Consider the following 72,089-nt stretch of genomic DNA (forward strand, 5'->3'; position numbering starts at 1 on the left):
AAAAGCTTCAACCTGATAAGCTCGAACCCAAATCAGAGAAATGTGTCTTCATAGGATATCCAAAGGAAACTATTGGATACACCTTCTATCACAGATCCGAAGGCAAGACTTTTGTTGCTAATTCGGAAACTTTCTAGAGAAGGAGTTTCTCTCGAAAGAAGTGAGTGGGAGGAAAGTAGAACTTGATGAGGTAACTGTACCTACTCCCTTATTGGAAAGTAGTTCATCACAGAAATCTATTCCTGTGACTACTACACCAATTAGTGAGGAAGCTAATGATGATGATCATGTAACTTCAGATCAAGTTACTACCGAACCTCGTAGGTCAACCAGAGTGAGATCCGCACTAGAGTGGTACGTTAATCTTGTCCTGGATGGAGGTCATGTTACTTGACCATGACAAACCTACGAACTATGAGGAAGCGATGATGAGCCTAGATTCCGCAAAATGGCTTGAGGCCATGAAACTGAGATGGGATCCATGTATGAGAACAAAGTATGGACTTTGGTTGACTTGCCCAATGATCGGCAAGCCATAGAAAATAAATGGATCTTCAAGAGGAAGACGGACGTTGATAGTAGTGTTACTATCTACAAAGCTAGACTTGTCGAAAAAGGTTTTTGACAAAGTTCAAGGTGTTGACTACGATGAGAGTTTCCCAATCGTATCTATGCTTAAGTCTGTCCGAATCATGTTAGCAATTGCCGCATTTTATGAAATCTGGCAAATGGATAAACAAAACTGCATTCCTTAATAGATTTATTAAAGAAGAGTTGTATATGATGCAACTAGAAGGTTTTGTCAATCCTAAAGGTGCTAACAAAATATGCAACCATCAGCGATCAATCTATGGACTGGTGCAAGCATCTCGGAGTTGGAATATACGCTTTGATAAGTTGATCAAAGCATATTTTTTATACAGACTTGCGTTGAAGCCTATATTTACAAGAAAGTGAGTGGGAGCACTACAGCATTTCTGATAAGTATATGTGAATGACATACTGTTGATTGGAAATAATGTAGAATTTTTCTGGAAAGCATAAAGGAGTATTTGAAAGGAGTTTTTTCAAAGAAAGACCTCGGTCAAGCTGCTTACATATTGAGCATCAAGATCTATAGAGATAGATCAAGACGCTTGATAAGTTTTTTCAATGAGTACATACCTTGACAAGATTTTGAAGTAGTTCAAAATGGAACAGTCAAAGAAAGAGTTCTTGCCTGTGTTACAAGGTGTGAAATTGAGTAAGACTCAAAACCCGACCACGACAGAAGATAGAAAGAGAATGAAAGTCATTCCCTATGCCTTGGCCATAGGTTCTATAAAGTATGCCATGCTGTGTAACAGATCTATTGTATACCCTACCACTGAGTTTGGCAAGGGAGTACAATAGTGATCTAGGAGTAGATCACTGGACAGCGGTCGAAATTATCCTTAGTGGAATAAGGATATGTTTCTCGATTATGGAAGTGAAAAAAGGTTCGTCGTAAAAGGTTACGTCGATGCAAGTTTTGACACTGGTCCAGATGACTCTAAATCTGGATACATATTGAAAGTGGGAGAAATTAGCTAGAGTAGCTCCGTACAGAGCATTGTAGACATAGAAATTTGCAAAATACTTACGGATCTGAATGTGACAGACCCGTTGACTAAAATTATCTCACAAGCAAAACATGATCACACCTTAGTACTCTTTGGGTGTTAATCATGTAGTGATGTGAACTAGATTACTGACTCCAGTAAACCCTTTGGGTGTTGGTCACATGTCGATGTGAACTATGGGTGTTAACCACATAAAGATGTGAACTATTGATGTTAAATCACATGGCAATGTGAACTAGATTATTGACTCTAGTGCAAGTGGGAGACTGAAGGAAATATGCCCTAGAGGCAATAAGAAAGTTATTATTTATTTCCTTATATCATGATAAATGTTTATTATTCATGCTAGAATTGTATTAACCGGAAACATAATACATGTGTGAATACATAGACAAACAGAGTGTCACTAGTATGCCTCTACTTGACTAGCTCGTTAATCGAAGATGGTTATGTTTCCTAACCATAGACATGAGTTGTCATTTGATTAACGGGATCACATCATTAGGAGAATGATGTGATTGACTTGACCCATTCCGTTAGCTTAGCACTTGATCGTTTAGTATGTTGCTATTGCTTTCTTCATGACTTATACATGTTCCCATGACTATGAGATTATGCAACTCCCGTTTACCGGAGGAACACTTTGTGTGCTACCAAACGTCACAACGTAAATGGTGATTATAAAGGTGCTCTACAGGTGTCTCCGAAGGTACTTGTTGGGTTGGCGTATTTTGAGATTAGGATTTGTCACTCCGATTGTCGGAGAGGTATCTCTGGGCCCTCTCGGTAATGCACATCACTTAAGCCTTGCAAGCAATGCAACTAATGAGTTAGTTGCGAGATGATGTATTACGAAACGAGTAAAGAGACTTGCCGGTAACGAGATTGAACTAGGTATTGAGATACCGACGATCGAATCTCGGGCAAGTAACATACCGATGACAAAGGGAACAACGTATGTTGTTATGCGGTCTGACCAATAAAAATCTTCATAGAATATGTGGGAGCCAATATGAGCATCCAGGTTCCGCTATTGGTTATTTACCAGAGACATGTCCCGGTCATTTCTACATTGTTCTCGAACCCGTAGGGTCCGCACGCTTAACGTTACGATGACAGTTATTATGAGTTTATATATTTTGATGTACCGTAGGTTGTTCAGAGTCCCGGATGTGATCACGGACATGACGAGGAGTATCGAAATGGTCGAGACATAAAGATTGATATATTGGAAGCCTATGTTTGGACATCGGAAGTGTTCCGCGCTTAACATTTTACCGGAGTACCGGGAGGTTACCTGAACCCCCCCCCCCCCCCCCCGCCCCCCCCCGGTAACCTAATGGGCCTTAATGGGCCTAGTGGAGGAAGAGGAGAGGAGGCCTAGGGGCAGCCGCGCGCCCCTCCCCCCCCCCAAGTCCGAATTGGACAAGGAGGGGGGCGGCGCCCGCCTTTCCTTTCCCCTCTCTCCTCCTTCTCCCCCCCCCAAGTCCTAATCCAACTAGGGAAAGGAGGGAGTCCTACTCCCGGTAGGAGTAGGACTCCTCCGGCGCGCCTCCTCCTAGGGCCGGTCGCACCCCCCCCCCCCTTGCTCCTTTATATACGGGGGCAGGGGGCACCTCTAGACACACAAGTTGATCTTCGTGATCGTTCTCTTAGCCGTGTGCGGTGCCCCCCTCCACCATAATCCTCGATAATATTGTAGCGGTGCTTAGGAGAAGCCCTACGACAGTAGAACATCAAGATCGTCACCACGCCATCGTGCTGACGGAACTCTTCCCCGACACTTTGCTGGATCGGAGTCCGGGGATCGTCATCGAGCTGAACGTGTGCTAGAACTCCGAGGTGTCGTAGTTTCGGTACTTGATCGATCGGGCCTGAAGACATACGACTACATCAACCACGTTGTCATAACGCTTCCGCTATCGGTCTACGAGGGTACGTAGACAACACTCTCCCCTCTCGTTGCTATGCATCACCATGATCTTGCGTGTGCGTAGGAATTTTTTTGAAATTACTATGTTCCCCAACATGCACATCCCCAATAATGAGTATATCATATTTCTTCTTGACAGTAGGAAGAGGAAATTCAAAATCTCCAAATATAATCGATGGAGTTTTTCCAATAGAGTTGATACTATGAACTTGAGGTTGTTTCCTCGGAAAATGTACCGTATGCTCATTACCATTAACATGAAAAGTGACATTGCCTTCGGTGCAATCAATAACAGCCCCTACAGTATTTAGAAAAGGTCTTCCAAGAATAATAGACATACTATCGTCCTCAGGAATATCAAGAATAACAAAGTCCGTTAAAATAGTAACGTTTGCAACCACAACAGGCACATCCTCACAAATACCGACAGGTATAGTAGTTGATTTATCAGCCATTTGCAAAGATATTTCGGTAGGTGTCAACTTATTCAAATCAAGTCTATGATATAAAGAAAGAGGCTGAACACTAACACCGGCTCCAAGATAACATAAAGCAGTTTTAACATAATTTATTTTAATGGAGCATGGTATAGTGGGTACTCCTGGATCTCCAAGTTTCTTTGGTATTCCACCTTTAAAAGTGTAATTAGCAAGCATGGTGGAAATCTCAGCCTCCGGTATCTTTCTTTTATTAGTAATGATATCCTTCATGTATTTAGCATAAGGATTTGTTTTGAGCATATGAGTCAATCGCATACGCAAAAAGATAGGTCTAATCATTTTAGCAAAGCGCTCAAAATCCTCATCATCCTTTTTCTTGGATGATTTGGGAGGAAAAGGCATGGGTTTCTGAACCCAAGGTTCTCTTTCTTTACCATGTTTCCTAGCAACAAAGTCTCTTTTATCATAATGTTGATTCATTGTGTAACGCCCCGGATTCGATCTGCCAGGTGTCCGCCAGTTATTCGCCATCGTTGCCATGTCATGGTGCTTGCGTGTTGCATCTTTGCCATGTCATCATCTGCATTTCATATCATGTCATCATGGGCATCGCATTTGCATACGTGTTTGTTTCATGCATCCGAGCATTTTTTCCGTTGTCCGTTTTCCAATCCGACACTCCTATGCTCCCCGGCACCCTCTTTTGCCTCTTTTCGTGTGTGGGTATTAAATGGTCTCAGAATGGACCGAGGTTTGACAAGCGGCCTTGGTATAGCACCGGTAGACCGCCTGTCAAGTTTCGGGTCAATCGGAGGTCGTTTGGTACTCCAACGGTTAACTGGGTAACCGTAAAGGCCTCCTTCTCTTTGCAGCCCAACACCCCTTCAAAGTGGCCCAAAACCCATCTAAGTCATCTCCATCCTCTCGGTCGTCGGATCACGATCGTGTGGGCGAAAACCGCACCTCATTTGGAGCTTCCTAACTCCCTCTACCTATAAATACGTGATCCCCTCCCAAAATTCGCGGTTGAACCCTAGCCTCCCTCTTCCTCGCGCCGTCGGACATGTCCATCCCGTGCCGGACATGTCCGCCCTCCACCTCACTCCGTCCAACCAGCGCCCGCCACGTCGCCAACCCCGCCGCCTCAACCACTCCCGTGCCGCCACGTCATCACCGCGCCTCCCTCTCTCTCCTCCGCCGCCGTCCCCGCGCCGCCGGCCCGCGGAGCCCGGATCAGGCCCGCGCGAGCCCGCGCCGCCGCCGCCGTCCGCCAGCTCGGCCCGTGCCCCAGCGTCGTTCCCCGCCACCGGACCTCTCCAGCGCCGGCGCCCCCGTGCCGCCCCCGTGCCTCGCCGCCCCCGCGCCAACTCCGGCGACCCCGCTCGCCGCGTCCGTGCCCGCCGGAGCTCCTGGCCGCCCGCCGGAGCTGCTCCCCGCGCCGTCCTGCTCCGCCGCGGCGCCCGCGCGCCGCCCCGCCTCTCCACCCGCCGGATCCGGTCCGGGGCCGCCTCCCCCGCGCCTCCCGAGCTCCCTCGACCTCGCCGGCGTCTTCCCCGGCCACAACTCCGGCGAGATCCGGCCCTGCCTTGATATCCGTGCAAGCTAGAGGTTGACCCCGTTTTCCACTAAGTCCCTGTATTTTTTCATTATCATGCCCTGTTCAACCTGCCATAACTTGCTACATACTGCTCCGATTCGTGCGTATAATATGTCTAATTGTTCGTTGTGAGATGCTCTTCAATTTGTTACATTGCATCATGTTCATTTGAGTTCATCTAGATGCCCTAATCATCGTTGCAAAACTGCTATATGATGTTAACTATTGTCGGTTATAAGAACATGCTTATTTGTCATTTTTGTATCTTTATGTGTGATTTTCTTTTGAGCATGATGTCTACATGAGTTATGAGCTATAACATGTCATCTTTGCTGTGGTGCAACCCATTCATCATGAAATGCTATGTGTTGTTTGTTTCAAGCTTGCAAAGTAGCCTCCATGATGTTGCTGATTTCAGAGACTTAGAATTTCACTAAGTCTTTTCTACTGTTACTTTTATGCCATGTATTCTTGTTGCTACAGAGAGATCCATGCATATTTTGAGATACTTCAGTAAGGATGTTTTGAACATTTGGTTATGCTCTACCATCCATGCCTCTGTTTGTATTTATGGAGCACTCTAGCTTGAGTCAATCGAGCTCTACTTTTGCTATAAAATGTTCCTGGCAGATTGTTTACATGTTATTCAATTTTGCCAAGGTTGTTGTAGTTGATCCTTACATGCTATGTTGTTGTTCTTGCCATGTATAGCTTCTATGCCATGTCTAGTTGCTGGGTGTATGCTTAGTTTGTCATGCAATGCCTTGTGGTGAGTGAATCAAGCTCACCAACATGCCTACTTGTTATCTGTTTATGCCATGCTCCAGTTTTTCACCAAGTCTGAATCTGTTTATGTTCTTGCTATGTTCACATGCTTGCAATGTTATTTTCTGATCCCTTTTGGCTTATGGTCAGTAAGGGACTTTTGTTAAATGCTTTGAGTAGATTAATGCCATGCTCTAGTTTGATATGATAGCTTGCTGTAACATGTTGTTTCATAGCTCTGAACATGCTAACTTGATGTTAATTCTTCCATATCGTGTGAAATCTGCTAAGTCTGTGAACCTGTTATTATTTGCAATCTTGCCATGTCCTTTTGAGCATGTTCTAGTAGTTTTTGGAGATAGCTCAGTGTTCATGTTTTGTAATGCTTTACCTGTACATCATGTCCATGCCTTTTGTTTTCATGTTGAGACCCTGTACCATTTTGTTTTGATGCTTGCCAGATGCCTAGTTGCTGTTTTGGACAGTTTGTTGTCATATCTTGTATAGGGTGTATGTGTTGAACCGTTGCTCCGTTTTGAGTGTGCTCTATATGAAACTTGCTTAGAATTGCATGTAGCTTCATATTATGATGTTGCATCCTTGTTTTGAGGTGTTTGCTTGATGTTTGTGTGCATTTTGCATCAATGCCATGTTATCTTGTTTTGCTCATATCTTCTAGACCGTAGCTCCGAATCTAATGAACTTTATATGTAACTTGACTAGAATTTCGTGTAGTTCATCATGGTGCATCTTAACTTGCTGTTTAACCACTTGAACATAAGGTTTATTCAGATCTGGACCAATTTCGAAATTTGCATATGAGGACTTACCGGAATTGATATATGTTGTTTCCCGCCTCATTTAAACTTGCTTTGTTGTGTCGCTCTTGTATGCATCATCTCTTGCCATGAGTAGCTTCATGTAGCATTGTCATGCATCATACTTGGTTGAGCATCATGCCTTGTTCATGTGTGGTGTGTTTACCTTGTTGTGTGCTTCTTCTCGCTAGTTCCCGTTTCGTTGCGATCGTGAGGATTCGTTCGTCTACGCTTGGTTCGTCTTCGTGGCTTCATCTTATTCATGGACTCGTTCTTCTTCCTTGCGGGATTTCAGGCAAGATGACCGTCACCTTGGATATCATTACTATCATTGCCATGCTAGTTGCTTCGTTCTATCGCTATGCTGAGTTACCTACCACTTGCTGCTCAAGCCTCCCAAATTGCCATGAACCCCTAACCTTTGTCACCCTTCCTAGCAAACCGTTGTTTGGCTATGTTACCACTTTGCTCAGCCCCTCTTATAGCGTTGCTAGTTGCAGGTGAAGATGAAGATTGCTCCATGTTGGATTATGTTTATTGTTGGGATATCACAATATCTCTTATATTATTAATGCATCTATATACTTGGTAAAGGGTGGAAGGCTCGGCCTTATGCCTGGTGTTTTGTTCCACTCTTGCTGCCCTAGTTTCCGTCATATCGGTATTATGTTCCCGGATTTTGCGTCCCTAACGCGGTCGGGTGATTTATGGGACCCCCTTGACAGTTCGCTTTGAATAAGACTCCTCTAGCAAGGCCCAACATTGGTTTTACCATTTGCCTCACCACCACCTATCCCTTTCCCTTGGGTCGGCCAGCCCGAGGGTCATCTTTATTTAGCCCCCCCGGGCCAGTGCTTCTCTAAGTGCTGGTTCAAACCGGGCAGACTGCGGGGCCACCATGGGGCAACTCGAGGATTGGTTTTACTCGTAGGCTGACCTATCCGGTGTTGCCCTGAGACCGAGATATGTGCAGCTCCTATCAGGATTGTCGGTGCATCGGGCGGCTTTGCTGGTCTTGTTTTATTACTGTCGAAATGTCTTGTAGCCGGGATTCCGAGACTGATCGGGTCTTCCCGGGGAGAAGGAATATCCTTCGTTGACCGCGAGAGCTTATCATGGGCTAAGTTGGGACACCCCTGCAGGGTTTGATCTTTCGAAAGCCGTGCCCGCGGTTATGTGGCAGATGGCAATTTGTTAATGTCCGGTTGTAGAAAACCCAAAGTTGACCTTAATTAAAATACACCAACCGTGTGCGTAACCGTGAGTGTCTCTTTTCGGGGTTGATCGAGAGGAGAACACGGTTTCTGGGTTATGTCTGACGTAAGTAGGAGTTCAGGATCACTTCTTGATCATTACTAGTTGACGACCGTTCCTTTTTGTTTCTCTTCTCGCTCTCATTTGCGTATGTTAGCCACCATATATGCTTAGTTGCTGCTGCAACCTCACCACTTTACCCCTTCCTTACCCATTAAGCTTTGCTAGTCTTGATACCCTTGGTAATGGGATTGCTGAGTCACCTCGTGGCTCACAGATTACTACACCACCAGTTGCAGGTACAGGTTATGCGATGATCATGACGTGAGAGCGATGTTTACTTGTGTTGGAGTTCTTCTTCTTCTTTGTCGATCAGGGATAGGCTCCAGGTCGGCAGCCTGGGTTAGCAGGGTGGATGTTGTTTGAGTTTCTGTTTATGTTTCATCCGTAGTCGGATGTTGTTCTTGTATTTGATGTATCTTGGTGTATTCATGTGACTTTGTATGTATTGGATGTATCCCCTATATTTATGTAATGTTGATGTAATGATATCCACCTTGCAAAAGCGTGTCAATACGCGGTTCTATCCTTGGTGGGACCTTCGAGTCTCTTTAGGATAGTATCGCATATTGGGCGTGACACATTGATTGTGGGTTATCAAGATCAACAGCAGGTTCAGTTTCTACATCATTATCATTACTAGGTTGAGCATCATCATGAACATCATCATTAACATTTTCACTAGGTTCATGTTCATTACCAGATTGTGTTTCAGCATCCGAAATAGATATATCATTTGGATTCTCAGGTGGTTCAGCAATAGGTTCACTAGAAGTTTGCAAAGTCCTATCATTTTTCTTTTTCTTCCTTTTAGAAGAACTAGGAGCATCAATATTATTTCTCTGGGAATATTGCTCAATTCTCTTGGGGTGGCCTTCAGGATACAAAGGTTCCTGAGTCATTCTACCAGTTCTAGTAGCCACTCTAACAGCATAATCATTTTTCTTACTATTCATTTCATCGAGCAATTCTTTTTGAGCCTTAAGTACTTGTTCTACTTGAGTGGTGACCATAGAAGCTTGTTTGCTAACAAGTTTAAGTTCACCTCTAATATTAGCCATATAATCACCTATGTATTTAATCATATCAGAATCATATTTCAATTGTCTACAAAAATAAGCATTAAAATTTTCTTGTTTGACAATAAAATTATCAAACTCATCAAAGCATTGTCTAGCAGACTTATAGTGAGGAATATCACCTTCACCAAATCTATAGAGAGAATTTACCTTTACTACCTGTGTCGGGTTATTAGGATTAGGAGGTTCTTCAATAGGTAATGGATCAAGATCATATATTTCTTCAACAGGCGGTATATTAAGACCATGTATTTCTTCAATAGGAGGTAAATTCTTAACATCTTCAGCTTTAATACCTTTTTCTTTCATAGATTTCTTTGCCTCTTGCATATCTTCAGGACTGAGAAATAGAACACCTCTCTTCTTCGGAGTTGGCTTAGGAATCAAGTATTTCATTTTTCTTAAGAGGATGATCAGGCAAAGCATTAAGTAACTTGAGAAGCCTCCCCCAAGCTTGTGGGAGACTCTCTTCTTTAATTTTTCACAAAGTTGTATATTTCCTTTAAAGCAGCTTGTTTCTTATGAGTAGGGAAATATTTAGCAGAGAAGTAATAAATCATATCCAGGGGACTACGCACACAACCAGGATCAAGAGAATTAAGCCATATCTTAGCATCACCCTTTAACGAGAACGAAAATATTTTAAGGATATAAAAGTAGCGAGATCTCTCATCATTAGTGAATAGGGTGGCTATATCATTTAATTTAGTAAGATGTGCCACAACGGTTTCAAATTCATATCCATGAAAAGGATCAGATTCAACCAAAGTAATTATATCAGGATCAACAGAGAATTCATAATCCTTATCGGGAACACAAATAGGTGAAGTAGCAAAAGCAGGGTCAGGCCTCATTTTATCTCTAAGAGATTCTTTACCCCATTTAATTAATAGCCTCTTGAGTTCATTTCTATCTCAGCAAGCTAGAATGGCTGCAAAAGCTTCCATATCAAAGACATAACCCTCAGGAATAACAGGCCTATCTTCATCATCACTTTCATCAATATATTCAGATTCAATAATTTCTTTCTCTCTAGCCCTAGCAATTTGTTCATCAAGAAATTCACTAAGGGGCAAAGTAGTATCAGGAATAGAAGTAGTTTCATCATAAGTATCATGCATAGCAGAAGTGGCATCATCAATAACATGCGACATATCAGAACGAATAGCAGAAGCAGGTTTAGGTGTCGTAAGCTTACTCATAACAGAAGGTGAATCAAGTGCAGAGCTAGATGGCAATTCCTTACCTACCCTCGTAGTTGAGGGATAAATTGTTGTCTTAGTGCCTTTCAAGTTCTTCATAGTGTCCGGCAGATATAAACCCCAAGTGACTCAAAGAATAGAGCTATGCTTCCCGGCAACGGCGCCAGAAAGTAGTCCTGATAACCCACAAGTATAGGGGATCGCAACAGCTTTCGAGGGTAGAGTATTCAACCCAAATTTATTGATTCGACACAAGGGGAGCCAAAGAATATTATCAAGTATTCGCAACTGAGTTGTCAATTCAGCCACACCTGGAAACTTAGTATCTGCAGCAAAGTGTTTAGTAACAAAGTAATATGATAGTAGTGGTAATGGTAACAAAAGAGTAATGAAAGCAAAAGTAATATTTTTGGTATTTTGTAGTGATTGTAACAGTAGCAACGGGAAAGTAAATAAGCGTAATCCAGTAGATGGAAAGCTCGTAGGCATCGGATCGGTGATGGATAATTATGCCAGATGCGGTTCATCATGTAACAGTCATAACCTAGGGTGACACAGAACTAGCTCCAATTCATCAATGCAATGTAGGCATGTATTCCGAATATAGTCATACGTGCTTATGGAAAAGAACTTGCATGACATCTTTTGTCCTACCCTCCCGTGGCAGCGGGGTCCTAATGGAAACTAAGGGATATTAAAGCCTCCTTTTAATAGAGAACCGGAACAAAGCATTAGCACATAGTGAATACATGAACTCCTCAAACTATGGTCATCACCGGGAGTGGTCCCGATTATTGTCACTTCGGGGTTGCCGGATCATAACACACAGTAGATGACTATAGACTTGCAAGATAGGATCAAGAACTCACATATATTCATGAAAACATAATAGGTTCAGATCTGAAATCATGGCACTCGGGCCCTAGTGACAAGCATTAAGCATAGCAAAGTCATAGCAACATCAATCTCAGAACATAGTGGATACTAGGGATCAAACCCTAACAAAACTAACTCGATTACATGATAAATCTCATCCAACCCATCACCGTCCAGCAAGCCTATGATGGAATTACTCACGCACGACGATGAGCATCATGAAATTGGTGATGGAGGATGGTTGATGATGACGACGGCGACGAATCCCCCTCTCCGGAGCCCCAAACGGACTCCAGATCAGCCCTCCCGAGAGCTTTTAGGGCTTGGCGGCGGCTCCGTATCGTAAAACGCGATGATTTCTTCTCCTCTATTTTTTTCTCCCCGAAAGCAAATATATAGAGTTGGAGTTGGCGTCGGAAGGTCTCCAGGGGTCCCACGAGGTAGGGGCGCGCCCTAGGGGGGCGCGCCCCCCACCCTCGTGGACAGGGTGTGGGCCCCCTGGTCTTCATCTTTGGCGAGGATTTTTCATTATTTTTTATAAGATGTTCCGTGGAGTTTCTGGTGATTCCGAGAACTTTTGTTTTCTGCACACAAAACAACATCATGGCAATTCTGCTGAAAACAGCATTAGTCCGGGTTAGTTCCATTCAAATCATACAAGTTAGAGTCCAAAACAAGGGCAAAAGTGTTTGGAAAAGTAGATATGACAGAGACGTATCAGCCGCCACCGCCAAGAAGGAATGACGACCACCATCAAGACGAGGGGGCTGGGGGCTTCCAAGAGCCGCGTGCTATCGCTTGCATCTTGGGCGGTGCTCAAGCCCCAGCCTCGCAGCGTATCTTCAAACAGTTTGCTCGTGAGGTGAATGCAGTCCTCCCCAAGCTTGAGGCCACGCGCCCGCTCAGGTGGTCCAAGTGCGTCATCACATTCAGCTCGGCGGATCAGCTCAAGTGTGCAGCCACCGCAGGCGCTCTCCCGATGCTCTGCTCCCCAGTTATCAGCAACGTGCAAGTCACCAAGACCCTCATCGATGGCGGCGCAGGGCTAAATGTCATGTCCGTCGACACGTTCGACAACCTCCAAGTGCCATATGACCAGCTTCAGCCGACCAAGCCCTTCTCAGGAGTGACCGACGGTTCCACCACCCCGATAGGGCAGATCCGCCTCCCTGTCACCTTCGGAGAATGCAAGAACTACCGCACCGAGCTCATCGACTTCGACGTCACGCACATCCGCCTGTCGTACAATGCCATCCTCGGGTATCCAGCCCTGGCCAAGTTCATGGCGGTGACCCACCACGGCTACAACGTCCTCAAGATGCCAAAAAGCGGCGGAATCGTCACAGTTCCATGCGAAGAAAGAGACGCGGTGTGCTCCCTCGAGCGTGCCTTCCAAGCTGTAGCAATCGATGACCCAGACAGCAAGGGCGAGCACCCTCCTGAGGCCACCCCCAAGAAGAAGATGCAGCTGCTCCACGCAGGGAACCAGGCCAGCGGTGCCTCATCAGGATCGGCGCCTGCGCCTGGGGCGCCACCCTCCATCGCATAGGAAAGCGCGCCCGGCACCATCCTCGGGCAGGGCTCGGGGGCCCTCTTCTGGAGGGCCTCAGACCTTGCCAGCCTCATGAGGGAGGCGCTAGGGCACCACTTGGAGGCGTGCTTTGCGGCACGTTTCCCTCAGGAGAACACAGGGCGAGGAGCGCCCACCGCTCAGGAGTTCATCACCAAGACCACTCAAGAACTGCAAGACACAAGGGCCGTGCGCGGCGGCTGCCGCTCACCAGGCGCAGCTCCACATCCACCGCTCGGGTTGCGCGTCTACATCGACGTCCCAGGGCTCAACAGGGCCACATCTCAGGAGCCCCTCTGGCCTTCGCGCGTGGGCTGCTACGAGGGTCCACCGCACAGCTACGTTCGCATGCCTTTTGGCCTGCCGAGCGTGTCATCCGCTTATCAGTGCAACTTGTGGCGCATCATGGCTGCTCAGGAGGCCAGGCACCACGCTGTGCTGATGGAGATGGAGACGGTCCTCAAGGAACCGCCTGGGCCCCCAGAGCTTCCCGGCGCTCAGGGTCCTAGTGGCTTGTGAGGAGCAACCCCCTCGCTGCGTACCTTCAGCTGCCCCAACTCTCCTTCGTCAACAGAACAAGGTGACATTTTCCAAGTTTATTTAGCTGGGAGCGCCCCTCGGGCTGCATCATTCCCAGGCCATGTGGGTCCGTCCATGTGGCATGTATCCCTTTTTATGTCTTTATCTTACCTTGTTGGGAGCGCCCTCGGGCTGCATCATCCCCAAGCCGCTCGGTCTTGACCCAGTGGCATGTATCTTTCCTGCATTTACTTGAGCTAGTTCGCCTTTCATGCCTGATCTACCTATGATTATTACCTGCTTGACTCTCGCCCCCAGCGGAGGATACACGCGTTGGCACGGCGCTTGTGCATGGGTCCGTCCCTACAACATCGACAAACCTGAGCGGTCGAGCTCTGGCTCACGGCACGCCCCGTGCATGTCGCCTCACCAGGCCCTCAGTGCCTTCGTTTCCTCACGAAGCAACCGGTAGCATACCGGTAACCACAACGGCGAGCTGCGTTTCTCCTTGTGTTGGCTTGCAGGAATCTCATGAGGATGACAGCAAGCGGCACCGCGAGCTCCCTTCTCTCTCATGCAATCTGCTTGCGCGTTAAAAGGGGGGCTCCTGAGCATCGCAACTCAGGAGCTCTTACTGGCTCTTCGGCCCTCATCTCTTGGACTTGACCACGGCACGCGACCTGGCATACCAGCGGCGGCTGAGCTTGCCCAAGGGCCGGGACCTGAGGACGTAGAGCACAAAGGAGAGCGTGGGAGAGGGGGAGACTCGTATGGGCCGGACCTAGCTACGCAGCGGGCGCCTACGCACAAGTCTGGCGCATCACAAGGAATCGGCTTAGAATCGGCAAGATAAGTCCCGTACTCCGACCACCTAATCGTTGGAGCCTAGGTGTCACGCTTGTTGCAGCCCTGTTGCGGCCACGTCACCTCCCTTTCTTGCCTTACCATAGCTGCTTGAGCGCTAAAGGGGACCTCCTGAGCATCGCGCCTCAGGGGCTCTTACTGGACCTCGGGCCGCTCACCTCCTGGCCTTGACCACGGCACGCGACCTCGCATACCAGCGACGGCTGAAGCTTGCCTGGAGACCGGGACCTGTCAACGTAGAGCAACAAGCCGTCGCGAGGTTGGAAAGGGGAGACTGAGCCTAAACAGGATTTGCGTTCACAGGTTTCCATAATAGGGAAGATATACAAAAGACATTACGGAACCTTTACACGCCCCCACGGGTACTCCTTAATTCCTCGCAGGGAACAAAGGACGAGAACTTAGGAGAACCCTATCTACACACCCTCGCGGCCGACTCCATCATCAACAGTGGGCCATAGGAGGCCGGCGCCAACCCCATCCAGATCAGAGACAGCGGCGGCCGGACGTTGCGGCCTTTCTCCGGGCGCGGCGAGAGCTCGAGGGCACGTAGTTGTCATCGCTCGTCTCCGGAGTCTCGTAGAGCTCAGGAGAGCCGATGGACTCCCAAGAGTCGCTGCTGTTGGAGTAGCCGCAAGCAGAGCACACATCATCCTGGCGCTCTCCTCCGGAGCAACACTCCAAGCGGCGTCCCTCCGCGTCGAAGACCTTGAAGAACAGCGTGGAGGTGTTGTCGTACTCGAAGTGGATCGCGAGGGTGCCTTCCGCGTGGCAAACCCGCGCGACCTCGCCCCAGCCGTGGGTCATGAAGATCTTTCCGGGGGAGGCCGCTTCGACCTCTCCTCCGGTCACCGGAGCATCGCAGTCAGCATGTTGCAGCCAGAGCTCGAGGGGTCCCCTCGGCGGTCGGAGAAGAACCGCGGGAAGCGGATCCAGGAGCTCGGGGGCGTCGCCACCCAGAGCACAAGCTCACGCGAGGAGTCCGCCGCGTGGCCCCAGGAGCGACGGCGCGCGTCACCACGGCACATCGACCTTGGCTACGGCGCGCGCGCCGACGCTCGTCGTTCCTCCCTCCTGAGCCCCCGGCTTGGGCGTACAGGGGCAGCAGATACCCTAGAGGGGGCCGCTCACACCAAGGCCTCGTCACCACCTGCATCGCCGATGCGTCGCGGCGGCGAATCAACCTCTTCTTCGGCGGAAGCGGCCCCAGAGCCTTTCCCTTCTCCGCAGCCGAAAACCTTCGGATGGGCGCCATTGCTGCTAGCAGAGGGGCAAGGAGGAAGAAGCAAGCGAACAAGGAAGAGATGGGCGACGGGGGCTCTGCCCCCCTCCCCATTTATAGCGGAAGAAGGCCAACCGGCGCCTCCCACGATCACAGGTAATGATGGTTTTCCTTGCATGTCGTACGGACTTGTCAAGTCGAGCAGTTGCCGAGGCAGCGTGGGGAAGCGGAGACGCCCACGTCCAATCAACCGCCACGCGTCGACCAAGGCCACAAGCTTTTGGGGCCCGCGGTGCTCCATACTTGACCTTTGGCTTCGCCTCGAATCCAAGCCCGAGCGCCTTGGGCCCGGGGGCTACTGTCGGCGTTCTGGGAACGGGGGTCCCCAGACTTGCCTGCCTGCGGCCCACGGCGTGGCTGTGCAGCAGGCCTGTACGGCCCATCTTCATTGACAAGGCATTCAAGACCCTCGCGAGCGGCCAAGCCTCGCGGGGCGAATGACGCAAGACCTCCTCAGGAGCGGCCTCACCAGGCTGCCTCGCGAGGAGCAGAGAGATCAAGGCAGGGCAAACCTCACGAGGTTCCCATGATGTGAGCCATGACGATCGAGACCGGGCGGGCGCCAGCGCCCAGTGTCCTTGTTTCCCCTTTGGTGCTAAGGAGGCAAGTGCAGGCGCGGAGTACCGAGGCATCAAGCAAAGGTTTCCATATCAGTGCAACAAGACCAAGACCAGCAGGACGGCAAGACGGAGGTCACCATGGAGCCCAAGGCAGCTTCACCACCAGAGCCTTTCGCAGGCGAAGACCGCTTTTGTCAGGAGAAGCTGTACTAGCTGTCCCCTTTCAAATTGGTCGTTGTTGGCTCCCTTCCCGCTCAATATTTGGGGAGAGGACCAGGGCCTATATAAGTAGAACTAGCCACCACAGCAAGGGGCATCGAGTCCTCACCCACACAAGTTGGCCAAGCACAAGAACACCTGAACCTCAGGAGGCTGTTCTTCCCCTTGTACTGTTCATCATCAGCCCAAGAGGCAATCCACCACCACCACACTGGAGTAGGGTATTATACCACAACGGTGGCCCAAACCTGTATAAATCTTGTGTCTTTTGTGTCATGAGTTCGTCGAGTTCGTCCGCGAGATCTTAGCGAGCCAGGACGTGGATCGGTAGGGAGGAAATCTTCGCGTGCACCCCAGTGTTTGAACCTTGAGGGTTTTGCCGGAACCCATGATCCGACAGCGCGCCTGGAGGCCCAGGCGTGCCCTAGTGGGTCGTGCCCACCTCGGGTGCCCCTGGACCGCCTCCTTACTCTAAATACCCCAATATTCCAGAAACCCTATAGGGGAGTCGACTCAAATCAATTCCAGCCGCCGCAAGTTCCAGAAACACCAGATCCCATCTAGACTCCATCACGGAGGGGTTCATCATGTCCATCGGTGCCACTCCGATGATGCGTGAGTAGTTCTATGTAGACCTTCGGGTCCGTAGTTAGTAGTGAAGGAAATATGCCCTAGAGGCAATAATAAAGTTGTTATTCATATTTCCTTATATCATGATAAATGTTTATTATTCATGCTAAAATTGTATTAACCGGAAACTTGATGCATGTGTGAATACATAGACAAAACAGAGTGTCCCTTGTATGCTTGTACTTGACTAGCACGTTAATCAAATATGGTTAGGTTTCCTAACCATAGACATGTGTTGTCATTTGATAAATAGGATCACATCATTAGGAAATTTTTGTGATGGACAAGACCCATCCTTTAGCTTAGTATAATGATCGTTGAGTTTTATTGCTATTGCTTTCTTCATGACTTATACATATTCCTCTGACTATGAGATTATGGAACTCCCGAATACCGGACGAACACCTTGTGTGCTATCAAATGTCACAACGTAACTTGGTGATTATAAAGATGCTCTACATGTGTCTCTGAAGGTGTTTGTTGGGTTGGCATAGATCGAGATTAGTATTTGTCACTCCGAGTATCGGAGAGGTATCTCTGGGCCCTCTCAGTAATGCACATCATGATAAGCCTTGCAAGCAATGTGACCAATGAGTTGGTTGCAAGATGATGCATTACGGAATGAGTAAAGAGACTTGCCGGTAACGAGATTGAACTAGGTATGATGATACCGATGATCGAATCTCGGGCAAGTAACATACCGATGACAAAGGGAATAACATATGTTGTCATTGCGGCTTTATCGATGAAGATCTTCATAGAATATGTAGGAACCAATATGAGCATCCAGGTTCCACAGTTGGTTATTGATCGGAGATGTGTCTCGGTCATGTCTACATAGTTCTCGAACCTGTAGGGTCCGCACGCTTAACGTTCAATGACGATTTATATTAGGAGTTATGTGTTTTGGTGACCGAAGATTGATCAGAGTCCCTAATGAGATCACGGACATGACAAGGAGTCTTGAAATGGTCGAGAGGTAAAGATTGATATATTGGACGATAGTATTCGGACACCGGAATGGTTTCGGAATGGTTCGGGTATTTTTCGGATTACCGAGGGGTTACTGGAACCCCCCGGGGAAGTATTGGGCCTACATGGGCCATAGGGGAGAGGGGCGGCAGCCCACAAGGGGTGGCCGTGCCCCCCTCCCATAGGGAGCCCGAATTGGACTAGGGGAGGAGCGCGCCCCCCTTTCCTTCTCCTCTTCCCTCTCCCTTCCCCCCTTTCCCCTCCATGAGAAGGAATAAGAGGGGGGCCGAATCCTACTAGGACTAGGAGTCCTAGTAGGACTCCCCCCCTCTTGGCGCGCCTCATTGGGTCGGCCTCCTCCCTCTCCCTCCTCTATATAAGTGGGCAGGGTGAGGGAGTCCTGGATTAAGGGGTCCTCGGGCATCCGGCCTACTGGACATGGGCCGGACTGATGGGCTATGAAGATACAAGACGGAAGATTCTAACCCGTGTCCGGATGGGACTCTCCTTGGCGTGGGAGGCAAGCTTGGTGCCTGAATATGAAGATTCCTTTCTCTATAACCGACTTTGTATAACCCTAGTCCCCTCCGGTGTCTATATAAATCGGAGGGCTTAGTCCGTAGAGGCAAGAATCACAATCATAGTCATACAGGCTAGACTTCTAGGTTTTTAGCCATTACGATCTCGAGGTAGATCAACTCTTGTAATACTAGTATTCATCAAGATCAATCAAGCAGGAAGTAGGGTATTACCTTAGGGCCCAAACCTGGGTAAACATCGTGTCCCCCGTCTCCTGTTACCATTGACCCTAGACGCACAGTTCGGGACCCCCTACCTGATATCCGCCGGTTTTGACACCGACATTGGTGCTTTCATTGAGAGTTCCTCTGTGGCGTCGAAGACAGGATTGATGGCTCGCCTTGTTATCAAGGACAGTATCACTTCCGGAGGTGCCCTGACCTCAGGCCAAACCCTCTGGCTGGGCGGCTTTACCATGACTGCCCCTACAGCCGTTAAGCCAACGATGACTTCTCGGGTCATCGAAAACCACCTCCGTGTTAACTCCGAATACTCTAAGCAAATGGATCTAGCTGAGTTATCATCTTTAAACGAGATCCTAGATCGCATCGCCTCCCTGGGGGTCACAATAGACTACGATCGGATTGGGCTCAAACCCGACCAGAGAGAAATTAAATCTCCGCCGATCACCCACCAGATAGCGGTAGATGAGGTGCAAGACGACAACTCTTCCTCTATACTGAGGGCGAACTACGTTCGGATTTCCGAGCTCAAGAAGCCGGACACCTATCTTCGAAAAGACATAGCCCACCTCCCGAACCTAGAATCGGACGACGGGCCTGAAAAATCGGTTAATATCCCGGAGCCCGAGCTATTAAGTTCGCAAGTTCTTCAAACTCCGAATTCCAAATCGGGTCAGGGTTCGGATTTAAAGCCACCCACCCACCCAGATAGACGCGATCTCACGTACATACGGCAGCAGTCTTAGGAAACACTCCACCACTTTTGGGCCAGATTCCTCCTCGGCAAAGACAAGATTAAAGATTGCCGCGACGAAGACGTGATCTCAGCATTCTGCAATAATTGCACGGACGTAGGACTCCTCAATGCCATCAATCGCTGTCGCGTACTATACTTCTCTGACTTGGCAACCATAGTACAGAAGTACTGCACAATGGAAAGCACCGGGAAAGCTCAGGTAGCTCTCTAGGAACCGCAGGTTTCCACTCAAACCTTCGTCCGGGCAAAAAGGGTGCACCATCGCCGCGCACCAGGTCCAATAATAAAGAAATCTAAGCACATCACGAGGCGCGGAACCGTTCTGGAAGGATGGCTCGATAGGCCAGGCAAAATACATACAACGCCGGACACCATACGAACCCACAGCCTTAGAGCATGTTGGATACTCCGGCAAGTGGCCAAAAGCGGCGAGGATATCCTCACCAAAAATATACCAGTGCAACACCCCCCGGAAGATGACGAACCCAGCGTATTGACAGTTTTCGAGACTTTTGCTTCAAACAATCGGCGTAAAAGGGCTTTCCGCGACCTCGCCGAAGTCTGCCAAGTCGCAGCAATAAATCCTTGGAACGACACGGCCATAACTTTCAATGCCAGTGACGAACCAAAATTTCGGACAGTCCGGGCACCAACCGCCTTGGTCCTCAATCCAATCATGGACGGGTTTCGGCTCACCAAAGTGCTCATGGACGGCGGCAGCGGATTAAACCTCATCTACGAGGATATGCTCAATAAAATGGAAATAGACAGGAGCCGCATTGAGCAAAGTAGCACGACTTTCCAGGGAATCATTCCCAGTTGAGAGGCGTGATGCACGGGAAAAATCACGCTCGACGTGGCATTCGGCACACCGGAGAATTATCGGTCCAAAGAGATAACCTTCCGAGTGGCTCCTTTCAACAGCGGATATCACGCCCTATTGGGGCGAGATGCATTTACACGCTTCCAAGCTATACCTCATTACGGATACATGAAGCTAAAGATGCCCAGGCCAAACGGTATCATCACTCTTGCCAGTGATCCGCACATAGCACTCCGCGCCAAAAATAAAACCGCATCCTCGGCCCTCGAGGCATTGTCTGAAATACTCGCAGCGGAAGAGTTAACTGTGTTGCGCTCTACTGTGGATAGGGATGACGTAATCCTGGACAAATGAACCAAATCCACCTCCTTTAAACCAGCAGATGAAATAGTCAAATTTCAAGTCCACCCGACGAACCCCAAGAAGACAGCATCCATCGGAGCACAACTCGACCCAATGGTCGACGCCGCACTACGAGAGTTCCTGCGTGAGAACTGGAACATATTCGCCTGGCACCCTTCTGATATGCCAGGAATCCCACGTAGATTGGCCGAACACAGCCTCAATATATTAAAGGGATATAAATTGGTCAAGCAAACACTGCGGAATTTTTTCGAACCCAAACGACAAGCTATGGGGGAGGAGCTAGCCAAGTTACTCGAGGCCGGATTCATCAGAGAAATAAAACACCCGGACTGGCTAGCAAACCTGGTTATGGTACCAAAGAAGGATAAATCCTGGCACCTATGCGTCGATTTCAAAGACCTCAACAAGGCCTGCCCTAAGGATCCCTTCCCTCTCCCTCGCATCGATCAGATTATTGATGCAACTACAGGACACGACTCACTGTGTTTCCTCGACGCATACTCCGGATACCATCAAATCAAGACGAAGGAGTCCGATCAAGCCGCAACGGCATTCATTACCCCATATAGGCCTTTCTGCTTCAACACTATGCCTTTTGGGCTCAAAAACGCTGGTGCCACCTACCAATGCATGATTCAAACATGCCTGGAGAAACAGATCGGCAAGACAGTTGAAGCATATGTGGATGACATCTTCATCAAAACCAGGCACGTCGAGTCATTGATAGACGATCTACGTCTCACATTCAACAACCTCCGTACATATGACATTAAGCTCAATCCGGAAAAGTGTGTTTTCGGCGTCCCCGCCGGAAAACTGCTGGGCTTCATCGTTTCCAATAGAGGAATTGAGGCAAATCCAGCCAAAATCCGAGCTTTGTCACAATTGGCTACGCCAACAGACCTTAAACAGGTCCAAAAACTCGCGGGATGCATGGCAGCTTTAAGTCGCTTTATCTCCAGATTGGGAGAAAAAGCATTGCCACTCTATCGCCTTCTCCGACGCAACGACCACTTCGCGTGGACGGATGCGGCAACGGCCGGACTGGACGAAATAAAGGCCCTTTTAGCGAGCAACCCAATCCTGGCCGCGCCAAACATCGGTGAACCCATGTTATTATACATATCGGCAACACACCAGGTGGTGAGCGCCGTGCCCGTCATTGAGCGAGAGCAGGACGGACACAAATTCCCGCTCCAGAAACCGGTATACTACGTATCCACTGTCCTCACACCATGCAAACCCCAATACCCTCATTACCAAAATATAGCATACGCGGTCTTCATGACGTCCTGGAAGTTGTGACACTATTTTCAAGAGTGCTCGATTACGGTGGCTTCTAAGGTACCACTCAACGACATAATAAACAACCACGATGCCACGGGCCGGATTGCTAAGTGGGCCATTGAGCTCCTTCCATTCGACATAACATACAAACCGCGCCGAGCCATAAATCCCAAGTACTGGCTGACCTCATCGCCGAATGGACAGAGGCCGAACTCCCTAAAGAGTACGGCACATATTCCAACTAGGTTATATACTTCGATGGTTCCAAAATGTTGGCGGGGTTAGGGGCGGGCGTTGTCTTAACGTCCCCCACAGGAGACGTAGTTCGGTAGGTACTCCAAATACTATACACAGACTCCAACAATGCAGCCGAATATGAGGCCTTATTGCATGGAGTTTGAATGGCCGTCTCCATGGGCATACAACGCCTGGAAGTGTGCGGGGACTCAAACCAGGCAATATCTCAAATAAATGGAGATTTTGATGCCAAACACCTGAAAATGGCGGCTTACTGTAACGTCGTTCCCAAAATCTCGGCATGGTTCGAGGGGCTCGAGTTTCATCATGTGGCTCGAGAAAGTAATCAAGCGGCGGACGTCCTTGCTCGCACCGGCACCAAGCGCGACCCCGTCCCACCTAACATATTTCTGGAAAGGCTTTTTAAGCCGTCTGTGGTGTGGCAAGGGGAGAGCGGCAACACCAGTCTGGACCCTACTATAACCCCAGATTCTGAACACACCGACATCATCGGGGGCTCAGCCACCAAAATAACACCGTCGGCCCATCTTATCATGGCAGTCATTGCCCCATGGACCAAACCCTTCTTGGCCTACCTTAATAGGCGAGAACTCCCTGAGGATTAGAATGAGGCTCGCCGCATTGTCCGGCGCTCGAAAGCCTACAAGGTTCACGATGGAGAACTCTACAAGAAAAGCACTACTGGAGTACTTCAAAGATGTATCTCCGAGGAAGAGGGGCGGCAGCTCTTGGCTGAAATTCATGCTGGTCTTCGTGGTCACCACACCGCGGCTCGGGCCCTTGTAAGCAAGGCCTTCCGTACAGGTTTCTATTGGCCAACGGCCCAAGCAGATGCACAAGACCTTATCCAACTTAGCGTCGGATGCCAGCTTTTCGCCAACCAAAGCCATATGCCACCTACTGCCCTACAAACAATCCCCATCACTTGGCCCTTCGCGGTCTGGGGGCTTGATATGGTCGGACCCCTTAATGGAGGAAGCCATAAGAAAAAGTATCTGCTGGTCATGGTGGATAAATTCACTAAGTGGATAGAGGCCAAACCAGTTAAAAGGCCGAAGTTGGGCCAGTGATTGAATTCATATCCGGTGTTGTGCACCATTACGGTGTTCCACACAGCATCATCACCGACAACTGCTCCAATTTCACAGCCGATGAAGTGAAAACTTGGTGTGCTAATCTGGGCATTAAGCTCGATTACGCCTCTGTCTAACACCCGCAAACAAATGGACAAGTCGAACGGGCCAATGATCTTATCATGAGTGGCATTAAGCCTAGACTAGTGCGGTCTTTGAAAGAATCAGACAAGCACTGGGTTGAGGAGCTCGACTCCGTACTCTGGGGGCTGCGGACCACGCCCAACCGCACTACTGGATATACACCTTTCTTCATGGTGTACGGCACAGAGGCTATGTTACCTTGCGACATTATTCATGAGTCATCTCTAGTGCGCATGTACGAAGAGAGAGAGGCCGAGCTTGATCAGCAGGATAGCCTAGACGCCCTGGAGGAGGAGCGAGATGTTGCAAAAGCCCGTTCCGCATTTTACCAACAATAGGCCCGCAGATATCAAAGCAGAGAAGTATGGGCCAAGACTTATAACATTGGCGAACTCGTTCTACGCCTGCCGGAGAAGAAAAAGGACAAACTCAAGCCCAAGTGGGAGGGTCCCTTCATCATTGATGAAGTTCTCACTTGAGGAGCGTACCGCCTGCGTGATGCGTCAGACAATCGCCTAGAGCCGAACCCATGGAACGCGGCCAGACTCCGAAGATTCTATGCCTAGCGCCGAATTCTTTGTTTGTCTCCTCCTCCCTATTGTTTCCATTATTATTATTATTTTCCTCTCTTTTCGGTTTTTCTTTTTTTAGCCTTAAAGCTTTCGCGCGGCTAAACCATGCACCTGTGACGTACACTTCCTCAAATATGTATGTCCATTATACCTGGGAGCTTCTTGGACAGAAGCTTATTATTGTTATTTTCAGAGCATCACGCTCATCACATATGCGTGTTTTCCCCATATGTACCTTTTCTTCCCCATTATATGCATCGATATGACTTAAGTTTTGGCCAAGCTGGGTTGCCTGGCTCCTGTGCTTATGCCCTATGTTCCCGTTAGTTCGGCTAGGGCATAATGGGAGCACCTCTGCGATTGTTACTACCGAGTCATCCGGATGTGTACCTCAGACTGGGTGAAGCCGAAAGCTAGCGTTCTTAAGGGAATATTCGGTCGGCGGACTAAAGATGTTTTTTTAATTCACCCCATTGTGAACCCCCAGATGTTACATACACTACTATTTTTTCAATCACAGTTCGGACATGCACGTTAACACAAGTACACCCACGGAAAGGAACCCTTAATAAAACTATTCTCTCTGGAAGATGTTTCTTAAAATTACAATGTAATATAACATAGCTAGTCGGATACAACTTGTCTGTTCAAGCAACTATGACCCCTAGGCCAAGTTTCCAAGCATACCCCGGTCTATTTTGCCGCTCAGGTATTTGGAAACACTCCGCACCGTCAGGTTTAGAGGTTGAAGCGAAAAGGTCTGCCATGACAATCATTTTACAATCCGGCTAGGGACAAATATGTCAAAGAAAGTACATAGTCACTTGGACTCAAAAATTTCCTCCTCTATACCGTCTAACAGGCTGTCTAACTTACAATCATGTTGGGAATATTTGGCGGCTACTTCGACTTGGTCATATACCAAATTAACAGGAATCTCTTTTCCATCTGACCCTAAAGGTCTGACCCGGGCCATATGATTCGGATCAAGTTTAGTATACCGTGTTTTCACCATGGCCCAGGCTTCTCGCGCACCTTCTCGGCAGGCCGATATGTTCCATAGTCGGAAATGCCGCCGCGCTCCCTTGAATAGTTGTACAAGCTCCTCCATACTTCCTGGAGGGGAGGCGGATGGCCATAAGGCCTTGGCAACATTCCGCATTGCCTGCCGAGCTTGCTCGTGCATTTGTGATAGCTCTTGTAGAAGATCGCCCGAAGAGCCGGACATCTCCTCTTCGGGATGGCCCATCAGCATACCTACATACATAACTCTGTCAGTTCCTTTCCTCGCCCAATTACACGGAGGTAAGTTTGAACACGTACTAAATATGTCGCCTCGTAGCCTCTTATTTTCCTTCACGGAGTTAGCCAGCTGGGCCCGCACACCTTTCAGTTCTTCGCCCAGCTGGGTGTTGGAATACTGGAGTTTTTTTTTCTCCTCGCTGACACGTGTCAGTATACGTTCTCCCGTGGCACGTTGCCTTTTGGCTTCTTGTTGACCCGCGTGTGCGACTTTTAGGGCCTCTTCCAGTTGATCTGATGATCCTGCTACGAGATATGCATCTGTGTTAGCATTGCTGGCATATAATTCTATTTTTTTCTCGATGGAGGGAAACATTACCAAGCGATGCCTTCTTGGACTTCTCTAGTTCGGCAGTCGCAGTAGCTAGCTGGGTCTGGCACTTTTCCAGCTCTTGTGACAACAGGTTATTCTTCTTCGTAAGGACCTGGTTATGCAATGATCCTTAAATCAGTTTAATCAACTGCTTCAAGTCTCGGGGGCTACTGGTATATAATTATCATATTTGGAGAATGTAAACTTACCTGTATATCTTTTAAACACTTGTCTGTGGCTCTGGCAAGCCCGTCTCCAGCAGCTCGGATGTATGCATCAGCCGAGCTGAAGGCAGTGAATGCCTCTTTTGTAAAGATGGGGTCGCGTAGACCGGCCTTCCGACGCCGATGATTCATGACGCTCTCCACTTCCGAGTTTGTCACGATACATCATCCGAATCCTCTGCCAAAGGACAATCTGGCGTCACTCCCGTATCAGCCCCCATCTTTACGGCAGGGTCTGGAACCTAGCTGTTGGGAGTGTGATCGGCAGGACCCCCGGACACGGTCCGGTGAACGCTTTTCCTGATAAGGCACAGGCAGACAATGTCACAGTTGGATGTGACTGCCAAGGAGCATATTTACAAAGCCGTACCTCTTTGATGAAGGCTCGGTCATGTCTTCATTTGCCTTCCTCTTCGAAGGCTTGCTCGGCGTGGGCGCCGCCCTCTTTAGAGTTGCCCCTGGTGTGGCATGGCGCGCCGAACGCCTCCCCTTTGGAGCACGAGACAGTGCGGTGGGGTGAGGCTGAATGAGAAAGCTCTTTCGGAGGAAATGTCTCCTGATTACTTACGTGTGAGGCTGGGAGAAGACTGAGATAGTCAGCGGTGATGGGCACCTCCGTGCCGTCATAGCTCGCCTGGTAGAACACCCCATTCTCGAGCTCCACGAATATGTCTGGATCCTCTTCGAATCCGGGGTCAAGGTCCCGGTTGTGGTCCTCTGGCTGCAGGGCGGGGCTGTGGAGCCCCTTGGTGATCTTTCGCCATTCCTGTTACAAATGGACAGATTAATGTTCATTAAAATTGACTCAGGGAGCAGATTGAGTAGGGTAGTAGGATTGGAACTCACCCATCCAGGAGGATTGTACATGGAAAATCCATCTTGGCGCTTGATACGAGTGAATTCCTCTTTCTCCCCTTTGAATAGTTCGGCCAATATCTTGGCCAAAGTGGCGGGGGTGTCCGGACCCTTCCGACCATAGCGGGAAGCGCCATCTTCCCCATTGTAGTGCCACATGGGAAGCCCTTTGTATTGGAGTTGCTAAACCCCCCGCGCTATGGAATTCGCCATTACCTCGACTATTGATAATCTGGACTGGCCGAGCGTCCTTATCTTGCCCATTAATTGACGGACCTCCGCGCTGTCTTCCTCCTCGAGGCTCTGAGGGTGCCAGCTGTGGCGTTTCATCAACGGAGCGCTTGACAATTCGGGCAGACCCATTCGGACTGGGTCAGGAAGGGCGACGTCCTCGATATAAAACCATTCGGAAGGCCACTCTTCAGGTTCCTTCTTCGGCGTGCCGGACAGGTATCCGGTCCTGGCGATGCACCATACCTCGGCTCCGCCCACTTCAAATATTGATCCCTCTTGGTTACGAGGGACGAGCCAAAATAGTTTCCTCCATAATTCAAAATGGGCCTCGCAGCCCAGGAAGAGCTTGCAAAGAGCGACGTAACCCGCGATGTGCAGGATGGAAGCGGGAGTGAAATTATGAAGTTTGAGGCCATAATACTCCAGAAGTCCTTGAAGGAACGGATGAATTGGAAATCCGACGCCTCTTAGCAGGTAGGGAACGAAGCACACTCGTTCCCCTCTGGATGGATTGGGAAAATTCTCAGCCTGAGCCCCGCCGTTGAAGGAAGTCAATCCTGCTCGAACGGGGACTAGATCCGCGGGGGGAAGAAATCCCTGTGTTTGCAGCTTCACTAGCTGACCGTGGGATACACGAACATCTCTCCCATTCACCTTTTTCAGGGCCATGGGGACGGGAGGAAGAACTGGGAGTGTTGGCCATGTTGGAGTGGTTTCTCCTAACAAGCTCTGAGGATTTTTCACGTGATGTGGAATGGATCTGAGATCCAATCCCTTTAAATAGATGCTTTTCTTACATGGCTGGGGTGTTATATGCAAAAATACCCTGACTTCTCGTATTCACTCGACACATGGAAGCTGAAGCTATGGATGCACAGAAGCCGATGGGAACGGCATTAAATGGAAGGCCGAACACAGTCCTTTTCAGTCATCAGAGGAGGAACCCGCCTTGCAATGCCGAAGACAATCTGCGCGCCGGACATATCGTCATTGAAAGCCTGGTTCGGGGGCTAGTGAGGGAATCCTGGATTAAGGGGTCCTCGGGCGTCCGGCCTACTGGACATGGGCCAGACTAATGGGTTGTGAAGATACAAGACCGAAGACTCTCACCCATGTCCGGATGGGACTCTCCTTGGTGTGGGAGGCAAGCTTGGCGCATGGATATGAATATTCCTTTCTGTGTAACCGACTTTGTATAACCCTAGTCCCCTCCGGTGTCTATATAAACCGGAGGGCTTAGTCCGTAGAGGCAAGAATCACAACTAGTCATACAGGCTAGACTTCTAGGGTTTTAGCCATTACGATCTCGAGGTAGATCAACTCTTGTAATACTTGTATTCATCAAGATCAATCAAGCAGGAAGTAGGGTATTACCTCCATAGAGAGGGCATGAACCTGGGTAAACATCGTGTCCCCCATCTCCTGTTACCATCGACCCTAGACACACAGTACGGGACCCCATACCCAAGATCCAATGGTTTTGACACCGACACAGGGCACCCCTTGGAGACACAACAATTGTTCCAAGCCGTGTGCGGCGTCTCCCTCCACGGTTTACCCATCCAGTCATATTCACGTAGTGCTTAGGCGAAGACCTGCGCGGATCACATCACCATCACCGTCACCACGCCGTCGTGCTGACGAAACTCTCCCTCGACACTCTGCTGGATCAAGAGTTCGAGGGACGTCATCAAGCTGAACGTGTGCTGAACTCGGAGGTGTCGTACGTTTGGTACATGATCGGTTGGATTGTGAAGACGTTCGACTACATCAACCGCGTTAACCTAACGCTTCCGATTTTGGTCTACAAGGGTACATGGACACACTCTCCCCCTCTCGTTGCTATGCATATCCTAGATAGATCTTCCATGATCGTAGGAAAATTTTGAAATTGCATGCTACGTTCCCCAACAAGTAGCTAGATGGCTTCCTCTCTCTCGTTAGATTCTCAATACAATAGTATCTTGGAGATCGATATGATGTAATTATTTTGCTGTGTTGTTGTTGGGATCCGATGAACTTTGAGTTTATGATCAGATCTATCTCTTTTTATCCATGAAAGTTATTTGAGTCTTCTTTGATCTCTTATATGCATGATTGCTTATAGCCTCGTATTTCTTCTCTGATATTTGGGTTTTGTTTGGCCAACTTGATCTATTTATCTTGCAATGGGAATTGCAAGCTGGGAATCAATGCGATGTCTAGGCATTTTTGTTGTACTTATTACTTGAATCTTATTTGTTGGTTCTGAATCTTGCAAGCCAGGAATCAATGAGATTTGTAGGCATCTTTGTTGTACTTATTATTTGAATTTATTTGTTGGTTCTGAATCTTGCAAGCTGGGAAACACGACATTATGATGCATAGGTGCTGTCTGCTAGAACTACGTCGGTATTTCCCCAAAGAGGAAGGGATGATGCATCACATCGATGGTAGGTATTTCCCTCAGTGATGAGATCAAGGTTATCGAACCAGTAGGAGAACCAAGAAACACTATGTAAACAACACCTTCACACAAATAACAAATACTCGCAACCCGACGTGTTAAAGGGGTTGTCAATCCCTTTCGGGTAATGGGTTCGATCTTCGGTGCTTGATCCCAATGACAGAAGGGGAACCAACACGTATGTATCGTTGATATTAAGGATAGCAAGATGGGGTCTATTTCTACATAAATAGATCTTGTCTACATCATGTCATTGTTCTTATTGCATTACTCCATTTCTCCATGAGCTTAATACACTAGATGCATGCTGGATAGAGGTCGATGTGTCGAGTAATAGTAGTAGATGCAGGCAGGAGTCGGTCTACTAATCTTGGACTTGATGCATATATAATGATCATTGCCTGGATATCATCATGATTGTTTGAAGTTCTATCAATTGCCCAACAGTAATTTGTTCACCCATCGTTTGCTATTTTTCTCGAGAGAAGCCACTAGTGAAAACTACGGGCCCCGGTTCTCTTCCTTAATATATTTGCCTTTGCGATCTATTTTCCTTTGCTTTTATTTTTACATCTATTAAACCAAGAATACAAATATACATTGCTGCAATTTATTTTATCCGAGGTCTATTTATCCCATCTATCATATTTTAGCACGTCCGTTTGCCAATTTGTGGCACCATTACCCGAAAGGGATTGACAACCCCTTTAACACGTCAGGTTGCGAGTATTTGTTATTTGTGTGGAGGTGTTGTTTACGTAGTGTTTCTTGGTTCTCCTACTGGTTCGATAACCTTGATCTCATCACTGAGGGAAATACCTACCGTCGATGTGCTGCATCATCCCTTCCTCTTTGGGGAAACACCGACGTAGTTCTAGCAGACATCACCTATGCATCATAATGTCGTGTTTCCCAGCTTGCAAGATTCAGAACCAACAAATAAGATTCAAATAATAAGTACAACAAAGATGCCTACAGATCTCATTGATTCTTGGCTTGCAAGATTCAAAACCAACAAATAGGATTCAAGTATTAAGTACAGCAAAAATGCCTAGACATCACATTGATTCCCAGCTTGCAAGATTCAGAACCAGCAAATAAGATTCAAATAATAAGTACAACAAAGATGCCTACACATCTCATTTATTCCCAGCTTGCAAGATGTAGAACCAACAAATAACATTCAAATAATAAGTACAACAAATATGCCTACACATCTCATTGATTCCCAGCTTGCAAGATTCAGAACCAACAAATAACATTCAAATGATAAGTACAACAAAGATGCCTACACATCTCATTGATTCCCACCTTGCAAGATACAGAACCAACCCATTAGAGCCTTTTGATAAAGTGAATATCGGGATTAAATCCATCTTGGCTAGCTGTGTCATACAACCCAAGAACTTGGTGAATGCTCTTGACCATCACAACATTTGTAGTTGAGTATTCCTATTTGCACAGATAAGAAAGAGCATGATTAATAGTGGCACTAGTTGAAGTCAACCTACAGCTCCACTTGATGATTAAATTCATGCGACTTTTTCTGCAGTTCACCTGAAATGAGACAAAGATTGCATCATTCGGCTAGCAAGAAGTACTTGCTCTCTTCAGCTGGAAAGTTTTTCTTTAGTACTCCCTCCGTCCCGTAATTCTTGTCGCAATGGCATTTTTACAAAAACGTCCTTCGGGTTTATCCGACCAAACCCGCGGTCCAGTCGTCTCCTCCACTGCTCAGCTCCACCACACAGCTCCCCCGCGACGCCGGCGACGTCGCGTAGCTCGAGCACACCGCGCCGCAGCGCAGCTCCAATGCAACCTCGGGCGGATCCACCTCTACCCTGAGCAGCTCCACTGCTCAGCCGCGCAACTCCACCGCTCCCCTTTCCCGCATCCCTAAATTCCCAAGCTTTTCCCCATCCCCTTTTGCAAATACGGCACTTGCTGCCCATCGATTCGCCGCCCCCACCACAAATCTCGACCACCGTCGAGAGGGGAGAGCACGAGGAGAAAAAGATCACCGACGCCTACCTGGAGGGACCAGACAAGTGGCAGCGGGCAGTGGCGATGCACGGCGCGGTCAGGGTCAACCACAACAAGCTGTTGTGGGTCATTGGGAGGCGTCTGTGGCGGAGCTCCTCGGCGTCGAAGCCGACCAACGCGTCTGCCACCTCGTGTCTGAGCGGGCGGCCACAACTACAAGGGCGCCTCCGCGACCGCCGTGCTGGCCTGCCTGGCTGGCGGCAACAGCTGGCACCAAGACGACGACGGCGGTGAAATTGAGGAATTGCAGGAGGTCAGCCGTCCACATCCCTCCTCTGTTGGTGAAGCATCATGGAGTAATCCTGTTAATTTATCTGCTGCTGTTTGTGGTCCAACTCCTGTTAATTTTACTTCAGAAAGAATTCCAATCCATCTGTCGCTATTTGTTGTGTGTACATACTGTTAATTGATCTCTAGATTGTGGAGCTGTAAGGAATATCGTGGAGTAATCCTGTTAATTGATCATGTGTGATTTTCTCCGTGAGTAGTCCTGTTAATTGTCCCTATGTACTGTCTAATTTTTCATGCAACATCATGGATTTTTATGACCTGAACTTATCATGTTGAATAGAATTAATGGAGAAGGGATTCATTCTTCTTCAGACCTTGTTTGTTTCTTTATGCTTGAATGCATTGTGTACAATACAAGTTCATGAACAAGGGACCTTTTTTTGCAATTGCAAACTCTGAATGCTCAAGTCTGGAAGTGTTTACAAATTCAGAGAGTTCACATGACTACTGGTCAAATAATTCAGTGTAAATTTAGTCAGAAACTAGTAGAGCTCTTGGTGATATACAAATTTAGTGTAAATAGAAATCTGTGACATGACTACTGATCATGTATGCAAGATGTTGCTACTGGATGAGCAGAATAACTACTCAGTAGATTTTGATTAAAAGTTTGATACCTGATCATATATGCAAGATGTTTCTACTGGATGCATGGATGCATGACTGGGACATGACTACTCAGTAGATTATGTAGTCCAAGTAGACAAGATCATCTAAGTTGGACCAAATTGTGAGATTCAAATAAATTCAAATTAATCCAAAGGCCTTAACTAAATTATTCAGATTAATTTAAACAATTCAAATAAATCCAAATAATTCCAAATAAATTAAAAATAAAATAAATATATTATTTGGATTGATGATCAAAGTTCAAAGAATTAGCCTGAATGCACATTGATGATCCCAAAGAATAAGCCGTTCAAATCAGCTAGGCTTTGAACTTTGATGATTTTTTTAGTTCAAAGTACTTTGAGTACTCGACAAATTTCAGTACACTGGACACTGTAACTTTCAGTACACAAAATTCAGTTATCTTTTCAGTAGGAAAATTTATGTAACAAATTTCAGAAGATTGCATTTTCCTACTCTTGTTGGCAATCGTCGTTATCAGTTTACTATCCATTTTAGCCTAGGCCTTCAGTTATCTTTTCACCCAGTTTACTGTTCATTTTAGCCTACCCTTCAGTTATCTTTTCACCCATTTTTCTGTCCATTCAGTTATATTTCAAATAGGAAAATCTCTGTAACAAATTACAGTTTACTGTCATTATCAGTTTACTGTCCATTTTTGTTTTGATTTCAAAAAGTTGCCCATTAGTCACATTTTTATCCATTGGCTATCATATTGTAGTAGTGAAAATGGGTGCAATTCCCTGCCTCAAGTGGAGCATCGACATAACTTGACAGTATATGGGTGTTTCCTAATTTTAATCTTGTTTTCTAATTCTAATTTCAAATACAGATCAGACTGTATTGTGCATATCAACATCTTGGAAAACAAGTTCTAATTTAGTTTCTGAAATTTGCACTATTGGTCATCCTAACTGAAACATGTTCTGATGTTCAGTTTGCTCATGTTTTAAAATGTCATAAACTCGTTGTACCTGAAGAGCAGAGGCGTCGGGCAAGTTTGATCTTTGATCTGATGTAAAAAAAAGTTTGATCTTTGATCTTGCTACAGATACTGCAGATATCGATCAATTGCTGCTACAGAAGATACTGCTCCTACAGATACTACTGCTACAGATGATACTCCTCTGTATTGATCAATTGATCTGCGGCTGATACTCTTCTTAACTGATCTCTTGATCTGCAGGTGAAAAGTAGAGGATCTGCTGCTGGGCGAGCAGTGAGGTACTAGGCGTGGAGGAGGAGCAGCGCCTGGGCTTGGAGGAGGAGCGGTGCCTAGTCGTGGAGAGGAGGTGCTGGGCATGGAGGAGTAGAACAGGTGACCGGAGCTTAGGCGGGGGCGGGGGAAAGTCCAGGGACCGTCGATTTGGTGGGCGTCGGCAGGGATGGGCGGTCGAAATTACCAGTGACCATCGCTCAGGTGGGCAGCACGAGAGCTCCGGCGACAGCTCGAGCAGGGGAGCAGCAGCACGAGCCTAGCGGAACAAGATAAGCAGGACGTTGAGCTTGAGGTCCAGGTGCGCTCGGGAGCTTGAGGAGGACAAGATCCATTGGATCTTTGTGGCGCAGGTCCTGGGCGGCAGCGGCGGAGGGGATCGCGGTGGGAGTGGATCACGACAGCTCAGGTCCTGGGTGGCGGTGGCGCAGGTACTGGGCGGCGGAGGAGCAGGTACCGGGCGGCAGAGGAGCTGGCCCTGGGCGGCGCAGGCGACGAATCGGTCGATGACGGCCTTGGCCCGATGCGCGGGAGCTAGGTCGGGCAGAGGAAGACGGAAGGACTTGTTTGTAAAAGATTCGAAGATACAAGGGGTTTTTGTGCAAAATTTACATTACACTATGCTTGCGATATGAATTTCGGGACGGAGGGAGTAGTTGCACTAAAATTGAGCAACGGTTGGCTGTCCGGCTCATGTAAGGTGCAACTATAATTTGCTTATCCTTTTTTGTAGTTCCACTAAAATAAAGAGCCATTGTGGTGACAGTGACGGCTCATCTTGCAAAGGCTAATAAAATGTTACACGAGATTACCAGCAGAATTTGACAGATATTTTTGAAACTCCAATCACCATTTTGTGCAGTTCAACCAAAATTTAGAGATTTTGCCCACGTGACATTTTACTTGAACTGCACAAGACACTCATTCCAAAAAAAGTGTTTTGTGCAGTTCACCAAAAGGTCAAAATAGCAACAAGGTGAAATGGATATCCCTATCTGCACAAAACGATAGAAAGAAAACAGTTGCTGGTCAATAACAAGATATGAAATATACATGAAATGAAAAGAAGCATCTTGATTATGTTCATGTCAAGCACGCAAGGACAGTAGAAATTTTAAAATGTCAGCAATCCTTCATGTTACCGGAAGCATTACGATCAACAATGACATTCGTCAAATATGGGATTACTTTAATGCTGGCATTGCTTGTTTACCAGATACAGTAGATCAACAGCAGCTAAAGAATTGGTTTAAGGGCATGGGACCGTGGGGACACCAGGACACTCAGTAGCGTAAAGAAGCAACTTACTTATCATACTGGGGAAAACAGCAGGAGTACCATTTTTAACACAGTTTAACTGCAGCATATCACAGGAGGCATTAGATTAACAATAACACTGGTTAGAACTGACCTTAAGGTAACAATGTGATCGCTTCATTTTACATGTGCCCTTACATTAACAACTGCAAAAGGTTGGTATAAGGACATGCGAAAGTGGACGCATCAGCACAATGTACCTACAAGGAGGCATAAAGTGGTGGTGTCGAGTTTGTTCATACTCTATGAGGGCAGCAAATCTAATCCTAGAGACCTTTTACTATGTGAGGGCAGCAAATCTAATCCTGGAGACCTTTTACTATGTGAGGGCAGCAAATCTAATCCTGGAGACCTTTTACTATGTGAGGGCAGCAAATCTAATCCTGGACATACTTTGTTGACTTCTCCACCAGCCGCCACTTTCTATCCTTTTTCAACCAATAATAGATATGTTCCTTATCTAGTTTGTACTGCCTTTTCTTCTCAACCAAGATACCGGTTGGGTATCTAGTCTCTACTACTTCCCCCCTGTTATTTCCTCTTTGAATCAATTCCTAGATTCATGCTACGACTTACCCCCCTTTCTTCGTTGTTTGAACCAAGTCCTAGATTCGACTGCATGAAGTAGATTTACCTCCAATAATACTAAAAATTTAGGTGGCTTTAGAAGAGCTAATGAAAGTAGAAAAAAATGCACAAGCAGACACGTGGGGAGCTGGGGCAGTAGAGCAAGGCCGCTGTTGGCGGCGGCAGGTTGATTCTGCGCACAATATGGCAGCGAGGAAGAAGGGTCGGAGGGCCTCCCAAGTCGGCGGTATGTCGGAGAGAACGACACGGGCAGAGGATCGGGACCCGCCGGCAGCTGTGGGTTTCCTCCCTCGATGCCGATGACCGCGAGAATGATGCACCTAGTCCTCTACACACACCGGTTGAAGGGATCCAGTCGGTCTATGACCGGCGATGAGCAGAGAGAAAATGTCGCTACCGCTGTCTTGTTTAGATCTGGAGAGGATGAGAGAATGAAGAGAGCAACCCTAGTAAAGCAAGCACTCAGGCCCCTTCCTATATATAGTGGAGTGATTATCTTTTTCTCTCCACAACAAGCGTTTCAATTTGTGTACGTGGCATTAAAGAAAAGAAACTCTCTGTTTAACGTGACTAACTGTACGACTCCTACTTACTAGTAGTAGTATTGTTCACTTGTGCTCCCCGGCCCTCCATTCATTGAACAACCCCACGGGTGAATAAACATATAGTACTAGTATTTATATAGAATGAACAAGCTCAAACTATTTTGGCTTTGATATATCGATGGTACATTTGGACAAAATTGCATCAATGGACTCAGTACTTTGAAGTAACCTATACGTATAAACACATGCACGGTTTACATTCCGAATCGCTAGCTAGAGCTTGAACTATATTTGTTTACATGTACCACATTTTTCTTTTGGTTTTCTGCTCCATGGCGCAATTCATCGATACAAAATTATACTCCCTCCATTCCTAAATATTTGTCTTTCTAGAGATTTCAACAAGTGACTACATACGGAGCAAAATAAGTGAATCTACACTCTAAAATATGTCTATATACATGCGTATGTGGTAGTCCATTTGAAATCTCTAAAAAGACAAATATTTAGGAATGGAGGGAGTACTGTGAGTAGCTAGAAGTTTAGGGCGGGGCTTTTCCGGGGCTGTACGTGCGGCAGTTTTCGCTAGGCGGTATGTCATAGAGCCGAGGAGGGTGAGGAGTAGCGGATTCAACTTACTGCTAGAAAGGTAGGGCTGCGTGATTTGACGGCGCGTTGCTGCTGGAAAGACGGGGTCTTGTGATATGACTACTCACTATAGTCATGAAGTACTGCGCTATGACCAGGGTGATGCCCCCCTTCTGTTCCCCACTCTAATCTGGTGCATAACACGTTGACCCGGATGCTGGCACTCCCACATGTCGGCGAAGTACGTAAGAAGGAGCAAAGAATCATGTGGTATACTAGTACTACTACTCACGTCGGAGGAGTGCGAACCACGGCAGCCCGGTGAACCAGCGGGCGATAGGCCATAGAAAACAATGTGGTGATATGGCCATAAAAAACAATGTGCTACAGTCCAGTATGTAGCATGTACGGTACTACTCCTCTTCCTCCTTGTCTCGGTTCATCGCCATCATACTTTCCCCATTCCTGTGTTTTCAGTATCCTGCGAATCAAAGAGGACCTTAGACTGGTTTAGGTCTGGTCGTTTTTTATAAATGTGTTATGTCAAAAAATTAATGAACGTGCTCCGGTTTCTATGAAAATAATCCGGTTTGCATGTAGTAATTCATTTATTTATTCTTTTGCCGGGGGTTTGCATGTAATTTGTGAGGTTTGAAATGTAAAGTACGTCGGCATGGTTGCATATGATCCGAGTCATGCATGCACTATGACCCAGATGCACTATGTCCCACATGTCGGCAAACGGGAGCACATGGAAATAGCCTAGGAGTACATATAGGAGGATAAATGCGTGAAAAAATATGTAGTACTATTAAGCGTAGCTGCGGTTCAAAAAGGAGACCTAAAGTGATGATAGGTATAGGTCGCACGCACCCAACTAGTGGCACTATATGTACGACTACTTTTTCCCTTAAAAAAGAGGTACGAGTACTCAGTACTCCTATTCTATCAACATGACTCACATCTGACAACAGCGTTCGTGCTACAGCTAGCTCTTCTCCCTCGTTTCTCTCTCAGCCGACATGCGGTGGGCGGGGTGGGGATTTTCTGATGGTCGGTTTGCTCAACTACGGCCCCACCTCGCAGTGAAAATCTTACGACTGGAATAAAAATACCATACACTAATAAAACATTAAGTCCACAAGGCGATGCAGTGCTGGTTACAGGAGGCAAGAAGAAAGATGCATCCATCGACGACGTCCACCTCCTTGACTCAGGGCGTCGGCCCACCGAACGGTGGCTAAGTAGCAACGATTTTCGTGGCCAGGTCGACGTGCTTCTGAACAATGGTGTCCAAAGATTCCAGCCGCTGGAAGAAGGCCAACGTCTTTCTGTCCTCGCTGGCCTTGTAGTGGCCTATGTAGACGATTTCCTCCTAGATGTGGATGTGCAGATCGATGCTTTCTTGCATGGCGAGGCGTTGCGCGGTGAGCGCGGCCTTGAGGTGCGCATTCTTCATTGCGACCTCCGACAGCTGTAGGGCCACCAGTGCTTCAAAGAGTTCGTCACCTTGGAGGCCAATGAGTGTGGCAGGCAATGAGGAGCCTGAGTGCGCGGGCTGGAGCAGTACGGCAAGGTCGTCAGCGCGATTCTTGACGGCGGTGAACTTGCGGATGGAGTTGTAACGCCCTGAGACCGATGCGCCAGGTGTCTTCCAGTTATTCGCCATCATTGCCATGTCATTTGCTTGCATGTTGCATTTTGCCATATCATCGTGTGCATTTCATCTGCATGTTTCTCAAAACTTGTATCCCTTTGGGTCTCCCAGTTCTCTCCGTTGTCCGTTCCGAGCCCTTTCACTCTCACACACACCCGCCGCACCTCCCAGATCTAGTTTCCTGAGCGGGAGAAAAACATTCTCGGAATGGGCCAAGAGTTCATGAGTGGCCTTGGTATACCACCGGTATACCGCTTGTCAAATTTCGTTCCATTTGGAGGTCGTTGGATGCCCCAATGGTTAACCGCGTTAACCGTCAGACCTCTTTCTCTTTGCAGTGCAACACCCCTCCACAACAGCCCACTAGCCCATCTAAACCCCCTCCATGCTCTCCGTCATTGCATCACGATCGCGTGGGCGAAAACCGCACCTCAATAGCCCTCTCCTAGCTCCCAGAATCTATATAAAGGCCTCCCCCTCCTCAAATCACGGGCAAACCCTAGCCTACCTCCTCCGCCGCCGCCGAACGCGTACGCGCCGCCGCCCACGCCCAATCACAGCGCGCCACGTCGTCCTGCCACCGCGCGGCCCGCCAGGCCCATTGCCAGCCCTCCCGGCCCGCATCGCCTCCGACGCCACCCGCGCGCGCCTGCGCCTCCAGGGTTCCCGCGTCGCTCCACCTACATGTTGGATCACCGCCGCCCCGCGCCCACTGCCGCTCGCCGCCGGCGACCTCCAGGCCGGATCTCCGCCATCGTTCGCTCCACGCCGCCCCTCGCCTCGTCGTCGCCTCCACCGCACGCCGGCGCGCGTGCGCACCGCCGGAACCGCCACCGCCTCGCCGGATCCCATACCCCGCCGCCCGGATCTTCCGGCCCCGCCTCGCCGGACAACGAATCCGGCCACCACCCTCTCCGTCCACCGCGCCCGACCCGATCCGCGTCAAGATCCGACCCGATCAACCTCTGCCGGATCAACTCCGTGAGGTTGACTTTTCGTCTAAGTCCTGATATTTCAGCATCATGTATGCATCTTGTCTTCATCATATCTCGTGCTTGTTGCTCCGATTTGAGTGTATGATGTGTCAAAATGTTCTCCTCTGAGTGCTCTAGATGATGGTGTAGTTTGCATGCATGTTATTGTTCATCTTGTTGCCTTAATCATTGTTGCAAAAGTGCTAAATGATATAACATGTTGAGAATTGTCATAACTTGCTTATTTGTCTTTTTCGTAGCCTTTTGTGCGTTTATCTTTTGAGCATCATGTCAACATGTTTTAGGAGCATATTCATGTCGTCTTTACAGTGGAACAATCCATGAATTTTTATGTGCCCTGTGGTGACTAGCACAAGCTTGCAAAGTAGGGTACTTGCTGTTGCTGATTTCAGTGACGATGATTGCTGCCAAGTCTGAATCTGCTACATTATGTTGCCATGTTAACTTGATGCTACAAGTGAATCCATGCATAATATGGAGATGCTCAGTAAGGACGTTTGGTAGATCTTGTTATGATCTATCCATCCACACCCTCCTTTGCAAGTATGGCCTGCTATAGCTTGCCTTTACCATGCTCTAAATTTGCTAAATAATGTTTCTGTCAGCCTGTTATCAGTAAGTTCATTTTTGACATATGAATAGCTAGTGTTCTATCATCCTATGAACATGTTCTTGCCATGAGTAGCTACATAGACATGTCTTCTTGTTGTTGTTTATATTGACTTGCCATGATATGCTTTGAGATGAGTTTCACAAGCTTGCAAACATGCCTACTTGTCGTTGTTCCTGCCATGTTCAGTTTATTTCACTGTCTGAGAATCTATTATGACTTGCTTACTTGTCTTGGTGATTGCCATTAATCTAGGGGCTATATGGAGATGCTTAGTAATCATGTTTTTCCATGTATAACATATACATTAATTACATGCTTTTGTTTGCTATGATCTTGCACTTTAGACTCATTGTTTCATGCCTCCAACATGTCAACATGTTATTCCTGCTCACATGTATGCCTTGTTTTTCACCGTCTTAATCTGTGTTATAAAGTTGTCTTTTGCTTTGATCATGTTGGGTTAATCTTGATGCTTATGACCCTTAACCTTGATGATAATTCAAGCATGTAATCTGTACTTTCAGTGCATATCAAGTTTGTGTCCATATGTTTCCTGTAGCATGTTGTTTCCTTGATTGCAAAGTGCTTAGTTGCTGTTTTGAGCAGATTGTGTTTGAACCGTTGCTCCGTTTTAAGCATGCTCTATATGAAACTTGCTTGGTTTTGCATTTAGTTTCATCATGCCATGTTGCATCCATGTTTTGGAGTGCTTGTGATTGTGTTTTGCTTGCATTTGCATCAATGCCATGTTTAACTTGTTTTGCTCATATCTTCTAGGCCGTAGCTCCGATTTAAACAAACTTTATATGTAACTTGACTAGAAAGACGTGTAGATCATATTGGTGCACTTTAACTTGCTATTTAACAACTTCAACATAATGTGATATTCAGATCTGGACCAATTTCGAAAATTGCATATGGGGACTTTTCGGAAGCGTTATGTGTTGATTCCGGCCTCATTTAAACTTGCTTTGATGTGTTGTTCCTGTATGCATCATCTCTTGCCATGAGTAGCATCATGTAGCCTTGTCATGCATCATACTTGGTCGAGCATCATGCCATGTTATGTGTTGTGTGTTTATGCAGCGACCCGATCCCAATGGACTGCTTAAGTGTCATCCCTGGATCGGTATTGCTGACACACACAGTACTCGAGGATTTATAACAGAGTTCAATCACACACTTATTACATGCATTGAGTGTATCAAAAGGAGTACTTATTACAATAATATGGCTGAAGGCCATCTAAAATAGATAACTGCGGAAGTATCGAAGATAAATGAGTCCATCCAACTCCACGGCAATATTGAGTGCATGACAACGACCTAACGCACCTTACTCTTCGCTTGAAAATTCTGTAACATGATACGTTGCAGATGTGTAGGTCAGCACATGGAATATGCTGGCAAGATAACACTATAGAGAAATGAACAAAATAACAACTATCACTACATGCATATTTGGTTGGTGGAGGCTCTACGGTTATCATTTGCATAAAGCTATTTTTTCCTACAACAAAGGAATAGATTTTATTTGAATACAAAGTTTATATCATTATTGAGAAGGTTCCTCCAACTCAATCCCAAAATAATAATTATAACCCTACAAATTCATTAAGTAAAGTGATGTGATCAAATCAATAATTCAAGTACCAGATACTCAAGATGTCCATAACCGGGGACACAGGGAGCGGTGTCGTGGGAGGCGGCGGCGCGGCGAGCCAGGCGGCGGCGGGGCGGCGCGGCTTGGGGCGGCGGAGCGGGTTGAGGAGGGGAGGGGCGGCGGCGGCGCTATATAAAGGCCTCGAGGAGTCCGACTAGGCCAAGGGGCCAAGCGGTGGCGGCGTGGCGCTCCCGAACTCCCGCTAGAGTCCGGCTCGGGCACGACTCAGGCGCGGGGAAGGCGGTGGCGGCGGCTGGGCCAGCCCATTCGGCGCGCGAAACTTTTTTTTAATAATTTCGCCGCAGAGAAAAATCCAAAATAAAATAAATCAAAATCCTAAAATTCCAAAAATAATTTTCACGGTCCTCTACTAATATTTAGGACCATGTGAACATTTTCCTGGGCTAAAATGTAGTTTTCAAAAATGCAATTTTTCCCTAATTTAACCGAATAAAATCTCAAATAAAATTCGAATAAAATATATTTTATTCAAAATTATATTTCCATTATTTCCTCGCTGTTTCGAAGAAGTCATATTATCTTATCTCATTATTTTATTTATTTTGAAATAATTGGAAAAATAATTTCAAATAAAAAAATCACCTTGATCCAATTTACCAATTTTTTAAAAATCAAAAATGGAATTTTATGAAAACCTCCAACTCTCTCAAATGGTCCTTGAGTTGCTTAAGGTCTCTAGGATCAAAATGTCCAAATAAAACCAATTCAAAATGCAAGAATCGTGGATGCATATGATGACCTAATGATTAACATCCAAATTGAAAATTGGGATGTTACAAACCTACCCCCCTTAAGATGAAACTCGCTCTCGAGATTCGAGTTGGCTAGCAAATAGGTGTGGGTGGTCTTTCCGTAGGTCTTCTTCTCGCTCCTAGTGGCTTCTTCCTCGGTATGGTGGCTCCACTGAACTTTGCAAAACTTGATGACCTTGTTGCGTGTAACTTGGCTGGCACTTCTTCAACTGAATTGCTTCCAAAGGCACTATATCTCTCAGAGGAATATCGGCCATCTCTGCATGGCACTTCTTCAACTGGGAAATGTGAAACACATCATGAACTCCTGACAATCCTTCAGGTAACTCCAACTTGTAGGATACTTCTCCCATACGTCCCAAAACTCGGTATGGTCCTACAAATCGTGGTGCCAACTTTCCCTTGACTCCGAATCGTTTAACTCCTCGAAGTGGTGACACACGGAGATATGCTCTGCCTCCGACTTCATAGGCTACCTCCTTGCGTTTAGTGCCAGCATAACTATTCTACCTGGACTGAGCTACCTTCAGTCTATCGCGAATCAATTTAACCTTCTCTTCAGACTCTCTGATTAAATCTGGTCCGAACAATTGTCGATCTCCAACTTCATCCCACATCAATGTTGTCCTGCACCTCCTTCCATACAAAGCTTCAAAAGGGGCCATCTTCAAACTGGCTTGGTAGCTGTTGTTGTACGAGAACTCTATGTAAGGCAAATTATCATCCCAACTAGATCCATAATCTAGCACGCAAGCTCTCAACATGTCTTCCAGAATCTGATTGACTCTCTCAGTCTGTCCATCTGTCTGCGGATGAAAGGTTGTACTGAACTCTAGCCTGGTACCCAAAGTCTGGTGTAATTGATTCCAAAACTTCGAGGTAAACTGTGTTCCTCTATCTGATATGATGGTCCTCAGAACTCCACGCAGACATACGATCCTCGTCATATATATCTTGGCCAACTTCGCGCTCGTATATGTAGTTTTCGCAGGGATAAAGTGAGCCACTTTGGTCAAGCGTTCAACTACTACCGAGATGGAATCATAACGTGATCGTGTCCTGGGTAATCCGGTGATTAAATCCATGCCAAGCTTATCCCATTTCCATCCGGGTATCGGCATAGGCTGAAGTAATCCTGCTGGCTTCTGGTGTTCTGCCTTAACTCTCTGACATACATCACATACGGCTACATACTCGGCAATATCCTTCTTCATACCTGTCCACCAGAAACGTTCCTTCAAATCCAAATACATCTTGGTGTTTCCTGGGTGAATCGAGTATGGCGAGTCATGAGCTTCATGAAGTATTAACTTCCTAATCTTCGGGTCATTGGGCACATAAATACGGTCCTCAAACCATAAAGTTTCGTTCTCATCCTCACAAAAACCTTTGGCTTTTCTTTACTCATCTTTTCCCTTATCTCTGCAATCTCCTTATCAGTCTTCTCGGCTTCTCGAATCTCTCCCAACAACATGGACTAAACTTCCAATGCTGCAACAAAACCTCTCGGAACTATCTCCATTCGAAGTTCCCTGAGATCTTCGGCTAACTCCCGAGGTAATCCTCCGGTTGTGAGGGTATTTACATAACTCTTGCGGCTCAAAGCGTCTGCGACAACATTGGCCTTTCCTGGATGATAATGCTGCTTCATATCATAATCCTTAATGAGCTCCAACCATCTCCTTTTCCTGAGATTCAACTCCTTTTGCGTGAATATATACTTCAAACTCTTATGATCCGTGTATACATCACAATGGTTTCCAATAAGAAAATGTCTCCAGGTCTTGAGTGCATGCACTACGGCTGCTAACTCCAAATCATGTGTGGCATAATTCAACTCATGAAGTCGAAGCTGACATGAGGCATATGAAACAACTCTTTCGTTTTGCATAAGTACACCTCCAAGTCCCTGACGAGAAGCGTCGCAATATACTTGGAAATCCTTGCGCATATCCGGGAGAATTGACACTGGGGCTGTAACTAAATGTTTCTTCAACTCCTGAAAACTGGCCTCACATTCTTTGGTCCATTTGAACTTGGTGTCCTTCTTCAATAACTCCGTCATGGGCTTCGCAATCTTGGAAAAATTCTCAATGAATCTCCAGTAATATGCTGCGAGTCCAAGAAAACTGCGTATCTCTCCAACTGAGGTGGGTGCCAACCACTCAGTGACAGACTGAACCTTGGAAGGGTCTACTGCTATACCTTCTCCAGATATAACATGTCCGAGAAATCCAACTTCCTTCAACCAAAACTCACATTTGCTGAACTTGGCATATAGCTGATGTTCTCTGAGCTTCTCGAGAACCAACGCAAATGCTCCTTGTGTTCTTCTTCATTCTTCGAGTATACCAATATATCATCAATGAACACCACAACAAACTTATCCAAAAACTCCATGAACACCTTATTCATCATACTCATAAAGTAGGCAGGGGCATTAGTCAAACCAAAGGACATGACAGTGTACTCATATAGCCCGTACCTTGTGGTAAAAGTTGTCTTAGGTACATAATGTTCTCGGATCTTCAGCTGGTGGTATCCTGATCGAAGATCGATCTTGGAGAATACTTTGGCTCCCTGTAGCTGGTCAAACAAGTCATTGATCATCGGTAGAGGGTATTTGTTTTTTATCATCACCTCATTCAATGCACGATAATCCACAATCATCCTCAAAGATCCATCCTTCTTCTCAACTAAGAGCACTGGGACTCCCCATGGTGACGAGCTTGGTCGAATATAACCTTTCTCCAATAACTCCTTAACCTGCTTCTTAATTTCCTCCAGATCATTTCCGGGTATCCGATATGGTCTCTTTGATATTGGTCCGGTGCCTGGTAACAGCTCTATCAAAAATTCTATATCTCGATCAGGTGGCATGCCTGGTAAGTCCTCTGGAAATACATCGGGATAATCCTTCACAACTGGCACTTCCTCCTGAACAACTCCCAAAAGTGAATTTACTTGAGTCCTCCTTGGCGCATGCCTAGATACATACTTGATCCTTTTTCCCTCTGAGGTGGTGAGATGTATCGGTTTACTAGCACAATCGATGTTTCCTCCATACTTTGATAGCCAATCCATGCCTAGTATTATATCCAATCCTTGTGACTCCAAAATTATTAGGTCTGAGGGGGAAACATGCCTACCAATGGTTAATGGCAGCCGATCACACCATTGGCTGGCCATATACTCCACTCCGGGTGAGCTTACTAGCATGGGTGACCTAAGGGCTAAGGTTGGCAAATTAAACTTGTCCACAAATCCCCTTGATATGTATGAATGCGATGCACCAGTGTCAAAAAGAACAAGGGTGGTAAATGACTTAATCAAAAACTTACCAATCACTGTGTCAGGCTGCTCTTCAACTTCCTCCATGTTGATGTGGTTCACCTGACCTTTGGTGAAAGGATTTGGCTTCTTCCCTGAGCTTCCATTGCCATTTCCATTCTTTGCTTCAGGACACTTAGTGGCGTAGTGTCTGGTCTTCCCGCACTTGAAACAAGTAATGTGACTTAGATCCTTCTTGGCGGGTGTAGTGGGGTTGAAACGGTTCTGACTTGTGTTTCCTCCATTCCCATTACCATTTTTAGGGCCACTTTGGTTGTGTGAATTTCCCCATTATTAGAATGGCGTCCATGGTTATGATGAGTATGTCCTCCCGAGTTCGGGGTAAAACGAGGCTTCTGCTGAGCTCCATAGTTACTGAAGGAAATATGCCCTAGAGGAAATAATAAAGTTATTATTTATTACCTCATATCATGATAAATGTTTATTATTCATGCTAGAATTGTATTAACTGGAGACATAATACTTGTGTGAATACATAGACAAACAGAGTGTCACTAGTATGCCTCTACTAGACTAGCTCATTAATCAAAGATGGTTATGTTTCCTAGCCATAGCCATGAGTTGTCATTTGATTAATGGGATCACATCATTGGGAGAATTATGTGATTGACTTGACCCATTCCATTAGCTTTCCACTTGATCGTTTAGTATTCTGCTATTGCTTTCTTGATGACTTATACATGTTCCTATGACTATGAGATTATGCAACTCCCATTTACCAGAGGAACACTTTGTGTGCTACTAAACATCACAACGTAACTGGATGATTATAAAGGTGCTCTACAGGTGTCTCCAAAGGTACTTGTTGGGTTGGCGTATTTCGAGATTAGGATTTGTCACTCCGATTGTCGGAGAAGTATCTCTGGCCCACTCGGTAATGCACATCACTATAAGCCTTGCAAGCATTGTAACTAATGAGTTAGTTGCAAGATGATGCATTACGAAACGCGTAAAGAGACTTGTCGGTAACGAGATTGAACTAGGTATTGAGATACCGAGGATCGAATCTCGGGCAAGTAACATACTGATGACAAAGGGAACAAAGTATGTTGTTATGCGGTTTGACCGATAAAGATCTTCGTAGAATATGTGGGAGCCAATATGAGCTTCCAGGTTCCGCTATTGGTTATTGACCGGAGATGTGTCTCGGTCATGTCTACATAGTTCTCGAACCCGTAGGGTCCGCACGCTTAAAGTTTGATGACGATTGTATTATGAGTTTTCGTGTTTTGATGTACCAAAGGTAGTTCGGAGTCCCTCATGTGATCACGGACATGACGAGGAGCCTCGAAATGGTCGAGATGTAAAGATCGATATATTGGATGACTATGTTCAGCCACCGGAATGGTTTTGGGGACTTTCGGACATATACTGGAGTACCGGGGGGTTACCGGAACCCCCTGGAGAGTTTAATGGGCCAATATGGGCCTTAGTGGAGAAGAGGAGGGCGGCTAGGGCTGGCCGCACGCCCCCTCCCCCTCTAGTCCGAATTGGACAAAGGAGTGGGGGCGGCGCCCCCTTTTCTTCATCCTCTCTCCTTCCCTTCCTTTCCCCCTCCTACTCCAACTAGGAAAAGAGGGAGTCCTACTCCCGGTGGGAGTAGGACTCCTCCCGGATGCGCCCTCCTCCTGGCTGGCGGCCTCCTCCCCTGATCCTTTATATATGGGGGCAGGGGGCACCTCTAGACACAACAATTGATCATTGATCTCTTAGTCGTGTGCGGTGCCCCTGTTCCACCATATTCCACCTCGGTAATATTGTAGCGGTGCATAGGCAAAGCCCTGCATCGATAGCATCATCAACATCGTCATCACGTCATTGTGCTGATGGAACTCACCTGCAAAGCTCTGCTGGATCGGAGTTCGTGGGATGTCATCGAGCTGAACGTGTGCAGAACTCGGAGGTGCCGTGCGTTCGGTACTTGGATCGGTCGGATCGTGAAGACATACGACTACATCAACCGCGTTGTCATAACGCTTCCTCTTACGGTCTACGAGGGTACATGGACAACACTCTCCCGCTCGTTGCTATGCATCACCATAATCTTGCGTGTGCGTAGGAAAAAATTTGAAATTACTACGTTCCCCAACAGTGGTATCAGAGCCAGGTTTATGCGTAGATGTTATATGCACGAGTAGAACACAAGTGAGTTGTGGGCGATACAAGTCATACTGCTTACCAGCATGTCATACTTTAGTTCGGCGGTATTGTTGGATGAAGCGGCCCAGACCGACATTACGCGTACGCTTACGCGAGACTGGTTCTACCGACGTGCTTTGCACATAGGTGGCTGGCGGGTGTCAGTTTCTCCAACTTTAGTTGAACCGAGTGTGGCTACGCCTGGTCCTTGGGAAGGTTAAAACAGCACTAACTTGACGAACTATCATTGTGGTTTTGATGCGTAGGTAAGAACGGTTCTTGCTCAGCCCGTAGCAACCACGTAAAACTTGCAACAACAGAGTAGAGGACGTCTAACTTGTTTTTGCAGGGCATGTTGTGATGTGATATGGTCATGATGCTATATTTTATTGTATGAGATGATCATGTTTTGTAACCGAGTTATCGGCAACTTGCTGGAGCCATATGGTTGTCGCTTTATTGTATGCAATGCAATCGCCCTATAATTGCTTTACTTTATCACTAAGCGGTAGCGATAGTCGTAGAAGCAATAGTTGACGAGATGACAACAATGCTACGATAAAGATCAAGGTGTCGCACCGGTGACGATGGTGATCATGACGGTGCTTCGGAGATGGAGATCACAAGCACAAGATGATGATGGCCATATCATATCACTTATATTGATTGCATGTGATGTTTATCTTTTATGCATCTTATTTTGCTTTGATTGACGGTAGCATTATAAGATGATCTCTCACTAAATTTCAAGATAAAAGTGTTCTCCCTGAGTATGCACCGTTGCCAAAGTTCGTCGTGCCGAGACACCACGTGATGATTGGGTGTGATAAGCTCTACGTTCATCTACAACGGGTGCAAGCCAGTTTTTGCACACGCAGAATACTCGGGTTAAAGTTGACGAGCCTAGCATATGCAGATATGGCCTCGGAACATTAAGACTGAAAGGTCGAGCATGAACCATATAGTAGATATGATCAACATAGTGATGTTCACCATTGAAAACTACTCCATTTCACGTGATGATCGGTTATGGTTTAGTTGATTTGGATCACGTGATCACTTAGATGATTAGAGGGATGTCTATCTAAGTGCGAGTTCTTAAGTAATATGATTAATTGAACTTAAATTTATCATGAACTTAGTACCCGATAGTATCTTGCTTGTCTATGTTGTTGTAGATAGATGGCCCATGTTGTTGTTCCGTTGAATTTTAATGCGTTCCTTGAAAAAACTATGTTGAAAGATGTTAGTAGCAATGATGCGGAATTGGTCCATGATCTGAGGATTATCCTCATTGCTGCACAGAAGAATTATGTCCTTGATGCACCGCTAGGTGACGGACCTATTGCAGGAGCATATGCAGACGTTATGAATGTTTGGCAAAGCTCGGTATGGTGACTACTTGATAGTTTAGTGCACCATGATTTACGGCTTAGAACCGGGAATTCAAAAATATTTTGAACACCATGGAGCATGTAAGATGTTCCAAGAGTTGAAATTGATATTTCATACTCATGCCCGTGTCGAGAGGTATGAGACCTCTGACAGTACTTTGCCTACAAGATGGAGGAGAATGGATCAACCAGTGAGCATGTACTCAGATTGTCTGGGTACTACAATTGCTTGAATCAAGTGGGAGTTAATCTTTCAGATAAGATAGTAATAGACAAAGTTCTCTAGTCACTATCACCAAGTTACTAGAACTTCGTGATGAACTATAATATGCAAGGGATGATAAAAACAATTCCCGAGCTCTTCGCGATGCTAAAATCGGCGAAGGTAGAAATCAAGGAAAACATCAAGTGTTGATGGTTGACAAGACCACTAGTTTCAAGAAAAATGGTAAAGGGAAGAAGGGGAACTTCAAGAAGAAACGGCAAGCAAGTTGCTACTCAAGAGAAGAAACCCAAGTCTGAACCTAAGCCTGAGACTGAGTGCTTCTAGTGCAAGCAGACTGGTCACTAGAAGCGGAACTGCCCCAACTATTTGGCCGATAAGAAGGATGGCAAGGTGAACAAAGGTATATGTGATATACATGTTATTGATGTATACCTTACTAGAGCTCGCAGTAGCACCTGGGTATTTAATACTGGTTCTATTGCTAATATTTGCAACTCAAAACAGGGACTACGGATTAAGCGAAGACTGGCTAAGGACGAGGTGACGATGCGCGTGGGAAATGGTTCCAAAGTCGATGTGATCGCCGTCGGCATGCTACCTCTACATCTACCTTCGGGATTAGTTTTAGACCGAAATAATTGTTATTTGGTGGTAGCGTTAAGCATGAACATTATATCTGGATCTTGTTTGATGCGAGACGGTTATTCATTTAAATTTGAGAATAATGTTTGTTCTATTTATATGCATAATATCTTTTATGGTCATGCACCCTTGAAGAGTGGTCTATTTTTGTTGAATCTCGATAGTAGTGATACACATATTCATAATGTTGAAGCCAAAAGATGCAGAGTTGATAATGATAGCGCAACTTATTTGTGGCACTTCTGTTTGGGTCATATTGGTGTAAAGCGCATGAAGAAACTCCATACTGATGGACTTTTGGAATCACTTGATTATGAATCACTTGGTACTTGCGAACCATGCCTCATGGGCAAGATGACTAAAACGCCGTTCTCCGGAGCTATGGAGCGAGCAGCTGATTTGTTGGAGATCATACATACTGATGTATGTGGTTCAATGAATGTTGAGGCTCGCGGCGGGTATCGTTGTTTTCTCACCTTCATAGATGATTTAAGCAGATATGGGTATATCTACTTAATGAACATAAGTCTGAAACATTTGAAAAGTTCAAAGAATTTTAGAGTGAAGTGGAAAATCATCGTAACAAAAAAATAAAGTTTCTATGATCTGATCGTGGAGGAGAATATTTGAGTTACGAGTTTGGTCTACATTTGAAACAATGTGGAATAGTTTCGCAACTCACGCCACCCGGAACACCATAGCGTAATGGTGTGTCTGAACGTCGTAATCGTACTTTACTAGATATGGTGCGTTCTATGATGTCTCTTACTGATTTACCGCTATTGTTTTGGGGTTATGCTTTAGAGACGGCTGCATTCACGTTAAATAGGGCACCATCAAAATCCGTTGAGACGATGCCTTATGAACTGTGGTTTGGCAAGAAACCAAAGTTGTCATTTCTTAAAGTTTGGGGTTGCGATGCTTATGTGAAAAAGTTTCAACCTGATAAGCTCGAACCCAAATCGGAGAAATGTGTCTTCATAGGATACCCAAAGGAAACTGTTGGGTACACCTTCTATCACAGATCCGAAGGCAAGACATTCCTTGCTAAGAATGGATCCTTTTTAGAGAAGGAGTTTCTCTCGAAAGAAGTGAGTGGGAGGAAAGTAGAACTTGATGAGGTAACTGTACCTGCTCCCTTATTGGAAAGTAGTGTTGGGGAACGTAGTAATTTCAAAAAAATTCCTACGCACACGCAAGATCATGGTGATGATATAGCAACGAGGGGAGAGTGTTGTCTACGTACCCTCGTAGACCGAAGCGGAAGCATTGACGTAACGTAGAGGAAGTAGTCGTACGTCCTCCGGTTCAACCGATCCAAGTACCGTTACTCCGGCACCTCCGAGTTCTTGACACGCGTACAGCTCGATGACGCACCCTCGATCTCCGATCCAGCAGAGGCGCCGAGGGGGAGTTCCGTCAGCACGACGGCGTGGTGACGATCTTGATGTTCTCCTGTCGCAGGGCTTCGCCTAAGCACCGCTACAATATGACCGAGGTGTAATATCGTGGAGGGGGGCACCGCACACGGCTAAGGAACGATCAATGATCAACTTGTGTGTCCTAGGGTGCCCCCCTACCCCCGTATATAAAGGAGGGAGGGAGGAGGTGGCCGGCCCTAGGGGGGTGCGCCATGAGGAGGGGGAAACCTACTCCAAGTAGGTTTCCCTCTCTTTTCCTTATCTTATTCGGAGGGGGAAGGAAAGAGTACTAGTATTAGGAAGTAGTACTAGTAGTAGTAATAGGAAGAGGGGGAAGGAGAAAGGAAAGGGGGGGACGGCACCCCTCCCCAATTCGGATTGGGCTTGGGGGGCGCGCCCCCCTCCCTTGCTCCTTCTCTCTTCCTCCTACATGGGCCCAATAAGGCCCATATACCTCCCGGGGGGTTCCGGTAACCTCCCGGGGCTCCAAACTTCTCCGGAACCTTTCCGGTGTCCAAATATATCCATCCAATATATCAATCTTTATGTCTCGACCATTTCGAGACTCCTCGTCATGTCCGTAATCATATCCGGGACTCCGAACAACCTTCGGTACATCAAAATACATAAACTCATAATATAACTGTCATCGAAACCTTAAGCGTGCGGACCCTACGGTTCGAGAACGATGTAGACATGACTGAGACACATCTCTGGTCAATAACCAATAGCGGGACCTGGATGCCCATATTGGTTCCTACATATTCTACGAAGATCCTTATCGGTCAAACCGCATAACAACATATGTTGTTCCCTTTGTCATTGGTATGTTACTTGTCCGAGATTCGATCGTCGGTATCCAATACCTAGTTCAATCTCGTTACTGACAAGTCTCTTTACTCGTTCTGTAATACTTCATCTCATAACTAACTCATTAGTTACATGCTTGCAAGGCTTAGGTGATGAGCATTACCGAGAGGGCCCAGAGATACCTCTCCGACAATCGGAGTGACAAAACCTAATCTTAAATTATGCTAACTCAACATGTACCTTTGGAGACACCTGTAGTACTCCTTTATAATCACCCAGTTACGTTGTGACGTTTGGTAGTACCCAAAGTGTTCCTCCGGTAAACGGGAGTTACACAATTCTCATAGTTACAGGAACATGTATAAGTCATGAAGAAAGCAATAGCAACATACTAAACGATCAAGTGCTAGGCTAACGGAATGGGTCAAGTCAATCACATCATTCTCCTAATGATGTGACCCCGTTAATCAAATGACAACTCTTTTGTCCATGGCTAGGAAACATAACCATCTCTGATAAACGAGCTAGTCAAGTAGAGGCATACTAGTGACACTATGTTTGTCTATGTATTCACACATGTATTATGTTTCCGGTTAATACAATTCTAGCATGAATAATAAACATTTATCATGAAATAAGGAAATAAATAATAACTTTATTATTGCCTCTAGGGCATATTTCCTTCAGTCTCCCACTTGCACTAGAGTCAATAATCTAGTTCACATCACCATGTGATTTAACACCAATATTCATATCTGTATATGATTAACACCCATAGTTCACATCATCATGTGACCAACACCCAAAGGGTTTACTAGAGTCAATAATCTAGTTCACATCGCTATGTGATTATCACCCAAAGAGTACTAAGGTGTGATCATGTTTTGCTCGTGAGAGAAGCTTAGTCAACGGGTCTGTCACATTCAGAGCCGTATGTATTTTGCAAATATTTTATGTCCACAATGCTCTGCACGGAGCTACTCTAGCTAATTGCTCCCACTTTTAATATGTATTCAGGTTGAGACTTAGAGTCATCTGGATCAGTGTAAAAGTTTGCACTGATGTAACTTTTACAATAAACTCTTTTATCACCTCCATAATCAAGAAACATCTCCTTAGTCCTTACTAAGGATATTCTTGACCAATGTCCAGTGATCTACTCCTAGATCACTATTGTACTCCCTTGTCAAATTCAGAGCAAGGTATACAATAGGTCTGGTACATAGCATACTTTATAGAACCTATGACTGAGGCATAGGGAATGACTTTTCATTCTCTTTCTATTTTCTGATGTGGTCGGGATTTGAGTCTTACTCAATACCTTTGCAACACAAGAAAGAACTTTTTCTTTGACTGTTCCATTTTGAACTATTTCAAAATCTTGCCAAGGTATGTACTCATTGAAAATCTTATCAAGCGTCTTGATCTATCTCAATAGATCTTGATGCTCAATATGTAAGTAGCTTTTACTGAGGTCTTTTCTTTTTAAAGAACTCCTTTAAAACACTCCTTTATGCTTTGCAGAAAAATTCTACATCATTTCTGATGAACAATATGTCACTCACATATACTAATCAGAAAGGCTGTAGTGCTCCCACTCACTTTATTGTAAATACAGGCTTCATCGTAAGTCCATATAAAACTATATGCTTTGATCAATTTATCAAAGCGTATATTCCAACTCCGAGATGCTTGCACCAGTCCATAGATGGATCGCTGGAGCTTGCACATTTTGTTAGCACCTTTAGGATTGACAAAACCTTTTTGGTTGTATCATATACAACTCTTCTTTAGTAAATCCATTAAGGAATGCAGTTTTGACATCCATTTGCCAGATTTAATAAAATGTGGCAATTGCTAACATGATTCAGACAGACTTAAGCATCGATACGAGTGAGAAAATCTCATCGTATTCAACCCCTTGAACTTGTTGAAAAACCTTTTGCAACAAGTCGAGCTTAGTGGATAGTAACACTACTATCAGTGTCCGTCTTCCTCTTGAAGATCCATTTATTTAACATGGCTTGCTGATCATCGAGCAAGTCAATCAAAGTCCATACTTAGTTTTCATACATGGATCATATCTCAGATTTTATGGCCTTAAGCCATTTCGCGGAATCTGGGCTCATCATCGCTTCCTCATAGTTCGTAGGTTTATCATGGTCTAGTAACATGACTTTCAGAACAGGATTACCGTACCACACTGGTGCGGACCGTACTTTGGAAGACCTACGAGGTTCTGTAGTAACTTGATCTGAAGTTTCATGATCATCATCATTAGCTTCCTCACTAATTGGTGTAGGAATCACTGGAACTGATTTCAGTGATGAACTATTTTCCAATTCGGGAGAAGGTACAAATTACCTTATCAAGCTCTACTTTCCTCCCACTCACTTCTTTCGAGAGAAACTCCTTCTCTAGAAAGGATCTATTATCAGCAACAAATTTGCCTTCGGATCTGTGATAGAAGGTGTACCCAACAATTTCCTTTGGGTATTCTATGAAGACGCACTTCTCCGATTTGGGTTCGAGCTTATCAAGTTGAAAAACCCTTTTTCATATAAGCATCGCAACTCCAAACTTTAAGAAACAACAGCTTAGGTTTACTGCTAAACCATAGTTCATGCGGTGTCGTCTCAACGGATTTAGATGGTGCCCTATTTTAAACGTGAATGCAGCTGTCTCTAATGCATAACCCCAAAACGACAATGGTAAATCAGCAAGAAACATCATAGATCGCACCATATCCAATAAAGTAAGATTACGATGTTCGGACACACCATAATGTTGTGGTGTTCCGTTGGCGTGAACTGTGAAACTATTTCACATTGTTTTAGTTGAAGACCAAACTCATAACTCAAATATTCGTCTCCGCGATCAGATCGCAGAAACTTTATTTTCTTGTTACGATGATTTTTTTTTACTTCACTCTGAAATTCTTTGAACCTTTCAACTATTTCAGACTTATGTTTCATCAAGTAGATATACCCATATCTGCTCAAATCATCTTGTGAAGGTCAGAAAATAACGATACTTGCCACGAGCATCAACACTCATTGGATCGCATACATCAGTATGTATTATTTCCAATAAGTCAGTAGCTCGTTCCATTGTTCCAGAGAACGGTGTTTTAGTCATCTTGCCCAAAAGGCACGGTTCGCAAGTACCAAGTGATTCATAATCAAGTGGTTCCAAAAGTCCATCAGTATGGAGTTTCTTCATGCGCTTTACACCAATATGACCTAAACAACAGTGCTACAAATAAGTTGCACTATCATTATTAACTTTGCATCTTTTGGTTTCAATATTATGAATATGTGTATCACTAAAATCGAGATCCAATGAACCATTTTCATTGGGTGTGTAACCATATAAGGTTTTATTCATGTAAACAGAACAACAGTTTATTCTCTTACTTAAATGAATAACCGTATTGCAATAAACACGATCAAATCATATTCATGCTCAACGCAAACGCTAAATAACATTTATTTAGGTTTAACACTTATCCCGAAAGTTTAGGGAGTGTGCGATGATGATCATATCAATCTTGAAACTACTTTCAACATACATCGTCACTTCACTCTTAACTAGTTTCTGTTTATTCTGCAACTCCCGTTTCGAGTTACTACTCTTAGCAACTGAACCAGTACCAAATACCGAGGGGTTGCTATAAACACTAGTAAAGTGCACATCAATAACATGTATATCAAATATACCTTTGTTCACTTTGCCATCCTTCTTATCCGCCAAATACTTGGGGTAGTTCTGCTTCCAGTGACCAGTCCCTTTGCAGTAGAAGCACTTAGTCTCAGGCTTAGGTCCAGACTTGGGCTTCTTCACTTGAGCAGCAACTTGCTTGCCATTCTTCTTGAAGTTCCCTTCTATCCCTTTGCCATTTTCTTGAAACTAGTGGTCTTGTTAACCATCAACACTTGATGCTCTTTCTTGATTTCTACCTTCGTCGATTTCAACATCACGAAGAGCTCGGGAATCATTTTCGTCATCCCTTGCATACTATAGTTCATCACAAAGTTCTACTAACTTGGTGATGGTGACTAGAGAACTCTGTCAATCACTATCTTATCTGGAAGATTAACTCCCACTTGATTCAAGCGATTGTAGTACCCAGACAATCTGAGCACTTGCTCACTAGTTGAGCGATTCTCCTCCATCTTTTAGCTATAGAACTTGTTGAAGACTTCATATCTCTCAACTCGGGTATTTGCTTGAAATATTAACTTCAATTCCTGGAACATCTCATATGGTCCATGACGTTCAAAATGTCTTTGAAGTCCCGATTCTAAGCCGTTAAGCATGGTGTGCTAAACTATCAAGTAGTCATCATATTGAGCTAGCCAAACGTTCATAACGTCTACATCTGCTCTTGCAATAGGTCTGTCACCTAGCGGTGCATCAAGAACATAATTCTTCTGTGCAGCAATGAGGATTAACCTCAGATCACGGATCAAATCTGCGACATTGCTACTAACATTTTTCAACACAGTTTTCTCTAGGAACATATCAAAATAAACATATGAAAGCAACAACGCGAGCTATTGATCTAAAACACAATTTGCAAAATACTACCAGGACTAAGTTCATGATAAATTTAAGTTCAATTAATCATATTACTTAAGAACTCCCACTTAGACAGACATCTCTCTAGTCATCTAAGTGATCACGTGATCCAAATCAACAAAACCATGTCCGATCATCACGTGAGATGGAGTAGTTTCAATGGTGAACATCGCTATGTTGATCATATCTACTATATGATTCACGCTCGACCTTTCGGTCTCCGTGTTCCGAGGCCATATCTGTATATGCTAGGCTCGTCAAGTATAACCTGAGTATTCCGCGTGTGCAACTATTTTCCACCCGTTGTATTTGAACGTAGAGCCTATCACACCCGATCATCACGTGGTGTCTCAGCACGAAGAACTTTCGCAACGGTGCATACTCAGGGAGAACACTTCTTGATAATTAGTGAGAGATCATCTTAAAATGCTACCGTCAATCAAAGCAAGATAAGATGCATAAAGGATAAACATCACATGCAATCAATATAAGTGATATGATATGGCCATCATCATCTTGTGCTTGTGATCTCCATCTTCGAAGCACCGTCATGATCACCATCGTCACCGGCGCGACACCTTGATCTCCATTGTAGCATCGTTGTCGTTACGCCATCTATTGCTTCTACGACTATCGCTACCGCTTAGTGATAAAGTAAAGCAATTACAGGGCGTTTGCATTTCATACAATAAAGCGACAACCATATGGCTCCTGCCAGTTGCCGATAACTTCGGTTACAAAACATGATCATCTCATACAATAAAATATAGCATCATGTCTTGGCCATATCACATCACAACATGCCCTGCAAAAACAAGTTAGACGTCCTCTACTTTGTTGTTGCAAATTTTACGTGGCTGCTACGGGCTTAAGCAAGAACCAATCTCACCTACGCATCAAAACCACAACGATAGTTTGTCAAATAGACTCCGTTTTAACCTTCACAAGGACCGGGCGTAGCCACACTCGGTTCAACTAAAGTGAGAGAGACAGACACCCGCCAGCCACCTTTAAGCACGAGTGCTCGTAACGGTGAAACCAGTCTCGCGTAAGCGTACGCGTAATGTCGGTCCGGGCCGCTTCATCTCACAATACCGCTGAACCAAAGTATGACATGCTGGTAGGCAGTATGACTTATATCGTCCACAACTCACTTGTGTTCTACTCGTGCATATAACATCAACGCATAAAACCTAGGCTCTGATACCACTGTTGGGGAACGTAGTAATTTCAAAAAATTTCCTACGCACACGCAAGATCATGGTGATGATATAGCAACGAGGGGAGAGTGTTGTCTACGTACCCTCGTAGACCGAAGCGGAAGCGTTGACGTAACGTAGAGGAAGTAGTCGTACATCCTCCGGTTCAACCGATCCAAGTACCGTTACTCCGGCACCTCCGAGTTCTTGACACGCGTACAGCTCCATGACGCACCCTCGATCTCCAATCCAGCAGAGGCGCCGAGGGGGAGTTCCGTCAGCACGACGGCGTGGTGACGATCTTGATGTTCTCCTGTCGCAGGGCTTCGCCTAAGCACCGCTACATTATGACCGAGGTGTAATATCGTGGAGGGGGGCACCGCACACGGCTAAGGAACGATCAATGATCAACTTGTGTGTCCTAGGGTGCCCCCCTACCCCCGTATATAAAGGAGGGAGGGAGGAGGTGGCCGGCCCTAGGGGGGCGCGCCATGAGGAGGGGGAAACCTACTCCAAGTAGGTTTCCCTCTCTTTTCCTTATCTTATTCGGAGGGGGAAGGAAAGAGTACTAGTATTAGGAAGTAGTACTAGTAGTAGTAATAGGAAGAGGGGGAAGGAGAAAGGAAAGGGGGGGCCGGCACCCCTCCCCAATTCGGATTGGGCTTGGGGGGCGCGCCCCCCTCCCTTGCTCCTTCTCTCTTCCTCCTACATGGGCCCAATAAGGCCCATATACCTCCCGGGGGGTTCCGGTAACCTCCCGGGGCTCCAAACTTCTCCGGAACCTTTCCGGTGTCCAAATATATCCGTCCAATATATCAATCTTTATGTCTCGGCCATTTCGAGACTCCTCGTCATGTCCGTAATCATATCCGGGACTCCGAACAACCTTCGGTACATCAAAATACATAAACTCATAATATAACTGTCATCGAAACCTTAAGCGTGCGGACCCTACGGTTCGAGAACGATGTAGACATGACTGAGACACATCTCTGGTCAATAACCAATAGCGGGACCTGGATGCCCATATTGGTTCCTACATATTCTACGAAGATCTTTATCGGTCAAACCGCATAACAACATATGTTGTTCCCTTTGTCATTGGTATGTTACTTGTCCGAGATTCGATCGTCGGTATCCAATACCTAGTTCAATCTCGTTACCGACAAGTCTCTTTACTCGTTCTGTAATACTTCATCTCATAACTAACTCATTAGTTACATGCTTGCAAGGCTTAGGTGATGAGCATTACCGAGAGGGCCCAGAGATACCTCTCCGACAATCGGAGTGACAAAACCTAATCTTAAATTATGCTAACTCAACATGTACCTTTGGAGACACCTGTAGTACTCCTTTATAATCACCCAGTTACGTTGTGACGTTTGGTAGTACCCAAAGTGTTCCTCCGGTAAACGGGAGTTACACAATTCTCATAGTTACAGGAACATGTATAAGTCATGAAGAAAGCAATAGCAACATACTAAACGATCAAGTGCTAGGCTAACGGAATGGGTCAAGTCAATCACATCATTCTCCTAATGATGTGACCCCGTTAATCAAATGACAACTCTTTTGTCCATGGCTAGGAAACATAACCATCTCTGATAAACGAGCTAGTCAAGTAGAGGCATACTAGTGACACTATGTTTGTCTATGTATTCACACATGTATTATGTTTCCGGTTAATACAATTCTAGCATGAATAATAAACATTTATCATGAAATAAGGAAATAAATAATAACTTTATTATTGCCTCTAGGGCATATTTCCTTCAAGTAGTTCATCACAGAAATCGGTTCCTGTGACGTCTATACCAATTAGTGAGGAAGCTAATGATGATGATCATGAAACTTCAGATCAAGTTGCTACTGAACCTCATAGGTCAACTAGAGTAAGATCCGCATCAGAGTGGTACGGTAATATTGTTCTCGAGGTTATGTTACTAGACCATGAAAAACCTACGAACTATGAAGAAGCAATGGTGAGCCCAGATTCCGCGAAATGGCTTGAGGCCATGAAATCTGAGATGGGATCCATGTATGAGAACAAAGTGTGGATTTTGGTTGACTTGCCCGATGATCCGCAAGCCATTGAGAATAAATGGATCTTCAAGAAGAAGACTGACGCTGATGGTAATATTACTGTCTATAAAGCTCGACTTGTTGCAAAAGGTTTTCGACAAGTTCAAGGGATTGACTACGATGAGACTTTCCCACCTGTAGCGATGCTTAAGTCTGTCTGAATCATGTTAGCAATTGCCGCATTTTATGATTATGAAATTTGGCAAATGGGTGTCAAACTGCATTCCTGAATGGGTTTCTGGAAGAAGAGTTGTATATGATGCAACCGGAAGGTTTTGTCGATCCAAAGGGAGCTAACAAAGTGTGCAAGCTCCAGCGATCCATTTATGGACTGGTGCAAGCCTCTCAGAGTTGGAATAAACGTTTTGATAGTGTGATCAAAGCATATGGATTTATACAGACTTTTGGAGAAGCATGTATTTACAAGAAAGTGAGTGGGAGCTCTATAGCATTTCTGATATTATATGTGGATGGCATATTGTTGATTGGAAATGATATAAAATTTCTGGATAGCATAAAGGGATATTTGAACAAGAGTTTTTCAATGAAAGACCTCGGTGAAGCTGCTTATATATTGGGCATCAAGATCTATAGAGATAGATCAAGACGCTTAATTGGACTTCCACAAAGTACATACCTTGACAAAGTTTTGAAGAAGTTCAAAATGGATCAAGCCAAGAAAGGGTTCTTGCATGTGATACAAGGTGTGAAGTTGAGTAAGACTCAATGCCCGACCACTGCAGAAGATAGAGAGAAGATGAAAGATGTTCCCTATGCTTCAGCCATAGGCTCTATCATGTATGCAATGCTGTGTACCAGACCTGATGTGTGCCTTGCTATAAGTTTAGCAGGGAGGTACCAAAGTAATCTAGGAGTGGATCACTGGACAGCGATTAAGAACATCCTGAAATACCTAAAAAGGACTAAGGATATGTTTCTCGTTTATGGAGGTGACAAAGAGCTAGTCGTAAATGGTTACGTCGATGCAAGCTTTGACACTGATCCGGAAGATTCTAAATCGCAAACCGGATACGTGTTTACATTGAATGGTGGAGCTGTCAGTTGGTGTAGTTCTAAACAAAGCATTATGGCGGGATCTACGTGTGAAGCGGAGTACATAGCTGCTTCGGAAGCAGCAAATGAAGGAGTCTGGATGAAGGAGTTCATATCCGATCTAGGTGTCATACCTAGTGCATCGGGTCCAATGAAAATGTTTTGTGACAATACTGGTGCAATTGCCTTGGCAAAGGAATCCAGATTTCACAAGAGAACCAAGCACATCAAGAGACGCTTCAACTCCATCCGGGCTCAAGTCTAGGTGGGAGACATAGAAATTTGCAAGATACCTTCTCTAGATATAACATGTTCGAGAAATCCAACTTCCTTCAACCAAAACTCACATTTGATGAACTTGGCATATAGTTGATGTTCCCGGAGCTTCTCAAGAACCAAACACAAATGTTCCTTGTGTTCTTCTTCATTCTTCGAGTATACCAATATATCATCAATGAACACCACAACAAACTTATCCAAAAACTCCATGAACACCTTATTCATCATACTCATAAAGTAGGTAGAGGCGTTAGTCAAACCAAAGGACATGACAGTGTACTCATATAGCCCGTAACTTGTGGTAAAGGTTGTCTTAGGTATATCATGTTCTCGGATCTTCAGCTGGTGGTATCCTGATCGAAGATCGATCCTGGAGAATACTTTGGCTCCATGTAGCTGGTCAAACAAGTCATTGATCATCGGTAGAGGGTATTTGTTTTTTATCATCACCTCATTCAATGCATGATAATACACAACCATCCTCAAAGATCCATCCTTCTCCTTAACTAACAGCACTGGGGCTCCCCATGGTGACGAGCTTGGTAGAATATAACCTTTCTCCAATAACTCCTTAATCTGCTTCTTGATTTCCTCCAGATCATTTGCGGGCATCCTATACGGTCTCTTTGATATTGGTCCGGTGCCTGGTAACAGCTCTATCAAAAATTCTATATCTCGATTGGGTGGCATGCCTGGTAAGTCCTCTGGAAATACATCGGGATAATCATTCACAACTGGCACTTCCTCCTGAACAACTCCCGAAAGTGAATTTACTTGAGTCCTCCTTGGCGCATGCCTAGATACATACTTGATCCTTTTTCCCTCTGGGGTGGTGAGAGTATCGAATTACTAGCACAATCGATGTTTCCTCCATACTTCGATAGCCAATCCATGCCTAGTATTATATCCAATCCTTGTGACTCCAAAATTATTAGGTCTGAGGGGGAAACATGCCTACCAATGGTTAATGGCAGCCGATCACACCAATGGCTGGCCATATACTCCGCTCCGGGTGAGCTTACTAACATGGGTGACCTAAGGGCTAAGGTTGGCAAATTAAACTTGTCCAAAAATCCCCTTGATATGTATGAATGCGATGCACCAGTGTCAAATATAACAAGGGTGGTAAATGACTTAATCAAAAACTTACCAATCACTGCGTCAGGCTGATCTTCAACTTCCTCCATGTTGATGTGGTTCACCTGACCTTTGGTGAAAGGATTTGGCTTCTTCCCTGAGCTTCCATTGCCATTTCCATTCTTTGCTTCAGGACACTAGGTGGCGTAGTGTCCGGTCTTCCCGCACGTGAAACAAGTAATGTGACTTAGATCCTTCTTGGCGGATGTAGTGGGGTTGAAACGGTTCTGACTAGTGTTTCCTCCATTCCCATTACCATTTTTAGGGCCACTTTGGTTGTGTGAATTTCCCCATTATTTGAATGGCGTCCATGGTTATGATGGGTATGTCCTCTTGAGTTCGGGGTAAAATGAGGCTTCTGCTGAGCTCCATAGTTGTACTGAAGAAAATATGCCCTAGAGGCAATAATAAAGTTATTATTTATTTCCTTATATCATGATAAATGTTTATTATTCATGCTAGAATTGTATTAACCAGAAACATAATACTTGTGTGAATACATAGACAAACAGAGTGTCACTAGTATGCCTCTACTAGACTAGCTCGTTGATCAAAGATGGTTATGTTTCCTAGCCATAGACATGAGTTGTCATTTGATTAACGGGATCACATCATTGGGAGAATGATATGATTGACTTGACCCATTCCATTAGCTTAGCACTTGATCGTTTAGTATTTTGCTATTGCTTTCTTGATGACTTATACATGTTCCTATGACTATGAGATTATGCAACTCCCGTTTACCAGAGGAACACTTTGTGTGCTACCAAACGTCACAATGTAACTGGGTGATTATAAAGGTGCTCTACAGGTGTCTCCAAAGGTACTTATTGGGTTGGCGTATTTCGAGATTAGGATTTGTCACTCCGATTGTCAGAGAAGTATCTCTAGGCCCACTCGGTAATGCACATCACTATAAGCCTTGCAAGCATTGTAACTAATGAGTTAGTTGCGGGATGATGCGTTACGTAACGAGTAAATAGACTTGCCGGTAACGAGATTGAACTAGGTATTGAGATACCGACGATCGAATCTCTGGCAAGTAACATACTGATGACAAAGGGAACAACGTATGTTGTTATGCGGTTTGACCGATAAAGATCTTCGTAGAATATGTGGGAGCCAATATGAGCATCCAGGTTCCGCTATTGGTTATTGACTGGAGATGTGTCTCGGTCATGTCTACATAGTTCTCGAACCCGTAGGGTACGCACGCTTAAAGTTTGATGACGATTGTATTATTAGTTTTTGTGTTTTGATGTACCGAAGGTAGTTCAGAGTCCTGGATGTGATCACGGACATGACGAGGAGTCTCGAAATGGTCAAGACATAAAGATCGATATATTAGATGACTATGTTCGGACACCGAAATGGTTTCGGGAGTTTCGGACATATACCGGAGTACCGGGGGGTTACCGGAACCCCCTGGGAGTTTAATGGGCCAAGATGGGCCTTAGTGGAGAAGAGGAGGGGCGGCTAGGGCTGGCCGCATGCCCCCTCCCCCTCTAGTCCGAATTGGACAAAGGAGGGGGCGGCGCCCCCTTTCCTTCCTCCTCTCTCCTTCCCTTCCTTTCCCCCTCCTACTCCAACTAGGAAAAGAGGGAGTCCTACTCCCGGTGGGAGTAGGACTCCTCCCTGGTGTGCCCTCCTCCTGGACGGCGGCCTCCTCCCCCTGATCCTTTATATACGGGGGCAGGGGCACCTCTAGACACAACAATTGATCATTGATCTCTTAGCCATGTGCGGTGCCCCCGTTCCACCATATTCCACCTCGGTAATATCGTAGCGGTTCTTAGGCGAAGCCCTGCGTCGGTAGCATCATCAACACCGTTATCACATAGTCATGCTGACGGAACTCACCTGCAAAGCTCTGCTGGATCGGAGTTCGTGGGACGTCATTGAGCTAAACGTGTGCAGAACTCGGAGGTGTCGTGCGTTCAGTACTTTGATCAGTCGGATCATGAAGACGTACGATTACATCAATCGCGTTGTCATAATGCTTCCGCTTACAGTCTACGAGGGTACGTGGACAACACTCTCCCGCTCGTTGCTATGCATCACCATGATCTTGCGTGTGCATTGGAAAAAATTTGAAATTACTACGTTCCCCAACATGTAGTTCCCCTGTCCATACTTCCGTTTGCGGTTCTCTACCTGCTGCTGCTTGCCTTCAATCATGAGAGCCCTGTCTACCAACTCCTGGTAGTTAGTGAATGTTGCCACCATCAACTGCATACTCAGCTCATCATTCAGCCCCTCAAGAAACTTCTCCTGTTTCGCGGCATCTGTGGCCACGTCATCTGGGGCGTAGCATGCTAACTTACTGAACTCCTCCACGTACTGCGCTAAAGTACGATTTCCCTGGTGTAAGTTTCGGAACTCGCGCTTCTTCATACTCATGGCTCCAGTTGAGGCATGTGCATTGCGAATGCTTGCTGAAACTGATCCCAAGTGACATTGGCCACGGGGAAAGTGACTGTGTAGTTCTCCCACCATGAGGCTGCGGGTCCATCCAGTTGATGTGCAGCAAAGCGCACCTTCTCAGCATCTGTGCAACCTGCGGTGGTCAGCTCCCTTCCAATCTTGCGGAGCCAATCATCAGCAGCAATCGGCTCCGTTCTACTAGAGAACACTGGCAGATTCAACCTTAGAAAGCGGGCTAAGTTGTCAACTGGGGGGGGTGGCAGTGGGTTGTTGTTGTTGTTGTTGTTGTTGCCTTGGTTCTGGACTAGCAACTGCATCAAGGCATTCTGCTGTTGAATCAACTGAGTGAGCTCCTGTGGAAAGGTGAATGCGGGGTCACGTCTCGGAGGCATCTGATAGGTTTAGAGGGGTGAGAACAGAATAGAGTGAGGTATAAAGAGAGATTTCACTACCCATATGCACATGATACAAAGACATTCATTTCACACCATTCAATTCAAACAAGATACATACAATCGAACTAAACTACCATTACAAAATCTCACGGACTATTACTATATACATGGGAGAATACTAATGGTAATATGGTGGTCGACTAGAAATTTTGATCGGTGGAAGACTCCATAATATCTGCTCCGGCTTCATCTTCATAATCATCATCGCTGTTGGGGTCGAAGTCTAAGTCATCTAGTATGATGTAATCATCTGAACGAATGTCCACACCAGGTTCGGGATCCCCCATGAACATTCCTAGCTTCTTCTTGAGGTCTTCATTCTTCTCCAGTAGTACAGCAATTTCTTCTTCATATCCATCGCGTGTAGACTTGAGTTCTTCCTCCAGCTCCATGTTCCGGGTCATCACCTTCTTCATGTCTATCATGTTGGCGCACATCTGGTTCTCGTAGCGTCGAATGTGATGGTTTAACTCATGTATGTAGGCTGCAATGGACTTATCATTCCTGGTGCGAATCATCTCCCATTGCTCATCCCGGCGTCCGCATATCTGGTAGATGGTGTCCTAAAGATCCTTGTTGTACACCTCGCCGATGCGTCCGATGGCGATGTGGGCGGCCATGCTCCTTCCTAAACTCCAGGTTAGTGCATCAAAGGAAAACTCAATAGGCTCGGTAACAGGTGTAAAAGTCCTTCCTGGAACATGAACTCGAATCATCCAGCGCTCCTCTTCTGGTAAAGTGGCGGTGTAGGCTCCGGCGAAGCTTGGTATGCCGATGCTCAGGTACCTAGTGACTTCCTTCAAGTGTCGTCCGAAAGGTGTGTCGTCATCCGGTTGAGTGAACACTCCTTGGGTCAACCATTTATAGAGTAGAAATGGAGAAGAGTTAGAAATGAGTAGAGAAGAGTATCCTATGGCTTTTCCTAGTGGTCGCATCCTACAGTCAGCGTGTGCTTTGATACCATCTTGTAGCGACCCGATCCCAATGGACCGTAGTCTTTGTGCTTAAGTGCATCCCTGGATCGGTATTGCTGACACACACAGTACTCGAGGATTTATAACAGAGTTCAATCACACACTTATTACATCGAGTGTCTCAAAAGGAGTACTTATTACAATAATATGGCTGAAGGCCATCTAAAATAGATAATTGCGGAAGTATCGAAGATAAATGAGTCCATCCAACTCCACGGCAATACTGAGTGCATGACAACAACCTATCACACCTTACTCTTTGTCCTAAAATTCTGCAACATGATACGTTGCAGCCGTGTAGGTCAGCACATGGAATATGCTGGCAATATAACACTATAGAGCAATGAACAAAATAACAACTATCACTACATGCATATTTGGCTGGTGGAGGCTCTACGGTTATCATTTGCATAAAGCTATTTTTTCCTACAACAAAGGAATAGATTTTATTTAACTACAAAGTTTATATCATTATTGAGAAGGTTCCTCCAACTCAATCCCAAAATAATAATTATAACCCAACAAATTCATTAAGTAAAGTGATGAGATCAAATCAATAATTCAAGTACCAGATACTCAAGATGTCCATAACCGGGGACACGGGGAGCGGTGCGGCAGCGGCGGGAGGCGGCGAGGCGGCGGAGCGCGTTGAGGAGGGGAGGGGGTGGCGGCGGCGCTATATAAAGGCCCCGAGGGGTTCGACTTGGCCAAGGGGCCAAGCAGCGGCGGCGTGGCGCTCCCGGACTCCCGCCAGAGTCCGGCTCGGGCGCGACTCGAGCGCGGGGAAGGCGGTGGCGGCGGCTGGGCCGGCCCAGTCGGCGCGCGAAACTTTTTTTAAATAATTTCGCCGCAAAAAAATCCAAAATAAAATAAATAAAAATCCTAAAATTCCAAAAATAATTTTCACGGTCCTCTACTAATATTTAGGACCATGTGAACATTTTTCTGGGCTAAAATGCAGTTTTCAAATATGCCATTTTTCCCTAATTTAACCGAATAAAATTCAAATAAAATATATTTTTATTCAAAATTAGATTTCCATTATTTCCTCGCTGTTTTGAAGAAGTCATATTATATTCTCTCATTATTTTATTTATTTTGAAATAATTGGAAAATAATTTCAAATAAAAAATCACCTTGATCCAATTTACCAATTTTTTAAAATTCAAAAATGGAATTTTATGAAAACCTCCAACTCTCTCAAATGGTCCTTGAGTTGTTTAAGGTCTCTAGGATCAAAATGTCCAAATAAAACCTATTCAAAATGCAAGAATCATGGATGCATATGATGACCTAATGATTAACATCCAAATTGAAAATTGGGATGTTACAGTTTACCATGTTGTTTGCTTCTTTCTGGTTGTGCTCCTTCTCGATAGTCCCTGTTTCGTTGCAATTGTGAGGAGTCGTTCAACTACATGGGATCGTATTCTTCATGGACTCGTTCTTCTTCCTAGCGGGATTTCAGGCAAGATGACCGTCACCTTGGATCTCACTACTATCCTTACTATGCTAGTTGTCTCGATGCTATCGCTATGTCACGCTACCTACCACATGTTTATCAAGCCTCCCACATTGCCATGAAATAGCCTCTAACCTTTTCACCATCCCAGAAAACCATTATTTGGCTATGTTACCGCTTTGATCAGCCCCTCTTATAGCATTGCTAGTTGTAGGTGCAGTGCAGGTTGTTCCATGTTGGGACATGGATATCATGGGATATCACAATATCTCTTATTTAATTAATGCATCTATATACTTGGTAAAGGGTGGAAGGCTCGGCCTTTTTCCTGGTGTTTTGTTCCACTCTTGCCGCCTTAGTTTTCGTCATACCGGTGTTATGTTCCTTGATTTTGCATCCCTAACATGATGAGGGTTTATGGGGCCCTCTTGACAGTTCGCTTTGAATAAAACTCTTCCAGCAAGGCCCAACATTGGTTTTATCATTTGCCCAACATAATAACTAAACCTGATAATTAAATTAGCATAGGGGGTCACGTCCCTGAGGATTCTTTATTCCACATAATACAGGGGGGGCAGTGCTGATGGTGTTGGTCCCAAACGGGCAGACTGCGAGGCCACCACGGGGCAACCCGAGGATCTGGTTTTACTCGTAGACTTTCCCATCCGGACATGGCCTGGGATGAGATATGCGCGGCTACTATCATGGTGTCGACACACCGGGAGGTCTTGCTCGACTAGTTTTACCATTGTCGAAATTTCTTGTGCACCGGGATTCCGAGTCTAATTGGAGGGTCCCACGATGGAGGATTGTCTCTACGGATTGTGAGCTTGTCATGGGCTAAGTTGGGACACCCCAGCAGGGTTTTAAACTTTCGAGAGTCGTGCTCGCGGTTATGTGGCAGATGGGAATTTTTAATATCCGGTTGTAGAGAACTTGACACCAGACTCAAAATAAAATACACCAACCGCGTGCGTAACCGTGACGGTCTGTTTTTGAGTGAGTCGAGAAGAGCACACGGTGGGGTTATGTTTGAACGTAAGTAATTCGGGATCACTTATTGATCATTACTATTTTGCGACCATTTGCGTAGTTTTTCATCTTACTCTTGTACTCGTAAGTTAGCCACCATACAATGCTTAGTCGCTTGCTGCAACCTCACCACTTACCCCTTTTCTACCCATTAAGCATTGCTAGTCTTGATACCCATGGTAATGGGATTGCTGAGTCCTCGTGGCTCACTGATTACTACAACAACAGTTGCAGGTACAGGTAATGCGATGATCATGACGCGAGAGCGATGTTTACTTGTTTTGGAGTTCTTGTTCTGCTTCTCCTTCGTTCAGGGGATAGGTTCCTGGTCGGCAGCCTGGGCTAGCAGGGTGGATGTCGTTTGAGTTTCTGTTTATGTTTCATCTATAGTCGGATGTTATTCTTATGTATGATGTTTGATGTATTCATGTGGCATTGGTATGCCTTTGTATGTAACCCCAACTATTATGTGATGGTATGATGTAATGATATCCACCTTGCAAAAGCGTCTCCAATATGCACTTCTATCCTTGGTGGGACCTTCGAGTTCCTTTAGGATAGGGCCGCATATTGGGCGTGACAGGAGTCGACCATCAGCTGGCACATGCAAGAGGCGAAGCCGGCATCGACGAGAGCTATGACGCCGGTGGTCGCCAGCACCATCTGGAAACGCTGCATGGTGCGGGGCAGCACATCAGCGTCTTGGACGATCCGGCACAGCCAACTATCATTCGCGTCCATCGATGCCATGGGTGCTTCTGGCTTCTGGTCACTTGGTCTTGGTCTTGGATTGGAGTGGCAGTGTTGCACAGGGACTAGGAGTAGATGGATTGGAGTGGTGGGGCACCTTTATTTGAGAGTCCAAACTACGTTGCATTCGCATCGTGCTGGCTCCATTCTGCTTCTCCAACCTCTGCATGCTAATTGAATGCGGAGGCATCATTGACCATTCAATTTTTCAGGAACCGCTACCCTCTGCCTTGTTGGCATTCAAGCCGTATCAACATAAATGCATGTCAAAAAGAGACTAGTTAGTAGTAGTATACTCAAAATTGTGCACCGCGACCAAGGCGGAGAGGAAAACAAGTGTCACATCCCTAGCTTCTGGTGCTGCCTGGTGTTTGCATCATGTTTAAATTTTGAAACTTGAACTGAGGAAAATTGGAAGCCTCAAAACCCTAAATAAAAGAAGGGCAAAAACCCTAAAATCTCATTCATTGTTCCAAAATGCTCTTCTTAAATGTTTGATAATTTTTGGCAAGGGTTCTGGTCCCAACCAAAATATTGAACATTTTTAAGGACTTAATCTTGGGACTTTGAATTTAAATCATTAGCTATTTGAATTTGAATTATATTCATATAATTAGAATATAATTTCAAATACCCCTGAAATATTTTATGAGCTTTTGGAAAAGTCCATCTAGCAAACTAAAAATATTCAGAGGAGTTTTTGGCATTGTTTGAATTTGTTTAAATTCAAAACAATGGCAAAAGATATTAATAAAAGAAAACAGAACAATAAAAAAAGGAGTAGAAGACCTACCTGTCGCTTACCTGGACCTACCTGGCCCAGCTCCTCCAGCCACTTACCTGGCGCCACCAACCGGCCCAGCACGGCCCAGCCCACCGCCGCTTCCCCCCCTGTTGTCTTCCTCCCCTCGCCCCAAAGCTGCTGCTGTCACCGTGAGAAAGCGCCCGCGCACGCAGGCTCCACCTCCTACTTCGCGCTAGAGGCTCAACCTCCTCCCTGTCCCTGCGCCTGGAGATGCCTCGACCCCCTCTGTTCCCCCCCCCCCTCTTCCTGGCTCTCCCCCTCGCTTGCCCGCAGCCATGGCCGAACGCCACCATCGCCACCGACGCCATTCGCCGCGGCCACAGCCACCGCCTAGCCTTCCCAACTGTCCAGGAGCTCCACCTCCGTCATCTATGCCTCCTCAAGGACACACGCGCCGCCGGACGCCCCCGAACGCCCACACCGCCGCCTTCTTCAACCTTCGGCCCCGTCGATCACCGTCGTCGATTCGCCCCCGACAAGACATCTTCGAGCCCACTAACCCTCCCAACGGACTCGCGGTGAGCCCCTGAGTCGTTTCCCCCTTCTTCCCTGGTCGCTTTTGACCTCTAGGCCATAGCCCCGTCGTGGCCGAGAGCTCCATGCCGCCGCCGCATAGCTCGTCGTCGTTTGAGCTAGCATCTGTCACGGCCGAGCCCATATTTGTGCTCCTCGCATTGTCAGGAGTCTGCTGAGACCCTCCACTAGTTTCCCCGTGCACCGAAGCTCCATTCTCGTTGAGGTCCGGAACTCCGGCGCCGCCGCGAGCTCGTTTCCGGTGAGCTCCGGCCACCACAGCCGCTGCCGCTCGCCCAGCTAGATGCGGCGCACCTTTAGCTACCCGTAGGAGCAAACCACGTGTCGAATGGTGCTCCATAGCGAGCACACGGTGCATCTCCGCCGTCGGCCATGGTCGTCACCGGCGACACTCCGGCGAGCTGACGTGGCACCGCCATTAGTGGCTAATGACGCCACTAACTACACCGTAGCTCACTGACACATGGGCCCCACGCCCTAATTAACCCCGGGTTCTATTTCCTATTTACTTTAGATTAACTCAGCGGGACCCACGCGTCAGAGTTAACCCAGCTGACGTGGCCGTTGACCTAGCCCACCTGTCAGTGTCACTAACTAGCCCCAGTCACTGACCAGTGGGCCCCACTGGTTAGGTTTGACCTGGAGGCGCCCAGTTGACCTGCTGACGTCACTAATACATCATGCTGACGCAGTAAATGTTTTCTGGAGTTTTAAATAAATCAGAAATGATTTATTTATTCCAGAAAATGCCCTAAACTTCTAAAA

The sequence above is a fragment of the Triticum aestivum genome, chromosome 5B, assembly GCF_018294505.1.
Source record: "Triticum aestivum cultivar Chinese Spring chromosome 5B, IWGSC CS RefSeq v2.1, whole genome shotgun sequence".
Taxonomy (NCBI): Eukaryota; Viridiplantae; Streptophyta; class Magnoliopsida; order Poales; family Poaceae; genus Triticum; species Triticum aestivum.